We start from the raw sequence: 72,089 nt of genomic DNA, 5'->3' as shown, positions 1-72,089 counted from the left end.
TCTCCCTGATCAGAGTATTTGTTGTTGTCCCTAAGTGTTTAATATGCAACAAATGTTCTCCAATTAGGTTCAGTTTACTATTGTCACATACACTGAGGTACAGTAAAAAGCTTTGTGTTTATCCAATCAAATCAGATAATACTATACATAAATAAATCCAAGCCAAACTCAAATACAATAGGTAGAGCAAAAAGGAAGATACAGAGTGCAGAGTATAGTTCTCAGCATTGTGATGCACCAGGTCTAGAGACACAGTCGAATGTCTGTAATAGGGTAACGGTGAATTGGACAGTACCCTAGCTAATGGGAGAACCATTCAGAAGCTGTTCCTGAGTCCGGTGGTGCACACTTTCAAGCTTCTGTATCTTCTACCTGACAGGAGCAGGGGGAAGAAGCTTGGGACAAGTCTTTGTTAGTGTTGGTTTTAACTTGAACTGACATCAAAGACCACGGCATTGTTATCCAACAATAAAGACACTGTTGAGCCACACAAAGATTAGGGGAAAATTACCAAAGGCTTAGTCACAATAATAGATTTAAGGAGCATCGTAAAGGAGGTAGAAAATGTAGACAGGCTTCGTTGGGGAATTCCAGAGATTGGGATGCCAGCTGTATGCAATATTACAGAGGTGCAATCAGTCTAGTTTGATTTCTGACAAATACAGTAGAACATTGGGACAAGGTAAGGAGATAGTAATGGGGACTGTGACTTGAGTCATTTCAATCTTTTGTTGGAGAATTCCCCAATATCAATATCTTGCACCTTAAACACAAAACATTAATAAAAATGATCCAGAAGAGGAATTGCAAAAATATGATGAGGCACTTCGAAGAGGAAAAAAAAGCCACCAATCACCTTGTGTGGAGAGTTTAAATAATTCAATGATACGTTATTGTCACACTTACCTAGGTACAGTGACATTGCAATGTTTTGCATACGACCCAGTAAAATCATATAGCAGACCTCACCTAGGCAGTACACAATTGTTGCCACGTTTCTGGTGCTAACAAAGTTACGAAAGTTCACCGAACAGTCCTATCTTCTGCCTGCCAGTGGCAGAAGGCAGCCCCCCCCCCCCCCCCCCCCCGCCATTGAAGCAGAATATACAGTAAATGCACATGTGTGATATGCTCCTATGGAATGTTATTGTTACATTATTCCACATGTAATCTGGACAACCAATTTCCCATGCAAAATTCCAGATATCTCAAAATTCCAGATATCAAACGCAGAGCCTGAACAGGACCTATGTACTTTGTTCTCTTGACTCCCAACTCATCTACACTCTCCTTTTGTTTAGTTTTGCGGGTGAAATTTTCTTTGTAAAATACTCGGCTCTATTAGGATTGTGGCTTTTTCATTTCTCTTCCTGGTCTAACGAAAAGCATTTTCCTTGGGGATAAATGTTCTGGACTTTTATCAATGTATAGCTGCTATATATAAGATTACATTTATGTGAAGATGAGAAAAATTCCAAATAAGCCAACCATAATTAGAAAGAAATGTTGTATAATGTATTTCTAAAAGTGTAAAATACCAAGGAGTCATTGAGCTAAAAAGTGAAGAGAGGAACACGTTATGAACTTGTAATAATCTTTTGAGACTGCAATGCATGATGCAACTTATGGCTTGCGCAAAGAACAGATGAGGAATTTATCACAGAGGAATTGCTTTAAGCTGTGAAAGAAAACAGGTGTAAAATCAATCTCCATGGAATTGCAGCATGCTCATAATGGTCTTATTAAATGTGAAAATGAACTGGTCACTGGAAAAGTCCCACTGCACAAAAATCATTTAAATCTGTATGGTTTCACCTTACTACAATATAAAAAACCCTTTGTCTTCTGATGCCAAATAAAGCAATCAACAAATATTTGTTCTCCCTGTCTTGTACTTCATTGTAGTCTCTTGTCTTGTACTTAATTTATAATATGGCTCAAATGATATGAAATAATGGGGGGGGTGTACGGTTAAGGTTAGATATGTTCAAAGATGGGGGGGGGGAGTTGAGGTGATTGGAGGAGTATGGCAGGCAGGGTGAGATTGGTGGGAAGTCACAGGAAAATTGAATTGAGCATTGAAAATAGGAGTAATCCATAAAACTCCATGAGCTTTCTCTGCCATTCAATATCATAATTAATCTATTAACAGGGTTTAGCTCATTCTCCCTGTATGATTTCTTGACCAATTACCCAATATTAGTTTTTAACATCTATTAAAACCAATGTGCATGAGCAATGCCTGCTCCGGCTCAGTAAGATGCCTATAACATGGTGGAAGTGCAACCCTGCTGTGTAAATGACCTGGTTCAAATTCTGTTGCATTCATGGCAGATTGGAGAAAGTCTGAAAGTTCAAAGAACAGAAAAAAGGCCTCTTCACGTGTTGGTAAACATTCTCTAGTCCACTCATGCTACCAAAAAGAACTGATGAACCACTTAACTCATTGTTGCTGTGCAAACATCGTTGTGTGGTAGATGGCTGCAAAATTTATCTGAATGACAAAATCACAACAACTAATCGATGTAAGAGTACTTGGGTCCTGATGAAGAACTATCACCTGTCTTAATACAACTTGGCAAGGCGCAGAATGCAAAACAGATGTGAGAGTTTTATTCACAAGTTGGGGAATTCGCAAAATTGGGACATTCTAGCTGCCAACTGGGTAAGTAGGGACAGTGTGTGTAATAAGTATGTGTGGAGGTTGGTTCTGGTGTGATGGGGAAGTGCAATTCAAATGAGTGAGGATGCTTACCTGGGCAATGAATTTAAAAAGTACAAAGTGATCTTCAGCTCCAGGAGCTGTGGAATTGATCTGAGTGAGCATGGAACATGCTCTGATCAGTTACAATCTCAAATAAGAAAGCACCTTATTTGTGGGTGTATAGATACTTGCCATGTGAAACAAAAGCGTTGTAGTGATACTCTCTTTAGCTATATTAATTGAGGACAAGGTTACCAATTTCTCTCCAAGGCTGTATTGACAAATGAAAGATGAATATCTTTTAAGAAATTAAAATGCTCAGAATGTTCTTTGTTTTGGAGTAAAATCATATAATATGATCTAACATTAGTCTGAAGAAGGTTCTCGACCCAAAACGTCACCCATTCCTTCTCTCCAAAGATGCTGCCTGTCCTGCTGAGTTACTCCAGCTTTTGCTGTCCTCCTTCGATTTAAACCAGCATCTGCAGTTCTTTCCTACACATATAATATGGTCGTTCAGCTTGTTGTCTAAGCCAATTGTTAAGAGTTCGTTTCATTCTCCTGTTCATTTCCCTTAGTTCTGTAAATCATTTTCATTTTTCTGTTATGTATCTGATTCCCTGTTAGACAATAGACAATAGACAACAGGTGCAGGAGTAGGCCATTCGGCCCTTCGAGCCAGCACCACCATTCAATGTGATCATGGCTGATCATTCTCAATCAGTACCCCGTTCCTACCTTCTCCCCATACCCCCTGACTCCGCTATCCTTAAGAGCTCTATCTAGCTCTCTCTTGAATGCATTCAGAGAATTGGCCTCCACTGCCTTCTGAGGCAGAGAATTCCACAGATTTACAACTGTCTGACTGAAAAGGTTTTTCCTCATCTCCATTCTAAATGGCCTATCCCTTATTCTTAAACTGTGGCCCCTGGTTCTGGACTCCCCCAACTTTGGGAACATGTTTCCTGCCTCTAACGTGTCCAACCCCTTAATAATCTTATATCCCCTCTCATCCTTCTAAATTCTAGTGTATACAAGCCTAGTCGCTCCAGTCTTTCAACATACGACAGTTTCGCCATTACGGGAATTAACCTAGTAAACCTCAATAGCAAGAATATCCTTCCTCAATAGCAAGAATATCCTTCCTCAAATTTGGAGACCAAAACTGCATACAGTACTCCAGGTGCGGTCTCACTAGGGCCCTGTACAACTGCAGAAGGACCTCTTTGCTCCTATACTCAACTCCTCTTGTTATGAAGGCCAACATTCCATTGGCTTTCTTCACTGCCTGCTGTACCTGCATGCTTTCTTTCAGTGACTGATGCACTAGGACACCCAGATTTCATTGTACGTCCCCTTTTCCTAACCTGACACCATTCAGATAATAATCTGCCTTCCTATTCTTACCACCAAATTGCATAACCTCACACTTATCCACATTAAACTGCATCTGCCATGCATCCGCCCACTCACACAACCTGTCCAAGTCACCTTACATCCTCATAGCATCTTCCTCACAGTTCACACTGCCACCCAGCTTTGTAACATTAAAGTTCCATTAAACCTTCTTCAATCACTAAAGAGCAGTGAATTCCAGATTACAATTAATTGCTTAAAATTAAAAGATGTGTCCTCACCTCGTCTCTGATTCTTTTGATAATTTTATTCTCCCCAGTTACCAATTCTCCAAATCGTGATTCTATTTTTAAATCCATTGATTCTGCTGATAAATTAATTTCATTTAGAATATCAATGAATGATGTAAATTGCTGCCTTTAATCCATTTTTACTTTATCTGATACAAATCCTACAATTATCAGAAATAATGGTACAATTCCCTTTTCTCACAATTGCTGCAAATAAAAATAAGTATAAATATACTAGTTTGTTAATTACCAGAGGATGAAATGGGTTATTACACTGACCATAGATGCATTATTGATTTATAAGCATGGGTAAAAATGATGGTAAAAACAGGTTGAATGTGCACTCTTTACAATGTGAGATATGTGAGAAACTATGCACTTGTTGTAAGGGTAAATATATGTGTGAGCGTGTGAAATTTTTTGTGTTGATTAGGATTAGTTTTGGGGCCAGATGTTTATGAGTTCTATATATTTTTATCTGTGTGTGAACATGAATGCATGCATTTCTACTGTAAGTATTTGTGGACAAGCACATTATAAGGAGTAGGTTTGAGTGTGCGATTGAAAATGCATAGCACAAAGTTAAATGTATGGATTAGTGTGGATTAGTGTCTCTATCAAGGCATCTCTGTTATAGCCTTGCTGCGCTGAACTCATGTTGTTGCTAAATATAGATGTCTGCATTGCAGATATACCATTTTCAGAGCCTGTATGAGAAAAGACTGACTGGTAATGCACATTCAATATTTCCGGACTGTCTGGCAGACCTGGCAAATGCAAATTTAGCTTCACTTGATTTGCTTATTTAATAGAACTGACTCTTTAATAAATTTCTGCTGGGAATAGACAGTTTGCAAGCAGCATTATTCATGATGCAGAGCAAGAAAGGAGGTCACAGTAATGATCCCCCGTCTATATCAATTCCTCAGTATCAAAATCCTGAGGTCACCACTGATCAGAAGCTCAATCAGACTAGCCAAGTAAATACCATGGCTACATGAACAGGTGAGAGGAGAGGTATCCTACATTACGCAACACCCAAACATTTATTCCCACAAGCTACTCTGACAGCACCTCCCAAACCTGTGGCCTCTACCACAAAAAAGAACAAGGTTGGCAAGTGATAGGCACACCACCATCTTCAAGTTCCCTTCCAAATCACGTATCATCTTCATTTGGAAGTATATTGCAGGTTCTTCTAAACCCTGAAACCTCCTACCCAATAGCACTGTGGGTGTACCTTTACCACAAGGATAGTCGCGGGACAAGAGATGGCTCACCACTTACATATTCCATGAATTAATAAAAATTCTCTCACAGCATCTAAGAGAATGCGCTATAATTTTATGAACCATTTAATGTGATGGTTTGAGCCTTACTGGGTCTGGCATTCAGTTGCTTCAAGCTATGGGAATTCTGTGTTGAAATGATGGGCCAGATGGGCCATGCTGCTCTAGATCCCACTGCCTACACTTGCCTTCTCTGAAACCCATCTGAGTGCTGATAGTACATGGATAGAGAGGGCTTCCAGATATGTTCAGGATGAGAACAGTTTTAGAAAGTCAAAGTCGGCAAACAATGTGCCATCTTTTAAAGAATTTCTGAGCTACTGTGCGTTAGAAACCCAGTTTCCATTTCAAATTGCTTGTTTTGGCAGAAGATTCATCAATGCCACGTTGTAAACTATTTAAGCTCTATCTGATTACATTGAGATTGTACAGGAATCAACGACTTCAAATTATTTCCTGAAAATGCAGTACAAAATTACCTTGTTAATAGTTTTGGATATACTTCCTTCTAATATTCCAGTGAATGGACTGTATTGAAGCGTTAACCCACCCTTTTTCCTGTTGTGCATTTCTCTCATTTTACATCGTACTGATACTATATCCCAAAGTGACGCAAGGACATTAAGTCAAGTCAAGTTTATTGTCACATGCACAAATGCGATAAGGTACAGTTACAATGAAGATCTTGCTTTCGGCAGCATCACAGGTACATAGACTCAAACAACACACAAAAAGTGTACATAAATTACATATACTGTAAATTGTTCAAGACAGTGAAAGGTGAAATATGATTTTATAATAAATCCTACCTTTTTGATGTATTTTATCACTCATCCTACAACAGTTGATGGCATAATGAATATGCAAGTAGAATGAGTGATAAAAATATCAAAAGGGTGGTCGCAGCCCAGACCAACGCACAAATTAACCTCCCTTCCATTGACTCCATCTACACTTCAAGCTTTCCGACAGAAGTGTAAAAACGCACACCTTCAGATTCAGGGACAGTTTCTTCATAGCTGTTATAAGGCAATTGAATCATCCTATCACCAACTCGAGAGTGGTCCTGAGCTACTATCTACCTCATTGGAGACCCTTGGACTATCTTTAATCAGACTTTACTGGACTTTATCTTGAATTAAACGTTATTCTCTTTATCATGTATTTGTACACTGTGAACGGCTCAATTATAATCATGTACAGTCTTTTTGCTGACTGAACGGCATGCAACAAAAACCTTTTCATAGTACCTCGATGCATGTGACAATAAACTTAACTAAATTCTCTTCAACAGCCTTCTGTGTTATCTCATCAAAAGTCAGTTTAGTTATTTTAACAAGTCTAACAAGTCTATGCTTTCTCTCTTCAATTACCACATACTCCTTCCAAAACTTTGTATTTTACAAATCATTTTACACATTTTGAAAATGTCTGCTTCGACAGATGATGTTAAATCAAAAGTAAATGTGAAAATAAACGAAGTCTGGATCATGATTTGTTTCAATACTGTAGCCAGACAATTGAAACAAGGACCAGGTGTAAATGAATAAAGTGCCACTTGTGGCTTGAATGAGAATAGTGTCATAATAATTCGGAATGGTACAGAGCTCTCTGGTGGCTGAGATGACACTGGAACACTGCTGTAAAGTTCATTGCCATTGATGCACACCATCGAGACAATTGCAATGAAAAGCAGGGATATATTGTTCAAGTGTGTGTAAACAATGATCTCAAACTAGAAAGCAATACCATTTCTTTAAAAAATCATCAGACTGCAATTTCTTGCTCTAAACATAACAATATAACAGATCTGTGTAGGAAAGATCTGCAGATGCTGGTTTAAATCAAAGGTAGACACAAAATGCTGGAGCAACTCAGCGGGACAGGCAGCATCTCTGAAGAGAAGGAATGGGTTTCGGGTTGAGACCCTTCTTCAGACTGATGTTCATGGAGTGTGCTGGACAGAGAGAGAATGTAATCGGATACAGTAAGACTGATGGGAGAACTGGGAAGGGGGCGGGGATGGAGAGAGAAGGAAAGCAAGGGCTATTTGAAGTTAGAGAAGTCAAGGTTCATGCTGCTGGGGTAGAAAATCCCAACAGTATAAACATTGGCAGAAAAACATCCATCCACCAAGTCAATTTTGGATCCAGTTTGCCAACATTTCTCGAATCCCTTGTGCCATTATCTTCTGGACCAGCCTATCCTGTGGTGTCTTGTCAAAAGTCTTAGTAAAATTAATGTAAACCACATCTACCTCCTTTAAACATTTTCTTAGTTCACTCCTCAAAATATCTATCAGATTTCTGAGACATGAGATCCTAATGATTCTTTATACGACACTGGGTTCAGCCCACCAGTTCTGATACCACAATTAAGATGTGAGGCTTCTGGAAGATGTGCTGAAGAGATTACTGAAATAATACCAGGGCAATAAGAGCAATCTTGTGAGACACAAGACACTGCAGATACTGGAATCTTGAGCACAGCACCAAGTGCTGGAGGAACTCAGCAGATTAGGCAACATCAGTGCAGTGACAGCACAGGCAACATTTTAGGTCGGGGCCCTTCTTCAGAATGAAGAAGTCTTGTCCTTAAAACAAAGGTGATTGCAAGATGATCAATTTGAGGTATTAAAAATCACGAAGGGATTGATATAGCAGGCGGAGAGAGTCTGTTCCAGTGGTGGAAGGGCCAATTACCCACGAAGATCGAACAGAGGTGATTGGCACCATCTAAAGTGACATAAAAAGTTTATTTTTAATGCAGTAAGTGTTTGGGATACGGAATGCTCTACCAGAGGTAATAATGGATGAAGGTTTAATTGTAATATTCGAAAGGATGTTGGATAAGTATCTGAAAAAAATCAGGATTGTGAGGTCTGTCAGGTTTGCTTTTTTTCTCGTGTGACAGTACAGACTCGGTGGGCCGAATATCCTCCTGTCGTGCTGTAATTCTTTCTGCCGATCTGTGAAATAGTATTTCGTTCCTTTACCTGAGATTATTTTCATCATTCTGGTTTTTGTTTTAAGGCTTTTTTTTGTGTCTATCTTCTATTAATTCTACGTGAAGCTGGGATTTTATCGGCTGTTCCAAAACCAAAAGCTCGATCTTACCACACAGACAGACAGTCGCTGTTAAATTTCGGGTTTACTTTCAATTTACCTTTCAGACTTATTGAGCGAGCGGAGAGAAGAAAGATATATATATATATATATATATTATGAGGAGATATATATATTTTGAGCTTCATTTACCACACGTTGTAATAGCAAAACAACGCGGGAATAAGACGAGACGCAGTTGACTCCTCCTTGCCGACGGTTGTGAGCGGACAACCGTCACTCGCGCCTTTTCCACACTAACAGCGCCCGCCCTGCAGTCACGCTCATGCGCTGCTGGTGTAGTGGTATCATGCAAGATTCCCATTCTTGCGACCCGGGTTCGATTCCCGGGCAGCGCACACATTTTAAATGCTGTGTGTATGTGTGTGCAAATTGTATTTTACTGGCAATCAGTAAAATTGAACTACTGAATAGTAGTTGAGTAGTTTAAAGTAGTTTTACTACTTTAAAAACTACTTTTTTTAAAGTACTTAAAACTACTTTAAACTACTCTAAGGTTTAAAGTAGTTTTAAGTACTTTAAAAAAAGTGTTTTTTAAAGTACTTAAAACTACTTTAAACTTTAGAGTAGTTTAAAGTAGTTTTAAGTACTTTAAAAAAAGTAGTTTTTAAAGTAGTAAAACTACTTTAAACTACTCAACTACTATTCAGTAATACTATTCAGTAGTTCAATGATACTGAATTGATAAAATTCAGTATCAATTTTACTGATTGCCAGTAAAATACAATTTGCACACACATACACTTTAGAGTAGTTTAAAGTACTACTAAGTACTTAAACTACTTAAACTACTTTAAGTACTTTAAATTAGTTTTACAAGTACTTGTAACTACAGTAAACTACTTTACTGTAGTGCAGTACACAGTACTACAGTGTACTGCACTACAGTAAACTGCTTTAAACTACTTTTTTTTTAAACTGATCAGAGGTTCGAATTAATTGCTAGAAATGTGAAAAAAAATTACTGGGAAAAACACCTAGCCAGTCAAGCAGCGTCTGCAGAAAGAGATTTTTTTAAAAATCTTGGTCAAGTGCTAGAGGAATTCAGCGGGTCAGGCAGAATCTATGAAGGGAATGGACAGACGACGTTTTGGATCGGGACCCTTCTTCACATTCCAGCATTTGCAATTTCTTGTGTATCTATTTCTTAGAAGTTCACCCCCCCCCCCCCAAAACTTTATCATGATTTTAGGACAATCCAGAACATGTATGCATCTGTCCAAGGTATTGATGAATAGAATTACCATCTTATTGTCTTGGTAGAGAAAGGACCTGCTTCACATTAAGGATGCCTTTTCTATCCTTATATCACTTCTTTAGTCTTTTCATCCCCGGTATTTATCCAACTATCTGCTTATCAAACCCCCCCTCATCTATACCCACCTATCACTCGCCAAGCTTTATTCTACCCCGAAGATAGACATGAAAAGCTGGAGTAACTCAGTGGGACAGGCAGCATCTCTGGAGAGAAGGAATGGGTGACATAGAAACATAAAAAATAGGTGCATGAGGAGGCCATTTGGCCCTTCGAGCCAGCACCGCCATTCATTGTGATCATGGCTGATCATCCACAATCAGTAACCTGTGCCTGCCTTCTCCCCATATCCCATGATTCTATTAGCCCCTAGAGCTCTATCTAACTCTCAACTCTCTTTTAAATTCTTCCAGTGAATTGACCTCCACTGCCTTCTGTGGCACAGAATTCCACAAATTCACAACTCTCTGGGTGAAAAAGTTTCTTCTCACCTCAGTTTTAAATAGCCTCCTTTTATTCTTAGACTGTGTCCTCTGGTTCTGGACTCCCCCAACATTGGGAACATTTTTCCTGCATCTAGCTTGTCTAGTCCTTTTATGATTTTATACGTCTCTATAAGATCCCTTCTCATCCTTCTAAACACCAGTGACTACAAGCCTAATCTTTCCAATCTTTCCTCATATGACAGTCCCTCCATCCCAGGGATTAACCTCATGAACCTACGCTGCACTGCCTCAATAGCAAGGACGTCCATCCTCAAATTAGGAGACCAAAACTGCACACAATACTCCAGATGTGGTCTCACCAAGGCCCTATACAACTGCAGAAGGACTTCTTTGCTCCTGTACTCAAATCCTCTCGTTATGAAAGCCAGCATGCCATTAGCTTTCTTCACTGCCTGTTGTACCTGCACGCTGACGTTTTGGGTCGAGACCCTTCTTCAGACTGGTTAGGGATGAGGGAAACAAGAGATATAGATGGTGATGTGGAGAGATAAAGAACAATGAATGAACTCTGCCCCACTCTGTTCCAACTTTCTCCCGCGCACCCCCCACCACAATCAGTTTCAAGAAGACTCCTGAATAAAAGGTCACCTGTCCATGTTCTTCAGAGTTGCTACCTGATCTGCTGTAGTACTCCATCACTTTATGTGTTTTCAACTTAAATTCAATTTATTGTCATATACAGTGAGGTACAAGTACGGTGAAAAATCGTGCCTGTATCATAGGTACGGAGACTCAGACAACCCACAAAAGTATAAATGAAACAAAAATTCCACAAGGTAGTGAAAACAAAAAGATTGCAAAAAACAAGGCATTAATGTAAAAATACACAATTACAAAAAGCAAGTCTATGGTAATGCTAAGAGGTTCAGCAAAAATTTAGAAACTAATTACTAACTGTACTAACTGATTAGTATGGGAACGGTTTTTCATGATTTTCTGTCTTTATTTTAGATCTCTGGTTTGTTTTGTTTTTCATACTCAGCCACAAAATGCTGGAGTAACTCAGTAATAATAATAATAATAACAACAATAACAACAACAACAACAACAACAACAACAACAATAATAATAATAATAATAATAATAATAATAATAATAATAATAATAATAATAATAATAATAATAATAATAATAATAATAATAATAATAATAATAATAATAATAATAATAATAATAATAATAATAATAATAATAATAATAATAATAATAATCCTTTATTCGTCCCACAACGGGGAAATTTGCAGGGCTACAGCAGCAAAGTGGATAGCAAAAATAGATAAGCATTCTTTATATTTAAGTGCATTACTATTATCAGTCCAGTCCAGTTTATTGTTCAGGTAAACACCCGGGTACTTATAAGAGATCACTCTCTCAATGTATATTTATATATATATATATATATATATATGGCTATAAATATAAGTATGGCTGTGCGTACCACCAGACTTAAGAACAGTTTCTAAATAAGTTTTTAAAAATGACATTAGTAAGGTAAAAAGACAATATTAAAAATAATCAACATATATGATTTGAAATGTGTTTATGAGTTCAGAAGCCTGATGGCCTGATGGTAGAAACTGTTCTTAAGTCTGGTGGTACGCGCAGCCATACTCCTGTATTACTATATAATGATAATAATAATAATAATAAATGTTATTTGTCATATTTGTCAGAGTGGTCTCTTATAAGTACCTGGGTGTTTACCATTATATATATTGAATTACTCCAGCATATATATATATATATATATACCGTCAGGCAGACGATACAGGAGTATGGCTGCGCGTACCACCAGACTTAAGAATAATTTCTACCATCAATCAGGCCATCAGGCTTCTGAACTCATAAACACATTTCAAATCATATATGTTGATTATTTTTAATATTGTCTTTTTACCTTACTAATGTCATTTAAAAAAACTTATTTATCCTTGGAATATTACTGCTGAGGTGACCCGTTGTCTTGTAAAATACATTTAATTGTACCGTTGACCCTGTGCCAACCTACATATGACAAATAAAATTTATTATTATTATTATTATCATTATATAGTCTGAAGAAGGATCTCGACTCGAAACGTCACCCATTTTATTTCTCTCCAGAGATGCTGCCTGTCCCACTGAGTAATAAAACAAAATAAAATAATAAAAACATCTATGGGTTACAATACTATGGATAAATATATAGCAATATATTCTGCTTCAACTGCATGCCACGATAATTGACATAATTCCGCCTTGCTTGTTGCGGGGCTTGGGTCAGCCCGCTGCGGACCTTTCACCGTCTGGCGCGGCCTGGAACGTGGCAATTTCAACAGCTTGACCGTGGGAGAAGACGGCAGGGGAAGAGAAAAGACATTCTGGCCTTCCATCACAGTGAGGAGGTGACTGGAGGAGACTCACTGTGATGGATGTTTCTTTTTTTTTGTTTTCTGTTGGTTTGTGATTGTGTGTGAAATTGCTTTAAAAATTTTTTTATTGCTCTTATTGTTGGACTGTGGGTGAATAGTGTCATAGATGTCATACAAGATGTCTTGTATAACATCTATGACATACAAGATGTCATTTCACTGCACATCTTGTATGTATGTGTATGTGACAAATAAACTTGACTTGAAAGTTTCTGCAAAGTTTTGCCCAACTTGATGGTGGCGGGTCGCGCGCCGCGCGCCGCCGTTCGGGGAGCCCGCGCAGGCGCACTGGGCAGGGCCGGGTCAGACCGCCATTTTCTCTGCCTGTGTCTGTGGAGTTATTTTCTTTCTGGCTTTGTTCGGCTGCTGCTCCGACGCTCTCCTCCAATAAAACCCCAGGCAGGACCGTGTTAGTTTAAACACTAGAAGAAAACAAAACATTGACTGTGTGTGTTTTTTTTTAAAAAACACACTCACTGAACCCTCTCAGCGCTCACACGACGCTCCCACCATGATGATGGAGGACGACGGGCAGCCGAGAACCCTGTGAGTACGCGGCTGATGGAAGGAGGGAGTGGTCGAGGCCTTCCACACTTCTCCACCACACAAACAATCAACCGACCTCCCAGCTCTCCAGGCACCCGGCTTGGGGTCAGGGGAAGGCTTTAAACCGGGTTTGAGACCCGACTCCCTGCTGCCTCGGGGCCTTGTCATTTTCATCCCAAGGCCTCGGGCCTCAAGTCAACCGGTTTTATTTGGTGACGTGACGGTGCTCAGGAGAGAGCAGAGCGCCGGTCAGCCCCCAAACCGCGCTTTCCCCACATAGCCTGTGTCTATTGAATATAATACATCTCAAAGAAAAGTATTTCTCCTCACCCCTCCCAAGTGGAAAGGAGTATTTGCTTTCAGCAAAGTTAGCTCATCCTCGAGTTTTGCCCATTGTCACTCCCAACATCGGATTTCCATCTATTTAGTGACTCAACTACTTCCTAAAACGTCTATATTAAGGGTAAAGTGATGGATTTACTTGCTCTCTCTTACCTCCTGAGTGTATGTGAAAAGACGATGTTTCTCTTTATTTCGTTCGAAAATCTTATTGAGGTTTAATATCAGAAACGAAGGTGGCCATTGTCAAGTTCAGGTGGTTAAATAAGTTATTTTTTTAAGAAGAAAACACCCGAGCTTAAAACAAAAGGCAGCATCTTGAGCTCTATGTCAAATGTTTCATTTAGTTTGTGCTGCGATTGACTTTGAAAGGCGATTAATGTAATGTTGCAACATCAACATTTCCTGTTTTGTCATCAGTTTTTGAAATAAAGACTCTGACCGATTACACAATTAAGAGTTGAATATAGTAGATTATAGTGGAATTACATTGTGATTAAATACAGACAGAACAATAGTACAGCTAATTTTGAATGATATTTTAAAGTGAATATTCAATTTTAGTTTTCAAATCATCAGGCATATTAAATTCTGACCATTGATATCTCAGGAAAAGTGTACAGAATATACACATATCATATCATATATATACAGCCGGAAACAGGCCTTTTCGGCCCACCAAGTCCGTGCCGCCCAGCGATCCCCGTACATTAACACTATCCTACACCCACTAGGGACAATTTTTTAAAAAACATTTACCCAGCCAATTAACCTACATACATACATACATATGTATAGTTATGAATAAGAATGTTTCCAAGATGGTGCCCAGACGGCTATTTGTGTGCTAGCCACAGAAGCAGATCTACAAACTCTTATTACATCGCTCCACATTCTTTAAAATCTCAAATTCCTACAGCAAAATGTCTTACTTTAACTATGATCTCCACACCGTAAATGGATCAATTGTAATATGTATTGTCTTTCTGCCGACTGGTTAGCTCGCAACAAAAGCTGTTCACTGTACCTTGGTACACGTGACAATATACTAAACTGAACGTCATCTATTCAGTTTTGTTTAAGGTGATGACTGCTCAGTGAAATGCGTTCACTTGTGAATCCACCTATTTGTATGATTTTATTCTCCCAATTGATGGACCGCAATTGTTTGAAATCATGTTTGTTAATAAGTACAAATTGCTATATTGCATTGTGTTAATACATAGGAAAAAGCCCAAGAAGCTTCAGATAAATGCATCACGATAAATGATGCCATGACATATATTTTTGCAGATTTGTAAGGCTAAAGAATTACAGAGCGGGTGAGACCATAGGGAAATGTTTGAATATTTAATTGGAGAGCAATATAAATTAGAAAGCTAATTTTTAAAAGTTCTTGATGTCAAAAGGTAGACAATGTCAAAGCTGTCTTGAAGGTAACACAAAAAGCTGGAGTAATACAGGGGGGCAGACAGCATCTCTGGAGAAAAGGAATAGGTGATGTTTCGGGTCGAGGCACTTCTTCCGAGTGTCAGTGTCCTGCCAGGTGTGTAATAATTTGGTATAATGCTTGCAAAACCACAAATAAAAAGAATTTGATAGAATGAATAATTCTAGGTATTTGCTCTTTTTTCAAAAGTTTGGACACCAGCGTTTCTATGTTACCTATTTATATGGATTCAGGGACAGAATCTCAAATTATTGTAAAAGAAAATGTTATTTTTGGCGCTACCTGTTTGTGGTCAGATATTTAGATTCAGCAAGAGTCCACATTCATTTGTTTATTATGATCTTACTCTTTTATAATTTGCTTATAATTAACCATTCAACTTTTTCAGTACCGTGGAAGAAGTTATGGATCACTGGTTTTCCTTCCCGGTTCCAGAGCCTTTCTGAATTATCTGTTTTTCCATGTCAACAGAGGTCACATGATAACGAAAGGACAATACATCCCTGGCCCACTAATGACACGCTTCTCTAAAGCAAGGATTGCTAGAAACTTAAAAAAAATAAAATAAAATGTAACAAGAAGGGTCTCGACCCGAAACGTCACCCATTCCTTCTCTCCCGAGATGCTGCCTGACCTGCTGAGTTACTCCAGCATTTTGTATATAAAATGTAAACTGAATGTGAATGGACTGACCTGCCAACCCATCCCCTGCTCCCATCATCTCCCTGGATGTTTAGAGCCCCAGCTTCTGACCCCACTCTCAATTTGCAAGGTGCACAGGTGAACCCTTCTCACCTGCTGTTGTGTCTTGCTGTCCCCCCCCCTTTGTTTAAACAACTCTGGCTTCATACTTTAACAGCAGTAAACTGCAGGATTATGGATCAGTATTCTGAATGGCCTCTACCTTTTTTAGTCATTTAAAAAAGTTGCAAATATTGAGCCTCTTTTATAAAGAAATGGATTGTATTAGGTCCTTTTTGGTTAGGTAGGCAGCTTGACTGCTGTAGTCATGGAGCTGTACAGCATGGAAACAGGCCCTTGAGGGTGAAGTGCGTGTCTGGAAGAATTAATTCCTTTGTGTGTAATTGAGGTAAATTGCACAGATCACCAAATATCTTTCTTAGTGTTTTTTTATTCCAAACTAGGAATTGTGTTCGATATTTTGATAACAATGCAAGCACAAAGCAGCAGTCTGAGATTCAGACAGTTAAATTATTGAAATTAACTAGTTATATGGCAATTGTGTGTCAGTCGGATTGGTACTTTTGCAATTTGATAATGTCTGCAATGTTGAGAGATGGATGCTTAATTGGGAAAGTTTTCTTTCAATGATTTCCTCGTCACAGCAAAACGATTTATTCGAGGAAAACAAATTTAATTGGTAGAATGAATTTGAGACTTGGTGAACAAATTAGCTTTGGATTTGGTAAAACGAGAACTGTGTTTAACAATAATTCATTGCTATGAAATGATTATTGGTTCACACCTGTCTTTGCAAATGATGCAAGGACCTTTCATGCTACTTAAAAATAGTTACTAGTTTCCCAAAAACTCATTGAGTAAATATAACAGTTGGGTGATTATTCATTTTTGCTTTTGCCTGACAAATCTCCAGCCTAAACAGTTAATTGATGTAATGTAATTGTAGCATTCAGTGCACAAATGTAGTGCTGTGGTTTTGGGGCACTCAATTTTGTTCCAAATTGCTGTTTGCTTAAATGGAAGGTATAGGAATGTGTGCCAGGTGTGAATATAATCAGATCTCTGGAGACAAATGATCTGCCAGAACAAACTATTAAAGCTCGTATGAAAAGCACTGGAGAATTGCTACTAGTCATAGAGCCATATCCTGGTACGATTTTGCCTTCAGGAGAGCAGGAAGGAAAGCATGCTATGATTTGCACCGAGGATATTTGCTCACAACTGTTTCTTATTTCAAAAATATCGTTATCTATGCATTGGTCTACTGGTACATGGTTAAGATAGGTTTAGAGGGATATATGGGCCAAATGCAGGCAGTTGGAACCAGTGTAGATGGGGCATGTTGGTCAGCATGGGCAAGTTGGGCCGAAGGGCCTGTTTGCACACTATATGTCTCTATGACAGGCAGATCAAAGTGCATCTTGCATCAAGTGTACATTGTCTCAATAAGAAACACCAAGTCATCAGCAGAGGAGAAATGTTTGTAGAAATTAAATGCTGAAGTGGAATGTTTAAGTTGAAAACCCTGTCTCCATATGTTCATTAATTTGGTGTATAATTATTTGAAAACCTGTTTGTCTCCTGATGGATTTGCTGCTAATTAATCTTGTTTTCCCAACTTCATTTATCCTTTCAGCATTTGACAGCGTTGTTTTCCTATTCCTTCTCCCTTCAATTTATAGGTATATGTATGGATTCCAGTGATCGTTTACACAAAACTTTTTAGCCCCGTGTAATAAAATGAATCTCTCATAATCCTGACCAAAATGGTAGCAATTGGAACATATTTTAATTCCATTTTTCACATTCCTTGAATCATTGCTATTCATTATTTAATTATGTTTAAACAAAGATCTCTCCAAATAATTGCCATTTCTATTCTGTTTTTTGAACCATTTTTTTCCTCCCTTAAGTCAATAAACTTTTGTTTTAATGGAGTTAGTTTGTAAATATCAGCTGTTACATTTTTGGATGGATATTTTAAGTAGAAGTATCGTAACTGCACCATTATTTGGATATGTATTGGTGTGGGCTGCTCAATTTTTGAGAACAATAGGGTTTTTAAAGATGTAGTAGGAAATATTTGCCGGTTTCTTTAGTAATTATCAGAACACTTACTCTTCTAAGTAATTATATTTTATATTTGTTATTATAGATATGTGGGGAATCTCTCAAGAGATGTGACGGAAGCCCTAATTCTTCAACTTTTCAGCCAAATCGGACCATGCAAAAGCTGCAAAATGATTGTTGAGGTGTGTTGGCGTTCCATTTTAAAGAATCTTTGATTAGCATTTGTTTGTTAATAGATGCAACATTGACACAAAAGAGGCAATCCAAATATTGTTGAGACTGTACATGAAAAGTGATAACATAAAATTATTCTTTGAGTAGCTCCTTCAGCCCTAACGTGGAGCCTCTGCCCCAGAAAGATCCTGGCACCTTCAAAGCCTTTTGCCAGGTGCTTCAGGACGCAAAACAAGAACACCTTGTCTGTCTGCTGTGAGAACAGCTGTGCCAATGGCAGGACAGCGGTCCAGTGATATATTGTGTGAAGTTCTGGTCACCGTGCTATAGAAAGGATATGATTAAACTAGAGAGGGTGCCGATAAAAAAATTACAGAATGTTTCCTGAAATGGAGCGCATGAGTTACAAAGGCAAATTGTATAGGCTGGGACCAGGCTGTTTTCCCTGGAGGTTAGGAGGCTGCAGGGTGATTTTACCAAGGAGGGGCATAGATAAAATAGTGTTTTACCCAGGGAAGAGGGAAAAGGGCAGAGATTTAAGGTACGAGGGGAAAGATTTAAAGGGGGCCTTGGGGGCAAATTCTCCACACTGAGAATGGTGGGTATATGGAATGAACTGCCAGAGGAAGAGGTATAGCCAGGAACAATCGCAACATTTAAAATACTTTTAGTTAGGTACATAGTTAGGAAAGGATTAGAGGGATACAGGCCAAATGCAGGCAAATGAAATTAATTTAGATATGCATCCTGGTTGGCGTGGACATGTTGGGCTGAAGGCCTGTTTCCATGCTGTATAATTCTATGAATCCATAACTAAAGTTCCCAGAGTTTTGTCTTTGATTTTCAGTTCTACTGATTGTAGGACAAATTATAACAATCTCAGATGAGAGTAGGCTTAAAAACTTTTTTATCATTTTACAAACGATTGCACAATTTGTTTCAGATAGATTTAGACTTTTTAAGGAGAGAATTGTTACTTCTATGACTCAAGTTTTGCTGAAGGGGTTACTCACTGGTGTCATTTCTTTTTGATTTTGCTTGTGAAAGGTGACATCACCATTTGTTACACTATCTCTCGTACAAGAATTGGGAAATTTTGTGTCAAAGTTCATTTTCATTCACCTCTAATTGGTAAAGAGGATGAATCAACTGGACACTGGAATTTAGAAGGATGAGGGGGGATCTTATTGAAACATATAAGATAATTAGGGGATTGGACACATTAGAGGCAGGAAACATGTTCCCGATGTTGGGGGAGTCCAGAACAAGGGGCCACAGTTTAAGAATAAGGGGTAGGCCATTTAGAACGGAGATGAGGAAGAACTTTTTCAGTCAGAGAGTGGTGAAGGTGTGGAATTCTCTGCCTCAGAAGGCAGTGGAGGCCAGTTCATAGGATGCTTTCAAGAGAGAGCTGGATAGAGCTCTTAAGGATAGCGGAGTGAGGGGGTATGGGGAGAAGGCAGGAACGGGGTACTGATTGAGAGTGATCAGCCATGATCGCATTGAATGGCGGTGCTGGCTCGAAGGGCTGAATGGCCTACTCCTGCACCTATTGTCTATTGTCTATTGTCAATGTTTTCTACCTCTGTTATGTTTATTTCAATTATTTATTTTTCACTTCTGTGATCATGAAGGATGCTTGTGCAGTTGGTTTCTGGTCCATCTCTGCCTGTTCTGAGCACTGAACGGGGTAATCCATTGGTTGCTAAAAAATAAGCCTTGGCTTCAATGAGTCTGCTTAAAAAAGTTGAAAGTTCCTTTCCAAGAGCTCCTGCTATATGTATCCGAATCTGGTGAAATACACGTCCGTGGCTGCCCAAACCTGCAAAAGAAATATGACTGACAAAAGAATTTGCAAATGCTGGAATCAGGAGTAAATCATACAAAGCTGGAGTAACTTAGGTCATGCAGAATCTCAGGAGGACATGGATAGTCGAAGTTTCAGATTGGGTCCATTCTTCACACTCAGAAAAATTCATAAGAAATATGACTATTTGAGTGTACACTCATTGTGTTCGGTAAGACATAATTGAATTTAGAAAACAAATTTGAATCTAGTTAACTGCCAGAGTAAGTTAGATCCAAGTTAGCTGATGCTAGTTTTGTGTCGCTTTAAAATAGAGCACTTTTGATATCTGTCGTATTGGGCAACAGACGTCTGTTCTGGTTTTTCCACCCATTTCTTTCAAAAATCTTATTGATAGTATCGATCTGTTTTTCCTATTCCAACAGACTGGCAATGATCCTTATTGCTTTGTGGAATTCTATGAGCACCGGCATGCAGCAGCAGCATTAGCAGCTATGAACGGACGTAAAATTATGGGTAAGGTAAGCTATCATCTAGTCTAACGGGTGAGTGGTAATTGAAAGGGAACATGTGACCTTTTTTTAATGCTGTGTTGTCATTGGGGAAAATTCTGTCTGAAACTTTTTATTACTATTTCAATAACAGTATAACAGTATAACAGAGCTTTATTTGTCATTCGGTACCGAAGTACCGAACGAAACTACATAGCAGCCATAGAAAAAAAAGAACACAAGACCCATAGCCCCAACACAAACGTCCATCACAGTGACTCCAAACACCCCCTCACTGTGATGGAGGCAACAAAACTTCCACTCTCTTCCCCACGCCCACGGACAGACAGCTCATCCCCGACCGACCCGCACAGTCCCCGCAAGGGGATGGAAGTCCCCCCCGGCCGAATCGCACCGGGCGCTGAAACGTCTCGCGGCCGAGCCGGGCGATGAAAGGCCCCGCGACCAAGCCTTGCGCAGCTAAGTCCCGTGGTCGAGCCGCACCAGCGATGTAAAGTCCAGCGGCCGAGCCGCACCGGGCGATGTTAAGTCCCGCAGCCGAGCCGCACCGGGCGATGTTAAGTCCCGCAGCCGAGCCGCACCGGGCGATGTAAAGTCCCGTGGTCGAGCCGCACCAGCGATGTAAAGTCCCGCAGCCGAGCCGCACCGGGCGATGTTAAGTCCCGCAGCCGAGCCGCACCAGCGATGAAAAGTCCCGTGGTCGAGCCGCACCGGGCACTGTTAAGTCCCGCAGCCGAGCCGCACCGGGCGATGTTAAGTCCCGCGGCCGAGCTGCACCGGGCACTGTTAAGTCCAGCGGCCAAGCCGCACCGGGCGATGTAAAGTCCAGCGGCCGAGCCGCACCGGGCGATGTAAAGTCCAGCGGCCGAGCCGCACCGGGCGATGTTAGGCCCCGCAGCCGAGCCGCACCCCGCGCCGTGAGGAAGAGAAAAGTTTCCCCCACCCCCCCCCCCCGCCACCCCCCCACCCACACCATCACCCCCCACACATACACAACCAAAAAAATATATAAAAACCATCCCAACACCGACACACAACAAAAAAAAAAGAGGGAAAAAGACGAACAGACTGCTAGCGAGCCGCAGCCGTTAGGCGCCGCCACTTTTTGGTTTCACGTGTGACTTAACTTTTCTTAGTTGAGTATCATACTGATTATTCCCAGGTTATGATCGGGTTCCACTCCAGATAACTAGCATGAACAGTGTGCATCAGAAATGGCAACACAAGTAGATAGTGGTAAAGAAGGTGTATAAAAGGTATACTCACCTTTATAGATCAGGGCATTGAGTATGAGAGTCAGATAATCAAGGTGCAGCTCTATCAGACTTGGGTTAGGCTGCATTTGGAGTATTGTGCGCAGTTCTGATCTCACTATTACAGGAAGGATGTGGAGGTTTAGGCAAGGGTTCAGGAGAGGTTTACCAGAATGCTGCTTGGATTAGAGGGTGTTAACAACAAGGAGTAATTGGACAAACTTGGATTGTTTTCGCTAGAGAGTCAGAAGCTGGGGGGAAACCTGATAGAAGTATATAAAATTATGAGGCATAGATAGGGTAGATGGTCAGAACCTTTTTCCAAGGGGGAAATGTTAAAGACTAGAGGGCATAGGTTTAAGGTGAGAGCGAAAAGTTTAAAGGAGATGTATGATGCAAGTTTTATTTTTAAGAGGTTGGTGGATGCCTGGAATGCTCTGCCAGGGTGATGATGGAGGCAAATACAATAGTGTCGTATACACCAGGGTACAAAGGAAATACCTTGTTCATTTTGCGCTTGCAGAATAAAAAGCAGATAGGAATGAAAAAAATAATAATAAATAGGAGGAATGCAAAACAGCAAAATGGTGCAATCCAAAGTAGTGCTTAGTAAATATTAAAGTACAATAATGGAATAAACAAATGCGGTAGTGTTAGGAGTAAGAGTATATGGCAGTACCTCGAGGAAGGGGGTGTGAAAGCAATGATTGGGTCAGGAATCTGATAACTGGGGGATAGAGGAGACGAAAGGGAATGACCAGGGCAGCAGGCATCCTTATCCACTCGTAGGGAACACAGAGGCCAATGCAAATGACCTATGGATTGCATCACCTCTCCAATTACCCATATTCCTCCCTTTAAGCATCTCCTGCCCCACATTGACATCAGCCATCTCAGAACTACAATGGAAACAAGTCATGCTCATCCTGAGGGTCTGCCTAAGAATATGATCAGTCTGCCGAGGAATTGGTACTGCCCATATATTCTGCGTGCTGGACTCTCGACACTATGTTTCCATCATCTGTCATGCAATTGTGCTTTTTCAATAATTTTCAAGTAAAATTATCTGGAATGGTTGCCATCACAAGTTTCTATTGACATATCAAACCCCTCTTCACAAAAAGTGCTAATTATGTAAAGGAAAGATCACCACTTTATATATGCACTTGTTTGTTTCACTTATTTTATAATTTATTATTCTAACAATCCAATTGCTTCAGCTTTTCGGAATATTCCAGGTTAGCTGCTCTTATATCTCCAAAAGAGGCTTTGCAGAAAATCCATGGTAGTTGGATGGTTGGATTTAAGTGAAAACTGTTATTTTGGAAAGAAATGTCAAGGGTTGGAAGTTCAATGTTAGAATTATTCTGTAAATATCCAACCGTAGTAGATATGTAGAATGAGTGCAGACTTATATTTTGCTGGCGTATCAATACTTTAATAATTGAAACTGGCTAACCTATTTTCCCATCTCTATGAAATCACTTGCAGGAAGTTAAAGTGAACTGGGCAACAACTCCAAGTAGTCAGAAGAAAGACACAAGTAGTAAGTATTGGATTAATATCTTTCTCCATTTCAAATAGTCTCTAGCAAAATACTGCAAAGCAGAGGGAGGTTTGCAGCTTTCCTTTTTTTTATAGCACATCCTGTTCTTTCAGGTTTTGGTGAAGTATTCATTTGTGTAATTAATCAGCTTTAGACAATAGACAATAGGTGCAGGAGGAGGCCATTCGGCCCTTCGAGCCAAACCGCCATTCAATGTGATCATGGCTGTTCATTCTCAATCAGTACCCCGTTCCTGCCTTCTCCCCATACCCCCTGGCTCCGCTATCCTTAAGAGCTCTATCTATCTCTCTCTTGAATGCATTTAGAGAATTGGCCTCCACTGCCTTCTGAGGCAGAGAATTCCACAGATTCACAACTCTGACTGAAAAACTGTGGCCCCTTGTGCTGGACTCCCCCAACATTGGGAACATGTTTCCTGCCCCTAACGTGTCCAACCCCTTAATAATCTTATACGTTTCGATAAGATCTCCTCTTATCCTTCTAAATTCCAGTGTATACAAGCCTAGTCGCTCCAGTCTTTCAACATATGACAGTCCCGCCATTCCGGGAATTAACCTAGTAAACCTACGCTGCAAGCCCTCAATAGCAACAATATCCTTCCTCATATTTGGAGACTAAAACTGCACACAGTACTCCAGGTGCGGTCTCACTGCAGAACTGCAGAAGGACCTCTTTGCTCCTATACTCAACTCCTCTTGTTATGAAGGCCAACATTCCATTGGCTTTCTTCACTGCCTGCTGTACCTGCATGCTTCCTTTCAGTGACTGATGCACTAGGACACCCAGATCTCGTTGTACGTCCCCTTTTCCTAACTTGACACCATTCAGATAATACTGCCTTCCTGTTCTTACCACCAAAGTGGATAACCTCACACTTATCCACATTAAACTGCATCTGCCATGCATCCGCCCACTCACACAACCTGTCCAAGTCACCGTGCAACCGCATAGATGTGAGTGGTGGGAATGTGGGAACGACAGCTTTCTGTCATTCCCACAATTGCTTAGGCATCTGAAAAGTAAATCATTTTAAGCAATTAACATAATTGACATGAAAAGCCATAAATTTAGTTTGTGTTAAATAAGGTAGCGTGAGAAAAGTACTGGAACTTCAATGGTTCCTTCCTGAATTAGTATTTTGTGGTTTCAAGATAAACCATCAACATTTACTATATTTTCCAAAGTCTCTGTGTCATGTTAAGAAGCTTTATATTGCATGATTTATTTTTACATTTATCATACAAATCTAAAATGGATTGGATTTTATGTCTTATTGTTGCCACCTTCCAGGTACCATTTGCTGCCTTCCAGGTTCCAGTACCAGTTCCTAGACAGGAATCTCAACTATTCTACTCTGTTGCCTGATTTCAAAAAAGCATGGAGACTTAATTTTTTAGAATTAAATGGATGTGTAAAATACTCTTAAGATCTATTGATTATAAATGTTATAATCTACAATTTTAACACAAATGTACAACGTCATTTTTTTGTGTATACTTTTAGAATTTGAGCCATAGACCAATAGATACCATACTTTATCAGCGCAATGCACCCTATATAACATTTAAAAGGAAAAGTATCTTTGGATTGTTACTAGTCTACAAAGTAATTGTTAATTATATGAGCCATCTGCTGTTACATTGGTGTTCAGCAGCATCCTAAAGTTCACTCTTGAGTAAGATGGTTTCAGAAAATGATAACTTGATTCTCACAGATTCGGAGCCAATGAGTAAGCGATCATTTAAGATGTTAATTTTCAAATCTTCCTTTGAATGCGTTGAGTTTGGCCAGTTTAATCTCCAAAATAAAGGAACCACATTCTGCTGTTACCGATTTGCTGTCCACAATTAACAAACCCCCTTTTTTTTTTTGTAGCTCAAACTTTCAGTATCTAGTAGTTTGAATATTTTCAAAGCAAACAGATAGAATGCGTAAAATACATTGGTCTGTTAGCCGATATTTCTCATACAGTTGAAATACTGTTAAACCTGCTGTGGAACAGGTTTATCTTTTTTCCCTGAATTGAAAATCAGCTTTCATCTACTCAACAGATCATTTCCACGTATTTGTTGGCGACTTGAGTCCAGAAATTACCACAGAAGATATAAAAGCAGCATTTGCACCATTTGGAAGAATATCGTAAGTATAGCTTGGTGGGAAATTTTACATTGTTTGGTTTTAAACAGATAAATCACATACTCTGCATTTAGTCTTTGATTCAATTTTTCAGTCTGGGTTATAATACAATGGCATCTACTATTTAGCTCAAGAGCCCCTTAAAGATAACCTGGATGTAATTACATCATTGATTCCAGTGGATTGATTATTTTAAAGTACAGAATAAGGGCTTAATCAGAAAAAAATATTTATATAAGCTTTCTTTTGAGTCACTTTCATGAAACACTTTGCATCATATTAAATACTTGCAATTTCAATGTGTTTAATGCAGCAGCAAAATGTAGTTTTGTGCAGGTAATTGGTTTCTTCATTTTAAAAGACATCTTTATGCAGTATTTCATATTTAAACATGTGCACGCTACGTTGATTGCTGTTTTGTAGTGAAATTTTTTTTTTTTTAAACTGGGACTTAAAGCAGCAGGCTTGAGTTTAAAAAAAATATTATAGAGATCTACCTTATCCCCTTAACTTTGTTACATGTTATTGCTATCAGAGTTGCTAATGTGAAAATTCAGTGTATATAAGCTATCATCAGATGGCTTTGAAATAATGTGGAATACAAGCATCCACTTGCAAGTGGAACGTGAGGATATTGCAGGCTTTGCCACCTACATGAAAGAGGTGTTCATACTGTAAATAGTTCTGTAAAGCAGGATCTGTAAACTTCTTCCTATTTAAATGCAACAGAGTTAATTTTCTCTCGCTTTCAGTTTGGTGGAGTGATTTCTAATATTTATTTTGTGACTGTTTATGTGAATTAGTTCTGAGAATTTGGGTAAACCAGACTGGTTTAAATAAATGAAGTAAGTTAAGATGTCTGACTTGAAGAAACAGTGGCTTAAATGATTGCTCTTTGCATCAGGTATCACCAGCTGTTCATTACTGAATCTGAGTTGCATAGTTTGTTCCAAAGTAAACAGAGGGACACAGAAACTTTAACACTTTCAAAGGTTTGTGGTCCCTTTTTACCATAATGGTAATTTTACATATACTGAAAGATTTAAAATCTTTGCTTTTTGATGTTTTGTGCAGAGTTTTGTACTGATGGTTACCTGTTGAATAGCAGCTTGATTCTTTTTTAAATTAAAGTTGTTAAAAATATTCTGACATCTGGAGTAATCGATTTCAATTTCTTAAAATTTTATTTTCCTTTTTATTGGGGAGTTTCAAGTTGCTTGATAAGATTTCAACATTTTAAACTTTGACTAACTTCAAAGGCCAGGACTGCTAGGATACCATAGGCCAGCACCCTGTAATGAGTTGTTGATTTTGGTTATAAGTTATCCTGTTCCTCAGGGAAGTAAAAAGATTTTGGGCTATTATTTATTTTGCAAAAACATGCAGGATCACTTTAGGTAACAAGCAAAATGCCTGAAGAATCATTTATCAGCTGTTTTACTGGGTTATATTTGTCACAGGAAAGGAGAACGACAGAGGTCACTACTGTAAGATGTGCGGAGAAGAGGAAATTTAATTTCAAAGACCATTTTTTCTTAAACTGTAATATTTGTAATTTTGTCTATTTCAGGACAAAAGGGAACGTTCACCTTGGATATTTTTGTTTTGTAAAAATTAAAACATTTCTGTGCTTTTAGATTCTTTGATCAGTGCGTACTGTACATAACTTTGGAATTTGGCAATCAATGCAATTCACTGGATTTTACACTCACCACATGACTTGATTCAAAGTTGGACATTTGGTTATGTAAAAAATAATCAAATGGCCAGGGCTTCTGGTACGTGGATTTACTTCTTGAAGAGATCGTACATTTCTATTTATGAAAGTACTAGATAGTTAAATGTGTTAGAATGTTTTGGAATGTTAAATTGAAAATCCAAGATCTGTGTTTGATGTAATTCCCCATTTCTGGAGTTGCATTATGAGTCCACCAGGTGATGAAAGTTCCATTCTGGTATTATCAATCACATTTTAAATGGTGATATGTTCTGATCCATTTAACACAACTTTCATAGTTCCCTGTCCTTTCAGATGTTTAGAAAAGATTCTGTGGTTTTCTTTTAAAGAAACTTGGAGAGTCTCTTGGTTTTCTAGATAATACTTATTATTGAAACAACATCACTAAAATAGATGATCTGGTCATTTATTTATGTGCTGTTTTGAGCGACATTACAATAAGCAAATTGACTACTGTGTTTTATTACATTACAATAAAGATCAAAAAGTATGCCCATTCCTTCTCTCCAGAGATGCTGCCTGTCCCGCTGAGTTACTCCAGCATTTTGTGTCTACCTTCAAGAAGTATTTTATTAGCTATAAAATGTGTTGGAAAATCTTGGAATTTCTGAAAGATGTGAGTTCTACCTGCAATCAGACCAGTATGTTTCTTTTCTATCGAGGAGCCAACTAAATTTACCAATCAAGGTGGCTTTTTAAAATTATAATTAATTAAGCATTAAAATGAAAAGAACCTTTGTCTGAGTATTCTTCAAAGTCATGGGTACCTGCTGGGAACAGTTTGTGGCTTGGTAACACAGCTGCCTTTGATAACTTGTAGTTAAGTCAACATGAAGTGATTTCTCTAGCTCTCATCATAAGTTAGAAAATACATTTCAAATGATCACTGGTTTAAGAAATCTCTACCATAAAAAGACTGTTTTTATCTTGGGGAAATACCGCCTACCATAGTAAATTTTGTTTATATGGAAAGTCTTAAGTTTTGAACAGAACTATTGACATTTAATTCTTTTACGGGTTTGTTCTATTTATTTGTTTCCCTTTAAGTAACATTTTTCTTGTTTAATGTAATTCTGTACCTGTTACTTTGCTATATTCTTCTAAGCTTTTTGTTTTCAAGTTTTCTGTTCGGGTAAGTACAAATAGTTCACTTCCATTTATACTCAACATGCGTCACAACTCAATTTCTGTGTTTCTTGGCAATTTTTCGTAAGCTATTTAACTGCCTTGGTAATAGCTTGTGACAGGTTAGAATATCATTTTCTATGAGAAACATTGACACCCAATGTTCAATTTTATGTGCTTGTCTATATGAATGAACGCTTTAGCAATGAAAATATAATAAATTAACCTAGACTTGGTGCAGTGAGAACATTGTCACGTTCGAGGCAGTATAATTCAAATGACAAAGGTTTTGCTTAGGTAGTACTTGCTTTCCATCCATGGTGATTGATATTTTCTGATCTAACGCCACCATATAGAAGTCTCAGTAATGATGGAGATAAAATTGGCGTTATCTGCTTCACTCCTCCTCAGAAACCTGTGGTCTAAATGTGATGTGGAATCCGTAGGCAGATAGATTTTAGTAGTGCAGGCTGATCCTGGTATTGGGGCAATAAGGTCAGCTAATGTAAGGTATTTCATATAGTTCTGTGCCTTGCTCATTCAGGTACCTGAGCTAATGCCTCACCCTGGATCCCATGTGTTTAGTTTAGAGATACAGCATGGAAACAGGCACTTCATCCCACCGAGTCCGCGCCTACCAGCGATCTACTATACACTACTTCTATCCTACACACACCAGGGATAATTTACATTGGCCAATTAAACTACAAACCTGCACATCTTTTGGATGTGGGAGGAAACCAGAGTACCTGGAGAAAACCCATGCAGTCACAGGGAGAACGTACAAACTCCGTACAGACAGCACCCATAGTCAGGTTCGAACCCAGGTCTCTGGCGCTGCAAGACATCAACTCTACTGCCATGTGCTGCCCTTCCAGTCACCTCCCCTATCCAGTACTTCACTTGTGATTAATGAAGTTCCAAAAATCTCTATTAGGGCCCCCAATCTGCCTACCATATTATTTTAGGATAGTCGAAAATGTATCCATATTTACGCCTTCACTACCTCCAACACCACCTGCGTGACATTGACAGGCTCCAAGATATCGCTGTTCTCTCCCTGAACTCAGCATCTTCCACATCCATCTGCACAGTAAATCCGGGCGAATATTAATTTAAGACTTCACTCAATTCCTGTGGTATTGTACAGATTCCTGTGCTGATACTTAAGGAGACCTGGTCTCCCCCTAGTCACCCTTCTAGCAAAGGGAAATTGCCTGGGTTCTAGCTGAATGTCGAAGGTGTGAAGTGGATGTTTCCTCCTTTTTGCTTGCTTTGTTGACCCGCAGACTGCACCAACCTGAAGCTAATGGGGGTGGCCGGTAATGGCTTGCTGACAGGTATAGGTTTCAAGGTCAGTTTTTATCACATGTACCAATTAAGATACAGTGAAATTTGAGTTACCACAATTTAGTGCCACTTAGTGAGGTTACTGAAGCCTGTGGATGGCCTCTTCAGGACACCCATCATCACTGTTGTACATCTGAAGAACAAAACAGAATTGTTTGCAGAGAACACAAAGAAAGGTATTCCAAATATGGCACAGACTCGATGTTTGATAGGACACAAATATCTACTTTTCGGCGGGAGGAAAATATGACAGAGTGAATGTTATAGTCATCACGTTTTCCTTCAGGAAGAGAATAGCACATCTTCACATCCCTCTTCAAAGGATCCTTGAAGAGCCTTTTCCATCTGCACAATGAGGCGATTGTGTCTGAGTGGATATCTAGTTCCCAGTGCCCCTCTGGTACGTGCCAAGTGTGAGCAATAGCTTGGGCATGGATTCACGCCCTTCGCTATATTAATTCTCCAAACTCTTTCCTTGGATAGAGGGAATGGTATTTGATAAATGTGCTGTTGATCTTCAGCTTTTGCAAGTCCGAGCTTTCTTACAGAACCTTCAAACAGTTGTCAGCATTATAAGCCAGTGTTGTGTTTTGGAAAGGCAGGCTCTTATGTACATTCTTTAACTTAAAAGTGTAATGTTTACATTTTTTTGTACTGTTTTGTGTCTCTGGGTTTATTTCAAATTCATCATACAGGAGTTTCAAGCTTAAAGAAAATCCTGTGTGATCATTTTTTTAAAAACATAACTGGGTTCAAATATCATGATATCCTACCCCACTTCATGTAATTGGAAGTGTATTTATCTCAATGATAGCATTCACCCACCATTGAAACCACTTCTATTTAATTATTTGGTTTAGGTTTTGTGATTGTAAAATATCGCAGCTGTGGCTGGGTCATTGGCATTTTGTTGAGTTGCAGTGATCCAGACATTTAAGAGATGTTTGGTACTTAAATCTCCATGGGGTATGTCACCTTTTGATTGTGTATAATTGGTACTACACAATGTGGAGACTATCTTCACTGCAGAACTTTGCAATCTTCTGTGTTCAGTGTACTCAAATAATAGAATGTCTTAAATGTTCTAAGTAGTGAAGCAAAGCATGTTGTGCAAGGCACAAAATAAATTGGCATCTTTTCCAGATTTGTTTTGAGAGGGGATCATTTAGCTTTCTCACATAACTTACCTTAACTTCAAATATTAAACTAACTCTTCTTTCCTTTGGAAGACTGCAGAAGCATTTCTGCATTGAAGTGGAAAAATAATCTGTATGTTTGTATTGAATGTTTTGAAGGTGTTCTCGCGAAGGGTGTGTAATTTGATGGTTGAAATAACCTTCCAATACTCAAAGGGCTCTAGGAATTTTAATGCATTCCTCTCGTTGTCCTTCACTTCAGTGTGTTTGCAGAATGCTGCCCGTCTGTTCCATGTAGAAGGTACAGGTTATTGATTATTTTTTAATACTATATTAACATCTAGTGCAGCATTACAGTCTTGGCTTCAATCTGAGTTTTATAATGTCAAACATTCATCCATTTGAGCTTGAAGGTGTTATTTGTTGGCCTACATGGATGTGGTCAGGTAGTAGCAAAAAGTACTGTTGCTAATGTTGTCGTTGGTTATTTTTAGCTTCTTGAAGGCATTGAAGGCATCAGCTCTTGATGTTGATAGATAAAAGTTATCAAGCAGGTTATATTGTTAAGATGGGTTATAGACAAAAACTACGCTCCTGCACCACCGATAACGACAAAACAAAGGGGCTATGATATAAAATAATGGTGATTTGTAAAGCCAGCAAATTAACACAAGTCAGTAACTGTTGCAAAGTAGTTTTATGGGTGGGAAAGTGGATTTGGCACCTCCATGTAGGGATTCTGTCATCAAATAAACAACAGTGGTAAGTTTCTAAACTGAGCTTAGAAAGATGGTTGGTGGTGATATGCTGAAGTGAGAAGGTTTGAATGGGAAAAAAACCCTGTGCCACTGGAAAATGCCTTTAATTGAGATGGGTTGAGTGACGCTGTGCAGCTGGGAGTCGACCAACCATGCATCTCTTTGGCATGGGGGCTGTGTGGCATTAGAACCTGGAATTAATTTTAATATGAAATTTCATTGTTTTCCCAAGTTAAACCATAGTTTAAAAACGGATTACTTTAAACACAACTTGGTCATTACTTCACAGCTTCATTTTTCTTAAATAAAATATTGGTGCTAATGATAGTATTGAGGCTACTTTGGATGTACGGTAAAATCCAGTCTATGTGGGCCAACAAAATCAAGCCAGATATTAGATTTAAAGTGATGGAGCAGTACTCGTACAAGATTAAACAAAACCTCCTCACAGGCAGTTTGTGTCCTCTACTCTTGATCCACACAGAGTTGGTATTTTCACGTGCGGTTGCATGGTAATCTCACGTTAAACATGGACTCCAAATGCATTTTATACAGAAGCATGTCATAGATGTTCCCAAAGCATTCACAACTGAAGGTAAAAAAAGCAATTTATTCATACTAGCAATAGATTTTTTTGAAAAGCATATTTATAAAATTATTTGAGTTAACAAATCACCTGAGAAACATTTTACCTGGACATTCACATAATTACCAATAATTGGGGCAAAAGAAGATACACCATAGATGGGTTCTTAATCTATTTCAAATAATAGGGCTCTGGTTATTTTACAGAATATTTCTGAAGAATGGACAGGATTTCTATGGCTAACACAAGGGACTGTCACAGTGGATAACCGTTCACTCAGTTGTAGTTTTCTTATTTCCTTTTGTCTTTGTAAACAGATAATTGACTTTGTTTTTTTTTCTCAATTTTACTTAAAATAGTTCATGATCGATTCTTTAGCGATCTGATCCTGTCTGTATATAATGCACTTTTCATATATTTATTCTAGTCTGCGTAGTTCTGTTAACAATTTTGGAAATACAGTATCTTATTAGTTTTCTCTGAATTTTGCAACCGTTTCTGAAAATCTCAATTTCTCAAAATTTACAGCTGCCCACAGTCCAAAAAGGGGGTAACGAATTCACCCTACCGAGAAACTAAAAGAATTGTTAACAGGCGATGTATGCCTTTTAATTCCTATTTTTTATTTTTCTAGTTTTTTTTCTATTTCATATACTGTATTTTTAAGAATAGGTAGAAAACTTGTTGGCAACAAGTACTTTGTATTGTGCATGGTTAAGGAAAGCCATTCAATTCATTGTTCAATCTAAACTTTTTTTCTTTGATTTGGCCTGGTGACTTATTCAACTAGGAATGGCTGCTTTGACCATGCCGAGCAGGCAGTTAGCTTTTTTTTTACAATGAATGAACTTACAAACTATTTGAATAGCTTTAAAAACAAAAAAAACGCCTGTAAGTATGTTAGCCAGCGCAGTCACAGTTTGCATGTTTACCACGTTATAGTTAACAATGCTGTTGTAACTGAATTAGCAGATCAAGATATAGTAAACTAGCAGTTGAAGATGTAGTACATTTTATAATGGAGAGGAAGGAAAGTGCTTTGTAGAATATGGTGTCTTGCATTAAGTGGTCCCTTTATCAAAGGTGAGATGTGATGTCTTGACAAGCATTGTGTGTGTGGTTCCTGTCTTTTATTCTCTACAGTAAACTTATTCCAGCAAGAAATGTATTTGTTTATTATGCCTTATTTATATTTTCAGTGATGCTAGAGTGGTCAAAGATTTGGCGACAGGAAAATCCAAAGGGTATGGTTTTGTATCCTTCTATAATAAGTGGGTAAGAGAACATTTATATTTGGTACAATTCTGCTGTTATGAAAGTAGTTAATTTGTCAGCTGATTAATGCTTTCACAAATTCCACGACTAAGAAAAAAACCAAACCTGGATAGCTCATAACTGTTGTAAAGACTTTGCATGTTTGGCCTCCTTTGGCAGACCTTTTAATATTTTTGGACAACACTGATGGTTCTGCCATATCTATTGCAGTTTTCGCCTCTCAATGTCACCCTAACTGTTTTATATTTTGTGTTCCTTCCAATGTGCGCGTATTGTGTAATCAAAGTAGTGAAAGAATAATTTCCTAAATGAAGAAAGGACTGATGATTTTTCGATTAGTACACTTGTCAGAGGTTATGGGGAGAAGGCAGGAGAATGGTGTTAGGAGGGAGAGATAAATCAGCCATGATTGAATGGGGGAGTAGCCTCGATGGGCCAAATGGTGTAATTCTACTATCACTTATGAGCTTGTGATGTCCATTGAACGAGACATGTATTGGGCAAATGGGTCTGTTTTGGATGAGCATTGCTACACAGTGCAAGGACATGAAGGAACTGTAGGGGCAGACCCTCGTCATATTTACTGGAAATGTTTGCTGATGCCCAATGCTAAAAAAAACATCACCTTTCTTCATTTTTGTTGGTAAATACTGTACTTTGATTGTTTCATCCATTTCTGAGGGCTTGTTTCCATTTTATGTCAGGATGCTGAGAATGCCATTCAGCAGATGGGTGGGCAGTGGCTTGGAGGAAGGCAGATCCGAACAAATTGGGCAACTCGCAAGCCTCCGGCACCAAAGACTACATCAGAACGTAAGTGAAGAAAGCAGTTTATTGAGATATAGAATTTCACGTGTTTTAACAGCATAAATATACTTTGTAATGAAATCTGTTCAAAAATATCAAATAGTATGATGGGCCTGATGAGCAGCTTCACTCAGTTGGTATCTGGGAAGCTGTGGAGTTTTGTTCAAAACAGTTCTTGAATTGTAAAACGTCATGACAAAACATGTGAAATTAAAATTGTCGTTTTGAAGACTTATTTTGTGATAATTGGAGAAATGGATGAAAACATGTCTTGGTGGCTGTGACTGACATTTATTTTAACATGCAAGTTTCCCTTTTACAGCAAATACCAAACAGCTGTCCTATGAAGAAGTTGTCAATCAATCCAGTCCCAGCAACTGCACTGTTTATTGTGGTGGCATCGCCGTTGGACTGACGGGTAATACCTAATATCTGGAATACATGCATACAAAAGGCAGGAATCTGTAAGGCAGGGGCAGAGTATCGAGCGATAGGGGAGAGACACATCGAGTCATACCATCAAGTATTGCTAAGATGATCAATCGGGCAAACTTGAAGGCATTGTGTGAAAAATCGTACAAATCGTCACAGTGAGCTACATGAATTGACTGCACAATCAGATATAAATGGATGTGGAATAGTTATGATTACAGGGACATGCTGCAGAGTGTGGAGGTAGAGAATATAGGGGATCCAGGCAAGGGAAGAGTGGGAGATAGCAGAAGGTGGAGATGGAAGAGGGGAAAGGAACTGGGTGATGGGGGCATTGGAAAGAAAGGCGAGGAGGGAGGGTTTACTTTGAAAGTTAAGAATTCAATATTCATACCATTGGATTGTAAGCTACCTAAACAGAATACGAGATGCTGTTCTTCCAGTTTGTGTGTGTCCTCACCCTGGCAGTGGAGGAGGCCCAGGACGGAGATCGGTATGGGAATTCGTAGTGGCCCCCTTTAAAAACGTTCAATAGTTACTCAGTCTGTCAACTGTTTCTTTTTTTATGACAGCTGTAGACAGTAGTTTGACAGTAACATTTGAATTTGCAATCCGCTCATGTAATAAATATCCAATCTTCCTTGAATAAATTTCCATATTCAACATTGAATCCAAATGGAGCACTGTGACTATTCTGTTTTAACAAATTGCATAAATAGCAATGTATGTATATAAACTACTTTCTATAAACCTACAAAAGCAGCATAATTTAAGATAGCCTGTATTCTGGTTGGCGTGGTAAGCATTTCTAATGCATAGAATATCCAGTAAATCGTGGATGTTGAAGATATCTCTCAAACCTTGCTTCAAAATATTTTTCTATTTTAGAGCAACTCATGCGCCAGACATTTTCGCCCTTTGGACAAATCATGGAAATCAGAGTGTTTCCTGAGAAAGGATATTCATTTGTACGGTATGTGCAGGCCTTGAATATTCACAATTAAGAACAAACTGCTCGAAATATTCATCAGATCACGCTACATATTTGGAGACAAACAGCACTGTCGATGACCCTTTATCAGAACTCGAAGAGTGAGAAAATTGGATTGTGGAAACAAAAGAGCTGCAAGTGATGGCTTACAAAAAAGGACAGTGCTGGAGTAACTTAGAGGGTCAGGCAGCATTCCTGGACCACATGGATACGTGACATTTTGGGTTGGGACCCGTAAGAAATTTGATTGTTTAATTTACAATCTTAAGCCCAGTGCATAAAATTTAATAAACCAACATGTAAATTATATATAAGAAAATAACTGCAGATGCTGGTACAAATCGATGGTATTTATTCACAAAGTGCTGGAGTAACTCAGCAGGTCGGGCAGCATCTCGGGAGAGAAGGAATGGGTGACGTTTCGGGTCGAGACCCTTCTTCAGACTGATCAGTCTGAAGAAGGGTCTCGACCCGAAACGTCACCCATTCCTTCTCTCCCGAGATGCTGCCCGACCTGCTGAGTTACTCCAGCACTTTGTGAATAACATGTAAATTAAATATGAATATGGCAACTAATGCTTTAGCAGGGATGTTTATGGTGCATAATTATCCAATTTAATATTTGGCTCGTAACTAGAATTATTTTCAAATGAGAAACATTTTTCTTTGCCATGGTGCTCTGCTTGAATATGGAATGGAATACTTTATTGTCATACGTGACAAGGCACAGTGAAATTCTTTGCCAGCATACCCAATGTACGCAAATAGTTGCCACATATGGCACTGACAAAGTTACAAAGTACTTCTTTTGGAGGCAGCTCCTTTGTTCTCCCCCCTCATGGTGGTCCCCCCATACCTGGTCCTCCATTGTCCACTATACTATTGACACAAGTGCAGTAACGATCCAAAACCCCTGTAGCAAATGCAGTTTAAACAATGCTGATCCCACATTTGCAAGACACTTACTAATCTCATTAGTGATTAATTGAAACATTTAATACATTAAAATTATACAAATTATAATTGATAAATATGACGGTCCGCTGGAAATCAAGTGGAAAGTTTTAAATCAAGATTTTCATACTGCTCGAGGACTTTCAAATTTATTGTCGTTTTAGCAAGTGATTTGTCTACATTTTATGACCAGCAATGGCAGACTTAAGTTAATTTAACAATTCATACATGTGGACTGTGTGGATTTACATTTTAAAATTAAGTGGAAGGTAGACACAAAATACTGGAGTAACTCAGTGGGACAGGCAGCATCTCGGGAGAGAAGGAATTTCTCAATTTACATTTTGTGTCTACCTTCGATTTAAACCAGCATCTGCAGTTCTTTCCTACTTGAAATTAAGTGGACTGCCTTTCAGCATTGATTTGTTACACAGAGAAAATAAATGTTAGATTTATAATCTGTTCCAAAGACTGATTCCCATCAGCATTCAGCTGGCTCCATTTGTCCTCTGAGTAAAACGTGCGGCACGGTGGCACAGCGGTAGAGTTGCTGCCTTACAGCGAATGCAGCGCTGGAGACTCAGGTTCGATCCTGACTACGGGCGCCGTCTGTACAGAGTTTACGTTCTCCCCGAGACCTGCGTGGGTTTTCTCCGAGATTGTCGGTTTCCTCCCACACTCCAAAGACGTACAGATATGTAGGTTAATTGGCTGGGCAAATGTAAAAATTGTCCTTAGTGGGTGTAGGATAGTGTTATTGTGCGGGGATCGCTGGGCGGCGCAGACCGGGTGGGCCGAAGGGCCTATTTCTGCGCTGTATCTCTAAATCTAAAATCTAAAAAAATCTGAATTGTAATAGCTGCCGCTTGGAAGATGGAAAGTCGATATATAAGGTGTTTCTACTTTCATTAGTTTTTCATCACATGAAAGTGCTGCACATGCGATCGTCTCAGTCAATGGAACTACCATAGAAGGGCACATTGTCAAATGTTACTGGGGCAAAGAAACACCCGATGGCATGGGACAGTTCCAACAAGTGAGTTCAGATCATTCTTTTTCTCTCTGACATTGAATATTTTTTCCGAAAACAATCTCTAATCATATCAGTTTGGATATTTCTAATTTGGATGACAGCAGTAAAACCAGGTTAAAAATGCATTATAATCTTGTTCATTAACTCTAACTTTGACTAGTGGAAGATTGCTGGATAAAACATCGTTTAGATGTGAATGGATCAGTGAGAAGGGTGATTCTGGCGGAGGCAAATAGTTAATTGTTCAAATTTTTCAGCCTTGAATTGCTTGAAACAGACTTGAGTTTCAACTGAGCGGGGTGAAAATGTCAAAAAGAGTGTTGGAAATAGATCATGGGAGGAAAAAGTACGGGTAGGGAGACACAGAAATTAAGTACATAATTACTGTAATAAAGTTTATTCAGTATAAACATCCTTTTTGTATCCATGACATACAGCATCTTGTGCTATCCAAGTCTGGTTCAGTGGCATATGATGGGATACAGTCTGAACTGACTTGAACAGAAGCAGTGCTCACTAAAATTATGTATAATATTGGGGGGGGGGGATTAAAAAATTGAAAAGTTGTTAATGTGTACTGGTCAAGGTAAATCTGGCAATGTGGTGTAATCTAATGCACGTTCCAGAAAATGTATTATAAACACACAATGTAGTTTTTGGAACGTTTTGACAAAAAAAACATTCTTGCTATGTTTCTCAACCCCTTCCTCTCTTTTATTTGCCTTTGTTTTAGCAAAATCAAATGGGTTATCCTCAACCTTGGAGCCAGTTTGGCCAGTGGTATGGAAACACCCAACAGTTTGGGCAGTATATGCCTAATGGCTGGCAAATGCCACCTTATGGAGTTTATGGGCAAACCTGGAATCAACAAGGATTCAGAATGGAGTAAGAGAACATTTTTTATTTCTTCTGTGTTGAAATAGATTATTGTGTGCCAGGTAGACACAAAATGCTGGAGTAACTCAGTGGGACAGGCAGCATCTCTGGAGATAATGTGCCATTATTATGTGCCAGATCAAGTTGTATTGAAGGGTTTGTGGGAATCGGTTTACCTGTTGAGAAAAAGGATCGTTAACTTGGTGATGGAACGTCAGTTTACTGCATGACAGAATGGTATCTGTCTGAGCCCCAGTCTTTTTATGGAGTCTACTTTTCTGCTTGCCAAAGGTGACCTTTAGAACACTGGCTACGTGCATTGTGTGGTGGGAAATCTAAAGAATAAACAGATCAGAATATTTTTGTCATAAAACTATGAACAGAATGAGCCATTTGCCATTCTGTTTGAGGTTTTTTTGTGGATAAGGTCTGTATTGGGGTCTCAGCTGTTCACTAATTAAAATGTCTTGGATGAGAAAAGATTGTAATGTATCCAAAGTTTATCCAAGCTATGTCATTATCTTAGCACTGAGTTTTGGATGAGCTGGTGGTCCTGTTTTGGTTCTATTTAATGTGTAACTCTGGTTATTTAATGCTACCTCACTCCAGTGCTTTGTCTCCACCTTTTGTCTTGCAGTCAGACACCGTCCACTGCTGCATGGATGGGTGCTAACTACGGAGTCCAGCCTCCACAAGGTCAAAGTCCCAGTGTGATAACCAACCAAGCAGGATTTGGCATGGCAGGCTACCAAACCCAGTGAGCAGAAAGGACTCTCTCTTCCTACCTATAGCCAGTGGTTTCCTGCCACAGCGGACACGTCAAGCCTTTGTTTACTTAATTATTTTTTTTCCAAGCCAGATCAATGAAAGATGTCAACTGCATTGTATTTATTTTAAAAGGAAAGTAATTCATTTTTAGAAATCATGGAAATCTGCCTCATCCAAGCTTCTGTCTATAGATGCTGGATGTCTGCCAATTTTGTGTCCAATTTTCTTTGAAGTGTTTAAAAAAATCACAATCTATTTCCTATGGCCATTAGAGAGAATACATAAAAGCAGGGATTTCTAAGTAATGCTGCCGCTTTTATAAAATGAGGCAGACAAATTGCACAATATTAGATGCTGTGTTTCTATACAGACACTGGGCAGTTTAGTTTTGCATTCCACAAATTTGATTTCAAAACGGTAAAATTAAAAAATCCTATGTTTTCCACATTTTTATTGTACAAGGCCATACTTTGTAAATGTAGGAGGTGTTCAAAGATATTATGATCCATCAGAACATGAAAAATTGTAGAGTCCCTTGAGCTCTCAGCATGTACACAGCATAGTTTAAAGCAATGAAATACTATAGTAAGATTATTATTTCTGAGTTCTTTTGGTTATTTTGAAGTAGTGTTTTAATAATTTGATTAAAGAAACTAAGTACAAAACATAGTGATGTGATAGCGAAAGCACTTCTGGGTATTGCCTTGGATTTGGGGTGCTCTAATATCTCTGAAACATTCATCTTCTGGGAACATTGTTCCCTGATCTCAACAATGCAAATAACCATAGTGTTACACTTGACACTGCATGGCATTTTCCTCAGGAGTTGGTTAAAACTGAAATTTCCAGATGTGAAGGCGAGCATATTGGCTCACTTCCAAAATCTGAATACGAGTTTCCATTTTTAAATTAAAACACGTTCATATTTTTTTATATTGCAGCCAGTGACAAAACAAAACTAGCAGCATTTCTGCCAAGTTGTGTTTGATTGAAGGTGGCTGGTGCACAGGGTACCAGGACGAGGAAAATCCTGATGCACTCAGAAATGTGGTTGTTACCTGTTCTCCCACCCCCCCCCCCCTCCAAAATATGCAATTTGCATGTGATTAAAATATTCACAATCTCCACCGTTAACACATGGCAATTCTACTTTTGTTTTCTCTTGGTGTGTTTTTAATGATTTCAAGAGCCTGATGGTTGGAATCATTTCACTGTCGTGCTTGACGACTGGCGTGTTGCAGTTCAGGCAGTTGTCGCTGCAGTGTCTTGAGGCTACATTTTATTACTGGAGTTTGTTCTGCATCTCCCCCCAAAATGAAAGCCTGTGCACATGAATAGTAAATTGGGAGAGAAGGGGAAGGGGGGGGGGGAATGTTTTGGTGGGAGGTAAAATTTAAATATTGTCAGTGATATGCCAGTATGGCAATTGCACCACTGGCTTCTTAACCTGGTAGTTGTGGGTTCTGTTCCATGGGCAGGGATGCCCACACCATGCAACAAGCCCATCTGCCACAGTTGATATGTTTTGTCTGTTCTTGGCTAAGTCACTATTTGGAGCACCTCAGAAAAAAAAAAGTAGTTTTAAAAAGATGAAATCTCTTGACGTGTCTCTTCGGAGGGTGTTCAGAATGTAGTATATTCTAGTGTAAATGATCAACTATGCTCGCAATATTGGCTGCATATGCATAAGAGGTACTGTAAATGTATTTTATTGCATATCGGTTGTACATTGGTTTTTAAATGCTCTTTCCTAGGTTTCCGGGGGAAAATGTGTGTTTTCCACCTATTGTCTCCCAGGCAGCACAATGTCCGGGAAGGCCTTCCAGTTGAAATTTTCTGCAGTCACCAAACTGAGAGACTGCCAACCTCAAGCTTTCTTCAATATCGTCTTAATGTGACTGTCACGTTTGCCTGGGCTTCTGGATCAAAAAAGGCTGTGCCAATTCTACTGACGTAAACATTCTGATTCATTAAATTAGAGACAACTGACTTGTCATTAAATCAATTGGTACATGGCTGGTTGGTGCAGTGTACATACAGGATTTGGTAATTCTGATCCTCTTCGGTAGAATACAAAGCGGTTGCCGCATTAAATCAAATGTGAAAATGTTTCCTCTTTAAAATATGTTCACATAACAACTTGCCTGTGTATTGGTTGGACAAAAATAGTAACTGGGCCGTCAGTGACATGTCCCAAGATGAAATGTTTGCAAATTTTTGCCAGAATAATTGTATGTACATTTAAATGCGTTAATGATTTTTAAAATCTGTTGGAATTGCAAGGTTTTTTTCTAATGTAGCATTTAGTTATCAAAATGCAAAGCTTGTTGGCACAGCCCCAGGAGTTCAAGTAAATTGTTGTTGGAGTGGTGTGATACACTGCAGATTAACCATACAGAACTGCTGAATCATTTTATTTTAAAAATCCTAATCTAGAAAGCGCTGGAAACTGTATTCATTTTGTTAACATACAAGGGCTGGCACTTGAAAAATACAAAGTCAAATTTCTGTTAATCCTATGCTTTCATTTGGTTAAATTTTTGATGTGGAACTTTTAACTATTTTTGCCTTTACCTGTATTAAAAAGTTCATTGAATGTTGAAGCAGTTGAAACAAATCGAACAGAGATCTTTCCAAGGTGTTAGAAAATTTTCAATTTCATGTGCTCATTTTAGGTCCTTCCTCGGCCCACACGCACTCCCCCCCCCCCCCCCCCTAAATTTATCTCCACTAGCAATGATCCCATCTGCCAAGGAGTGCAAGAAGTGGTACTGATCATGGGATGGGACTTTATTTTTTGTCTGCACCTCTTGCAGATTTAATGCTGTATTCTGGGAGGGGTGTGGTGTGGTGAGAATTGTAGAATATTTGTGTCTGGCAGCTTCCCTGGTTATCATTGGAATGGGTGACAGACTAACATGTAGTTACAGGCACCGTGGAGTGAGCAGCAGATGGGTAAACGGGTTTTCAGATCGAAGTTGAGAATAAATGCAGGCTAAACAGGCCACAAAGGGATAAAGTCTCTCTTCTGTTTAAACTGCATCAGCATTAAAATAAAAACTTCACCTCAGGGGATATCTATTCCAGGCAAAAATCACATGAACTAGGTTTGTGAAGGACCAATTGACTTGCATTTGGGTTTGTTAACTGCACGGCCTTGTTGGTATTAAAACTGTAGCAGTTATTAATGGTCAATAAATAAAACGGTCATTGGGCCATCGTATTGAACTGTTCATATTCTGTTTATCGGCTACAATAGATCTCTATTTGATCATGTCTATCTTTAATAATCCAAACGTACTTGATTGTAGCTAAAATGGTCATGGCTTTGATATAAGAAGTGAATGCAAATTGACACTTGATAACAGCAAAGTGCATTACACACGAGTCAACAGCAACAGTTGTGTTGTAATTACTCAAAGGAGATTGCTTTCAGCCTGCATTAATGTAGTGCCTTTCACAGAGACAGCTCCTTCAATCCAGGGACATTCCAGTTACCTTTAGCCTACTCTCAATCCACAGTATTATACCACACAATATTGAATCAGATTCAATATAGCAAGGATTAATAAATATATGGATGAGTACAATTGATACCAATATTTTTTAATACAAACTCATTCTCAAATGCACACCTTTTGCCTATGTGGATCAGTTTTGACCATATGGGGTCAATAAGGAATACTAATGGAAGAGTTACGGTATTATGAATTATATAGCATAAATTGGAATGAATTATAGCAATGTTTCTCGAAGCTCTGAAACAATGTTCATGTCACTGCAGAGTTTTACTGGGTAATTTGAAAAACTATCTTAACTTTCGTGAGGCTCAATTTACACAAAGTTAAAATCTTTGAAGTGGAAGGACATACATACCGATAGTCAGTCTTTAAATAGGGCTGTCGTGCTAGAAATATATCTTTTTAAAGTGCAGCAAACTTTAGATATGCTTACTGCAGCAGCCATCCTTTCCAGTCCATTTTTTTCCAGATAAAAAGCACACAAGGATTCCTTTGTATGATGTGCAGTTGTGTTGAATGGTTGCAAATCCTCACTCATCCTTGGCCACCTTAACTTTGGAGGCACACTCATATTGACCCCAGTTAAATCATACATCACCGCTGGCTTTGGACTTGAGTGTAAAATAAAATGTTCCAGTGGCTGCACTGCAGAAGGTGCCTGTATCCACTGCCTCTTATTACTCTTAAATGTTATGCAAAAGATAACATGCTGAAGGAACTTAGCAAGTCAGGCAACATCTGTGGAGGAAAACAAAAGGCCATGCTTCGGGTTGGGACCCTTCTTCACACTGTCCATTTTCCACCACGGCTGCTGCCTGACTCGTGTGTACAGAAAGCAAAGAGTGGAGTGACTAGTGGGGTACCGCAAGGCTCGGTGCTGGGACCGCAGATATTTACAATATACATTAATGACTTGGATGAAGGGATTAAAAGTAACATTAGCAAATTTGCAGATGACACAAAGCTGGGGAGCAGTGTGAACTGAGAGGAAGATGCTATGAGGTTGCAGGGTGACTTGGACAGGCTGTGTGAGTGGGCGGATGCATGGCAGATGCAGTTTAATGTGGATAAGTGTGAGGTTATCCACTTTGGTGGTAAAAATAGGAAGGCAGATTATTATCTGAACGATGTCAAGTTAGGAAAAGGGGACTTACAACGAGATCTGGGTGTCCTATTGCATCAGTCACTGAAAGGAAGCATGCAGGTACAGCAGGCAGTGAAGAAAGCCAATGGAATGTTGGCCTTCATAACAAGAGTTGAGTATAGGAGCAAAGAGGTCCTACAGTTGTACAGGCCCCTAGTGAGACCGCACCTGGAGTACTGTGTGTAGTTTTGGTCTCCAAATTTGAGGAAGGATATTCTTGCTATTGAGGGCGTGCAACGTAGGTTTACTAGGTTAATTCCCGGAATGGCGGGACTGTCGTATGTTGAAAGACTGGAGCGACTAGGCTTATATACACTGGAATTTACATGGATGAGAGGGGATCTTATTGAAACATAAGATTATTAAGGGGTTGGAGGAGGAAACATGTTCCCAATGTTGGGGGAGTCCAGAACCAGGGGCCACAGTTTAAGAATAAGGGATAGGCCATTTAGAACAGAAATGAGGAAAATCTTTTTCAGTCAGAGAGTTGTAAATCTGTGGAATTCTCTGCCTCAGAAGGCAGTGGAGGCCAGTTCTCTGAATGCTTTCAAGAGAGAGCTAGATAGAGCTCTTAAGGATAGCGGAGTTAGGGGGTATGGGGAGAAGGCAGGAACGGGGTACTGATTGAGAATGATCAACCATGATCACATTGAATGGTGGTGCTGGCTCGAAGGGCCGAATGGCCTACTCCTGCACCTATTGTCTATTTCCACCAGGGCTTTTCCCCCCTCACTATTTAAACATCTTTAGTCTCCTTTCACATGTTATTGGAGTTGTTTTTCATTTGAATAAAATAAAATGAAGCTCCCTCTCAGAGTTAAAGCACATTTTAAAATAAAGCATGCAAACATGTATTAAATATTTTCCTATTAAGATTACAATGTCATTTCATGACATTTAACTTCAGCCGCAGACATAATTGGCAATTGAACTTGGGACTTATCTTGAAAGAAAGCATTCTGGGAGATGTAGTGCTAGTATAAAGCCTTCACTAGTGTAGGGAGGAACTCCACATGCTGGCTGAAGATAGACACAAAATGCTGGAGTAACTCAACGGGACAGGCAGCATTTCTGGAGAGAAAGAATGGGTGATGTTTCGGGTCGAGACCCTTCTTCAGTCAGTCAGGGGAGAGTGAAACTAGAAATATGGACGGGTAAGGTGTGAAAACGACAGATCAAAGCAGACAATCAAGGAATTGTAGAATGGTTCATTGTTGGCTATAGGGAAGCTAACAACGAGGCATATAAACAGTAAAATTAATCAGGAGGATGGTGAAGTTGCCTGTTTACACCAAAGATAGACTAATCTTATGGACAGTGTCTTATGGACAGAAAAACTAGCAGTGTGTAGGAAGGAACTGCAGTTGCTGGTTTACACCAAAGATAGACTAATCTTATGGACAGTAAAACTAGTAGTGTGTATGAAGGACAATAGGTGCAGGAGTAGGCCATTCGGCACTTCGAGCCAGCACCACCATTCAATGTGATCATGGCTGATCATTCTCAATCAGTACCCCGTTCCTGCCTTCTTCGCATACCCCCTGACTCTGCTATCCTTAAGAGCTCTATCTAGTTCTCTCTTGAATGCATTCAGAGACTTGGCCTCCACTGCCTTCTGAGGCAGTGAATTCCACAGATTTACAACTCTGACTGAAAAAGTTTTTCCTCATCTCCATTCTAAATGGCCTACCCCTTATTCTTAAACTGTGGCCCCTGGTTATGGACGCCCCCAACATTGGGAACATGTTTCCTGCCTCTATCGTGTCTAACCCCTTAATAATCTTATATGTCAATAGTCGTTTATTTGTCACATACACATAAATGTGTAGTGAAATGAAACATTATGATAAGATATCGATAAGATCCCGTCTCATCGTTCTAAATTCCAGTGTATTGGAACTGCAGATGCTGGTTTTCATCGAAGATAGATCTACTATAACGGACAGTGTTTATCTTTTGGACAGTGGAACTAGTTGGAGAACCAGGGTGTGGGATCTTCACTGGATCCAACAGAGATGGGGGCTACATGTCCCAGAAGGCGTTGGGGGCTGAGCACAACGGAGATGGGGACTACATGTCCCAGAAGGCGTTGGGGGCTGAGCCCAACGGTTATGGGACTACATGTCCCAGAAGGCGCTGGGGGCGGGCTGAGTCGGGCGGAATTGGGAACTACATGTCCCAGAAGGGCTGGGGGCGGTCTGAGCCCAGGTGACCAACGGCAGCCAATCGCCGCTGTCGTTACAGCGCAGCGCCGAGCGGGTTTTGTAAGGCGAAATGGCGGCGCGTCTGAGGGGAGCCCGGCTCTGACCGGGCGTTTACCTGGAAGAAAAGGGGGGGGGGGAGGCTAAACTACTTCCACAGCAAGGTACGCGTACTTTATTCTAAATGTCATTATGTTGGCGGAGACGAATGTGCGGACGGCGCCCCCCCGTGGCCTTCGCCGAGTGACAGACACGGCGCCGCCACGAAGGATGCTGTCGCCGCTTTCAACGCCCGGTTCTGCTGGGGGTGCGCACCCCTCCCCCTCCCCCCGGGGGGCGCGGCCTGCCGCTGACTGACAGCCGGGATCACCAATCAAATCGCGGTCTTTCCCGGCCCCGCCCGGGCTCCGGACCAATCAGAAGCCGACGGAGGCGGGTCAATCAACTGAGCAGTCGTCAACAACTCGTCTCAAAGTGCTGGAGTTACTCAGTGGGTCAGGTAGCATCTGTGGAGAGAAGGAATGGGGATGGTTCGGCTCCAGGCTCTTCTTCAGACTGTGAATCAGAGGAGAGGGAGACTAGAGATATAGAAATAGTACAAAGAGCATGGAAGGTGTGAAAACGACAGATCAAAGCAGACAGACACAAAGTGCTGGAGTTACTCAGTGGGTCAGGCAGCATCTGTGGAGAGAAGGAATGGGTGATTGTTCAGCTCCAGACTTTTCTTCAGACTGTGAATCCGAGGAGAGGGAGATGAGAGACACGGAAATAGTAGAAAGAGCAAAAGTACAAAGAAGTCTGAAGAATGGTGTCGACCCGAAACGTCACCGATTCCTTCTCTCCAGAGATGGTGCCTGACCTGCTGAGTTACTCCAGCATTTTGTGTCTACCTCCGATTTAAACCAGGATCTGCAGTTTTCTTTCCCACACTAGTACAAAGAGCATGTAAGGTGGGAAAATGACAAATCAAAGCAGACGGACACAAAGTGCTGGAGTGAATTCATGCAAAAGGCAAATATGTCAGATGCTGGAAATATGATGTGAAAACAGAAAATGCTGAGGATTCTCAGCAGGCCAGGTGAACATGTGGAGAGAGCAACAGCGCCACCATCCCAGAGTAATGGCTCCCTCCTGCCCAATCATGGGAGATAATTGAGCCAAAACACCAAGTCTACACCCCTCTCCCACAGATGCTGACTAACCTATAGTGCATGTATTCACTTCAGAGCTGGCCATTAATGGACCTTCAACGTCTTTTCCTAGTTGATGTCAGACTGTCATCCATCTTGCCTTGGTCTATAGCCATACAGACATTCCAGCTCAAAATTCTACCATCTGAAGTCTCTCATGTCTTAACCTGAAATATTGACTTTATTTCCCCTCTTCATTGGTGCTGTCAATTGTACTTTAAATTAATATCTCCTTTTTGCCAATGCAAAAAGAAATAGGTCCTGCCAATTTATTCTGTGAAGACCCCTCAAAATTCAATTCATCTAAATTTCGTCTCCCTTTCCCCTCATCTGCCCCATAGAAAAAAAAACAAGCCTATCCAATCTTTTCATTCAGGTAGTCTTTCAGTCCTGAGAACATCCCCTTTGCACTCCTCCTTTGCACATCTTCATATCATATCATATCATATATCTACAGCCGGAAACAGGCCTTTTTGGCCCTCCAAGTCCGTGCCGCCCAGTGATCCCCGTACATTAACACTATCCTACACCCACTAGGGACAATTTTTACATTTACCCAGCCAATTAACCTACATACCTGTACGTCTTTGGAGTGTGGGAGGAAACCGAAGATCTCGGAGAAAACCCACGCAGGTCACGGGGAGAACGTACAAACTCCTTACAGTGCAGCACCCGTAGTCAGGATCGAACCTGTGTCTCCGGCGCTGCATTCGCTGTAAAGCAGCAACTCTACCGCTGCGCTACCGTGCCGCCTTGTGATATCTTCCTTGTGATATCCATACGATTCTATTGTATCATATACATACTGGCTTGAAACTACACGAGCTGTAATGTATTGTGTGACCTCTTGCATCACCATCCTCCTACTTAATAGCAACATGTTCTCTTTTTAAACTGTTACCAGCTTGTCCTGGTATCTGGTAGCTCCCTCATCATTGTAATTCTTATTGTTGATGGAGGCCAGTTTTCCAATTTATGTGTGTGCCTCAGTATAATTATTTTAAGGCCTTACTTTGTTTTCTTTGCCAAGTTTAATCTCTGTTCTCTTGTAGGGTTTTAATCTGATAAGAAAAATGGAACAACACCCAGACAAGATGAAAACTCCAGCTTTTTTGGCTGATTTGGGCAAACCTACACTACGGGGAATTAAGAAGTGCCCAAAGTGTGGCACATTCAATGGTACTCGTGGTTTGAGCTGCAAGAACAAAAGTTGTGGTGCTGTCTTCAGGGATGGAGTTCGAAAGCAACAACCCAGCGTCGATGCTGTCCGCATTGTCACCGGATCGTCTTCGCAGGTGTACTCAGTGAGACTTCGAGATCGAGGACCTGACTACAGAGGCTTTGTGGAACTAGGCACAACTGAAGCAATTCAGACAGTAGATGGAACCATTATTACCCATATAACAGGCCGATGCTTGGTCCCCACGTGTTTCAAAGTATCTTCTCAAGGAGGTGCTGAGAATCAATGTCAGCATATTAAGCTTGCCATGGAGTGTCATATGGAAGCCACACCACATACGCTTAAGAGCTCTGTGCTGAACTCTCTTCAAGTGACCACTGAAACAAAGCAGGCTATCTGGACCTTGGCGACTGAATCGAGTGGGCCCCTGGTGCAGAGGATCACTAAAACTATCATGGTGGTGAAGTGCAAAGCTAGCCCGAAGCACAGTTTAGGATTTCTGCACGTTTCCTTCCATGAGAAAACTAGGACTAAAGGTGTTATGGAGCACAAGTTCTACTGTTCATGCCAGGCCTTCAAAGCCAGCAAATCGAGCAGCAACAAAGAGGAGACACCAAAACATTGCATCCACTTCTATGCATGTGTTTGTGCTTTTGCTAGCGATGAGAAGTTAGGGCAAGAGTTCTCATATATCATCAATTTTGATTCTACTGGTAGGTGCAAAAATATGAATATAAATTAAACTGCATTAAATGCTGAATTTCCAAAAAATGTTGGAATGACTTGAAGTTCAACGCAGACTTCCATCTTCTAAGCTCATCAAGTCTGGAAATACAAATTTGAGAATACTAATTTGAGATTAAGGAGGAGGTGTGGGGGCTCTTGAAGAACATTAAGGTGGATAAATCCTCAGGACTTGATGGGATTTTGAGAGAGCTTATTGAGAGAGGCATGTGAGAAGATTGGGAAGCAATCTTGACGAACATCTTTGTGTCTTCTTTAACCACGGGCGAGGTCTTGGAAGACTGGAGAGTAGCTAATGTTGTTCCTTTATTTAAGTAGAGTGAATCCAGGGAATTATAGGCCAGTGAGCCTCACGTTAGCGATAGGGAAGCTATTGGAAAGGGTACTTTGGGATAGGATTTACTCTCAATTGGATGGGAATGGGTTAATTACGGACAGTCAACGTGGCTTTTCACATGGCAGGTCATGTCTTACCAATTTGATCGAGGATTGTTAAGAGGTGGTGAAGGTGATCGATGAGGGTAGGGCGGTGGATGTTACCTACAGCGATTTTAGTAAGGAATTTGATAAAATCTCCCATTGTTGGTGGATCCAGAAGATTAAGATAAACAGGATAAATAGTGACTAGATCATATAGATTCGGAACCGGCTTAATGATAGAAGACTGAGGGTTATGGTGGAGGGACAATATTCAGGCTGGATGTATGCGACCAGTGGTGTTCTGCAGGGATCAGTGCTAATTAATTTGGATGTAAACATAGACGGGTTGGTTAGTAAGTTTCTTACGATACCAAGATTGTGGCTTTGTGAGGAAGGCTGTCAAAGTATACAATGGGATATAGATCAGCCACAGAAATGGATGGAGAAATGGCAGATAGAGTTTAATTTAAGCAAGTGTGAGGTGTTGCACTTTGGGAGGTCAAATGTAAGGGGAAAATATGCAATTCAAGGCGTTACCCTTAACAGTATTGATGTATAGATGGATCTTGGAGGAATTGGAGGAACAGCATCTCATATTTCGCTTGGGCAGCTACAGCCCAGCGGTATGAATATTGATTTCTCTCACTTCAGGTAACCCCGGCATTCCCTATCTCTCTATCCCTTCCTCACCCAAGTCGCACTAGCTTCTCATTTTTACCCTACAAACAGCTTACCTTCGCCTGTTTCCTTTATCATCGTTACTTTTTTGCATATCTTTCATTCATTGTTCTTTATCTCTCCACATCACCGTCAATATCTCTCGTTTCCTTTATCCCTGACCAGTCTGAAGAAGGGTCTCGACCTGAAGCGTCACCCATTCCTTCTCTCCAGAGATGCTGCCTGTCCCGCTGGGTTACTCCAGCTTTTTGTGTCTATCTTCAGTTTAAACCAGCATCTGCAGTTCCTTCTTACGCAAAGCATATGGTATGCTTGCTTTCATAAGTCGGGCATTGGATATAAGAGCCAGGCAGTAATGAAGCAGCTTTATAGGACTTTGGTTAGGCCACATTTGGATTATTGTATGCACTTTTAGTCTCCCCATTACAGGAAGGATGTGGAAACTTTGGAAAGCGTGCAGAGGAGGTTTACCAGAATGATGCCTGAATTGGGGGGTATTAGCCAAAGGGAGAGGTTGGATAGACTTGGATTGTTCTCTCTGGAATGCCAGAGGTTGAAGGGAGGCCTGACTATGAGATTATGATATAAATTATGAGGCATGAATAGGGTAGACAGTCAGAATCTTTTTTACAGGATGGAAAATTCATTTACTAAAGGGGATTGCTTTCAGGTGAGAGGGGAAAACTTTAAAGGAGATGTGCGGGGGCAAGTTTACACAGAGGGTGGTGAGTGGCTGGAACGATCTGCTGGAGGTGGTAGTTGAGGCAGGCATTTAAAAGACTTTTGGATAGGCAAATACAAAATGCAGGGAATGGAGCGATCCAGATTATGTGCAGGTAGATAAGAGATGGTTTTGGCATCATGGTCGGCACAGATATTATGGGCCAAAGGGCCCGTTCTTGTGCTGTACCGTTCCAAGTTCTATGTTCATAAACATGCATTCCTTTCTCCACCTTGTACCTACGTAGCTTTTTGAACTATCAATGTTATCTTTCGCCTTCTTTGTGGATGAATATTTTCCTCCTTAATTCACTATTGGATTTATGATTATTAATTTTGAAATGCTGACCTAATATTGAACACAACTTTAATTAGGACTTCAGCCGAATTCTGAGAGGCGACTGCTGGCAATTTACCCCCAGGACTTCACAGCTCAGGCCGCAGCCAATGCCACTTCAAAAGCAAAAAAGAGGAAAATGGATGATTTAACAGGTAAGCAATTACACCACTTTACGTTTCTTCCCTGGGTAACATCACAATTGACAAGGTCAAATCACTAATAGGAGCACATAAACCATTACAGACTCCACTGTCAATAACGGTTTAGATTCCTCCTCCCGGCCTTGGTTCTGTCCTGATGTGGAATTGAAACCCTACATTGTTGCATAATGCATAATTCTGGCGTTTTATTCTATTTCCCAAACCAACCGATTTCATCACTCCCCCAGCAGTAGCTAAGTATTCAGCTGACCTAATACAACTTGGTATCAAAATTTATTACATTAATGCTCTTGCAAAGTACATTACCACATTTTATTATGTTACAGCATCAGTTAAGTGCAAATTATTGCATCTTAATGCCCATCAGGAAATGAAACTCTGTGCAGACTTTGTTGTTCAGCCACTGGACTCAAATCTACGGTACAGCATAGTCCAGTAAAAGACTGACATTGCCACACCTATAAATTGTTCCTTTCAATCAACCAGTTTTCTCTATCATGATTGTCGTCTGGTTTCTGTCCCCAAATCAGAACACAGTCATAGATACAGTGCTGAAACAGCCCTTCAGCCACCAAATCCATGCAGATCATCAGCAACCCATCTCCACTAATTTTACATTCATTCCATTTAATTCTCCTCACCTTCTCATCATTGTTCTTCAGATTCTACCATTCGCATACCTACTAGGGGCAATTAACAGTGCCATTTGACCTACCAATCTACACTTCTTTTGTGATGTGGGTTGGGGGAGCTGGGGCCTGTACAGGAAACCTATGCAATTATGGGAAGAAGTTGTAACTTGCTCAACAATGTTCAGTTGAAAGGAATGGGTCAACTCGGACACAGTTCTAATATCAGGCAAAGAAACAGAGACACAAGAGACTGCAGTTGCTAGAGTCTGCAGTGGCAAACAATCCGCAGGAGGAACCCAGTGGCTCGAGCAGCATTCTTGGGGTGATAGGAACTATCGACATTTTGGGTTGAGACCCTGCATCGGGAAGGGAGTCCCTTATTTTTTAGCACCAATAGTCTTTCCTCAGCTGATGTATGATTGCACCGCCCCTTGGAAGAATCACAGGTGGACTGGATGAGGAACTTCACCTTCATGAATGGCTGAGTCAGGCTACCACTGGTCAAGCTGGTCCACGCATGAAAGCACGCATGCTGGACCACATCTGTGGCAGTGAGGACTAACACAAAGGATAAACCTCTTGACCTCGTCCTTATTAATTCAATTTCACAGAAAGCAATCTTTAGGCATTTCAGTTCATTCCTGAAAACATAAAGTGACTGCTTATTCAGACTGCAGATGCTGACATCTTGAGCAAAACATAAAGAGCTGGAGGAACTCAGCAGGTCAGGCAGCATCATGGAGAGGATGGACAGAAAACATTTGGATCCATCAGTCTGAAGAAGGGTCCTGACCCGAAATGTTCCCTGTCCATTCCCACCATGGATGCTGCCTGACCTGTTGAGTTCCTCCAGCACTTTATGTTTTGCTTATTAGGAATTTTCCATTACATTTTTGATGTGCACCATTTGGTTGCTGGGAAGGGCTTGGTGGTGAGTGGTGCAACTCCTGATTTTCTCAAGCCTCATCCTATAATCGATCGGGTTTTTGTGCTTAGAATTATCATGAGTTGTGAGTTCCAAATACAGTACTACACAAGTAGGTGTAAAGTTGATGATGTTTGATAGTGCGCAACAATGCATTTGTGGAATTCTAACATGAGAAAGCACCCTCTCAGTAGCAACCACTTGCTGTGGTTTTCTTGTTTGCATTAAAAATGGTTAAAAAACAAATTAATAGTCAGCAGTTTGGTGTGGTGGAACGCTAAGAAATGCTGTGGATTAGTTACTAAGCAAGTTCCTGGGCAAATTCCTTTGTAGGTTATTTATCACTTTCCAACATTACGGTAGAATATGGTTTGCTTTCCAACAGTGTGAAAAATTCCACAGTGATAATGGCTGATGCCTAGAGAAAAGGTACCAGCCACCCAACATATAAATGTTTTTGTCTTTGGTGCAGCAGCTCATGTAGACTGCAGAGTGATCTTTCTTCCTTCTTTCAGCTGTGAGTCAACCTCTCGATGAATCACAAGTGAACCTGTCATTTCAAGATTGGCTGGCTAGTGTCACCGAACGGATTAATCAAACTATGCATTACCAATTCGATGGTGAGCAATATGCTTTCATAAACTCTCTAACTAAATTAAAGGATCTTGCATTATAGAATTGTCTTCTAATTGTTGCTGATAATATTACCAACAACTTTTTGTTTTATCATCTCATAGTCTTGCTTTGTAACAATATAATTTAATGCTGTGCTACTTGGTGCGGATGTTTATTAGGAGAAATTACCAATGCCATTTTCACGTCCACTTTATTTGAATGTTGACCACAGGGTGCATTAAGGCACCAGAAACTTTCATCGCTATAATCTGTGGCTGAGGAAGAAAAACTTTGCGTGTGTTCCATTAATAAATATTGGAATCACATTCAAAGTCCTAAAATCGTGGACATAAAGTTCATTATGTTTGCAAAAAGATATCAGGTCATTTGGGGAATTTTATCTTCAGCAAGCATTGCATTTTAGTAGCAACCTCGACAGTGTTAAATAGCACCCGATGTGATTCACCAATATTCTTTTTCATAACATGATCTTTCCAAGCAAAACAAAATTATGTGCATGCTGGTTTAATATATCATTCACTCCAGCTAGAGATGCTAATGGATGTGTTTGAAAAGTTTTCTACATCAACACACAATTTAAAAAAAAATCTGACTCTTTTTTTCTTTTGTGTGTTTACAGCAATAATTTTCACTCACTTCGGGAGCTCTCTCGCTCTCTCAAGCCATTTGCTCTTTGACCAAACTGTCAGTCACTTGCGCTAAGGTGCTTTCTTTGGGTTGATGTCAAAAGATGTTTTTGGATTGATTCAATTTTTGTTAAACCTTGCAAAGACATTACCCCATTAAAGATAACTATAAATACAAGTTGTTGTTTGAGGTGCTGCATGATTGAAAGCTGTGGTTCATGTTATCAAGGGTGTAATTTCAATGCAGGTTGTTGTTAATGCAGGCAAACCTGAGTCACTGGTGTTCCACGTCCCTCAGGCTTTCTTCGATGCTCTGCAGCAGAGAATTTCCATGGGAAGTAAAAAGAAACGCCTTCCTAACTCCACTACAGGTAATGTGAAATGCTCTAGTTTGAAAAAACACCAGACCCCAGGATCAATGTATCTTGGTTATAGTATGCGGGAGAAAAGTAAGACTGGAAATAGAACAAAATGGATTTGAAAGATAGTAGGTGCACAAAACTTGAAAACCCCATCACTAGCGAGTTAAGAGAGTGCAGGAAATATAACCCGATGAGTTTCAGCTTATTTGTTTCAGCCTGTTACTTAGACTGGTGTCATGATCCTGACTCAGGCCGCAAACATGGTCACCCTCCCAGTAACATACGTTAGATCTCACAACCATGCACATCCGTGCGATTGCTAGCCTACGGCTAACAAGGATGTAACGTACTAACAGATGCACGGTGGCGCAGCGGTAGAGTTGCTGCCTTACAGCGAATGCAGCGCCGGAGACTCAGGTTCGATCCTGACTACGGGCGCCATCTGTACGGAGTTTGTACGTTCTCCCCGTGACCTGCATGGATTTTCTGCGAGATCTTCGGTTTCCTCCCACACTCCAAAGACCTACAGGTATGTAGGTTAATTGGCTGGGTAAAATGTAAAAATTGTCCCTAGTGTGTGTAGGATAGTGTCAGTGTGCGGGGATCGCTGGGCGGTGCGGGCTCGGTGGGCCGAAGGACCTATTTCCGCGCTGTATTTCTAAATCTAAAAATCTAGATGTTTAACTTTGGGGATTTTCAAACAATCAGTTAGTGGATTACCAGAGTTTTACTGTTCGTTGCTTCTGGGATACTGGTTCCAGATTCATTCCAGGGAGATGAGATAAATATTGTCCTTTTCTGCAGTTGGATAAAATTAGTTTTAATCAGTTAAACTGGGTGTTCATGTAGTGAGAATGAAATAGAAGGTGATCAGTCCATTGGATCCAAAAAATTGTCAGGATGTGGAACTCACCAACATGAGGAGTTACTGAGATGAATCGTTTTAATGGGAAAGCCTGGTAAGCATACATGTGTGGGGAAAACATGGAAGGTCATTCTATTAGGTTGTGAAGTAGTAATGTATAAATACATGGAGCATAAACAGCAGCAAATTGCAGTAAATTCTATATTGCACTTTGTAGTGTGACATGCCTATTGTTTTATTTAAAACTAGACAAAAGTGGACCCATTGGGCCCAAACCTCTCCTGCATTGGTGCAGCATCCTGTCCTCCCTCCCTCCCCTCTCTCCTCAACCCCCCCTCCCCGCTCCCTTCTCCCCCACCCCACCCCTTCCTCCCTCCCTCCTCTTCCCCCTCATTTAAACTATAAAATGTGAATAACTTTAAATATATAACACCGATTTCAATAAAACTACTTGCATTATCACTAAAATGGTGAGTAAGGTGGGCCTAAAATTGTCACGCTATCGTGTACCGTTTTGGCTGAAGTTCAGTCACAAACCAGATAACAAACGAGCTTTAGTATATAGCTGTGAAAACTCATTCAGAGGAAGCAGGAAAATGGTTGGGGTGGTTTTTTGGAGCATTTCCTTTGTTTCCTGTCCACCCTGGTGGAAAACCAGATTGGGCGCAAAGTGGATTGTGTATTATTCTGCATTTTATATGATGTGATGTGATATCCCTGATTTGATGAGCAGCATTGGAAAACTTAACACTGAAAGGATAGACGGAAGGGGCCAAAGGTATTCAATATTTACAAGTTGCTAACTTATCACTCGTGACTTGACCCATTTGATCTCAGCTTTGATGCATCACCACAGTCAAGTTCCAATGAGTAAGTGGCAGGTTTAACCCAATAATAACCCATGCCTGCTGTGGAAAAGGGAGCAATAGACCAACCGCTGAGAACTTTACATATTTGAAGTTACATAGAGTGAATCAATAACGTCTGCTATGGGGACGTTAGCAGGAGAAATTAACTATCTTTCCTTTTGTCTGTTTGTAACCTGAATTCAGGTTTTGTTCGAAAGCATGCATTACCTCTGGGAACGTTCTCCAAGTACACCTGGCAGATCACAAATGTTCTTCAGATCAAACAGATATTTGATACCCCTGAGGTAGGTATTACATCTCTCAGAAGTGGTTCTTAAACGTCAATGGGATTGGGGGAGGGGGGAATTGAAAAAGAGAGATGGTTGAAATCTGCATTGTGCTAACAATATGTGCAGGAAGGAACTGCAGATGCTGGTTCAAAGTCTGAAGAAGGGTCTCGATCCGAAACGTCAGCCATTCCTTGTCTCCACAGTTACTCCAGCATTTTGGTGTCTATTTTTGCTAATATGCCTCGGTGCTCCGCTCGCAAGAAACAACATGAACATACAGTAAACAATTAAGAATAAAGCATAAAACATTAAAACATTAGGAATACAACATTACGGTTTAAACATGTGAGTGAAATAAACCAGAGCAAAGAGACGACAGACTTTTGGTTATTGAGTAGAGCTACTATTTGCGGAAAAGAAGCTGTTTTTATGTCTGGCTGTGGCTGTTTTTATGTCTGGCTGTGGCTGTTTTGACAGTCCGGAGTCGCCTTCCAGAGGTAAGTGCTTCAAAGACTTTGTGGCCAGGGTGAGAGGGGTGAGAGATGATCTTGCCTGTTCACTTCCTGGCCCTTGCAGTGTACAGTTCGTCAATGGGGGGAAGGTTGCAGCCAACAACCTTCTCAGCTAATCTGTCCTGTATGGGAAGTAAGAGTGTTGCCCTCTGAGCCACAGCTAACCTGGTAAATTCTGCACTCTCATAAGGTGCTTTCACATTCTGTTGTTTAATTTCTTAAGGAAACATTCCAGAAAATTAAATTAAATGCAGAGTATGGATATCACAACAGTGGTGTTCAAATTCTGTTTATTCTATTGACCCAAGGCCAATTGACCCATTGTTTTATTGACCCACTGGCCACCTAAGATGCTCTGGTTCCAAGGTCCTTCTTGGTTATAGAGGTTGTGTGTTTGGGAGGCAATGTCAGAGAACATGATTTATTCTAGTGCATATTCTAAATGACACATAGTACAGCAATGGGGTTGAGCATTTGGGTGACTGAATAAATGTTCACGTGGCCTCACACAAAACACTGGCTATTTCTTAGGGTTGAAGTCCACTAGAAATGGCCAGTTTGTCTGTCTTCACATTCAGTGCTTCCCTTCAGAGGAAGATATGTAAGTTGAATGGGTTTAAACCCAACACACAGAACCTGATCTGATCTACTGCTGAACTACTGAAGAAAATGCTTTATGAGAGAGCATTGCAACTGGCAATAAAAATAGAAAACATTGGAATTACTCAGGGTGTGCTATGAAGAGACAAATATGGTTGCTATTTGGGGATGACCATGAGAACAAGTTTGTTTTTAACATTAGCATTAAGTATATATGTTTACGCCATGTTTGTGCTCTAATGCATTGGAAGATAAAAGAGAAGACACATATTGTTGAGTAGTGAATATCTGAAACAGGTGATCATGCAAATGAAATACAAAAAAACACTGTAAATGACAATTTTTAACAAATCACCCACTCGAAAGTTTGACGAAACATTTTAGTCTGCTAACATTGTATTAATCTAATTAATGTTGTGCACAGCGGGAAATGGCTCTCGGGACTGGTAACAATTCTTCTTCAATAACCTTTCTGGCTTACAGATGCCATTGGAAATTACCCGCAGTTTTGTAAAGAACCGTGATGGCACTTATGAGTTGTTCAAATGCCCAAAGGTTCAGGTTGAAAGTATTGCTGAGGCTTACAGTCGAGTGGAAAAGCAGCCAACAATTCGACCACTGGAACTTAAGACCTTCCTGAGAGTGGGTGAGTATATCTGCTGCTGACTGACGTTCGGGTGCTTCTATATTTAATATCTGAAGGTGAATATTAATGCTGCCGTTGCTCCTTAATTCATGAACTGGTGTTAATTTTTATTTTTTGTGAATTTGTGCTTTTTAGAGAGTCTTTTGGCATATCTGAGCTACACCTTCCTGTCATTCCTCCAGGTGACATCAAATAAATAGATCCTTGAAATCTGAAATAAACACAGAATGCTGGCAATATTCAACAGCTTGAGTGGCAACTGAGCAGAGAGAAAGTTAACTTTGAGGTCATTGACAGTTCTGACGAAAGGTCATCAACCGTAAACATTAGCACTTTCTCCTCCTATGGATGCTGCCTGACATGCTGAGTATTTGCATCATTTCGTATTTTAGTGTAGAATGTGAAAGTTGCCTGGTTGTTGGCCACATTTATTTATCAGAAATTTGATCATGGGACTACCTTCCAACCCATTCCATTGCATTTATTAAGAGCCTATGTAATGGTTATATCATGATGCAGGATATAGGATTTTGAGATAATTTAAAAATATATTATTAGTAAAGGCATTCACCTAATCTTCACAGTTGATATCAAGGAATAGAAGGAATTTAGAAGGATGAGAGGAGATCTTATCAAAACGTATAAGATTATTAAGGGGTTGGACACGTTAGAGGCAGGAAACATGTTCCCAATGTTGGGGGAGTCCAGAACAAGGGGCCACAGTTTAAGAATAAGGGGTAGGCCATTTAGAACTGAGATGAGGAAAAACTTTTTCAGTCAGAGAGTTGTGAATCTGTGGAATTCTCTGCCTCAGAAGGCAGTGGAGGCCAATTCTCTGAATGCATTCAAGAGAGAGCTAGATAGAGCTCTTAAGGATAGCGGAGTCAGGGGGTATGGGGAGAAGGCAGGAACGGGGTACTGATTGAGAATGATCAGCCATGATCACATTGAATGGCGGTGCTGGCTCGAAGGGCCGAATGGCCTCCTCCTGCACCTATTGTCTATTAATTTATCTGAGGCAATGTTCTGTATTTGAGTGAGAGGTAAATGGCTACAGGGGGTGTCAGCTGAAAACATCATTACAATTTTATTTTGCATGGAAATGATTGAGTTGAAAGTTGTTATTTGAAACAAATCATATGGAATCAAGTTGATTGTGATCTATTCTGATTTTCATTTTGCTTCTGCAAAGTCATCACGACAAATGCGGTTCATAAGATCAGACGTGATAGGAGCAGAATTTGGCCTATCAAGTCTACTCCGCCATTCAATCATGGCTGATCTATCTCTTCTTCCAAACCCTGTTAAATAATGCGATGTGTTTCCATAGTCTCAGCTACTAATAATGCCTGATTTTTATAGATCATCTAAAGCATCTCAGGAATGCATTGAGATTATTAGCTTCAGAGTGCAAATTAAAACCGCATCCTTCTTGCTCAAATGAGATTTATAGCTAACTAATCCAAGATGACACATTATAAGCACTGGGTATGATATGCACATCATGAAATATTTGAAAGCTTTTTGGCCAGTGTGTGTCCTCGGATAAAACAACATTTGGCTCACTTTGGTGGAACAGATTTTTAAGCTATTTTAATTTGTGCCTTTTTGTGAAATTCACTGTGGAACTTTTATTCTCATCCAGGGAATATGTCTCCCGACCAGAAAGAACCTACTCCTTTTATAATTGAATGGATCCCAGATATTTTGCCTAAATCGAAGATTGGAGAAATGAGGGTTAAGTTTGAGTATGGTCACCACCGGAATGGACACATTGAATATAGAGAACAGCAATCCTCTCCGGAACAGACTATGGAACTCAGTCCCTCCCTAACCACCATCAATGTACATTGAAATCCCGACTTCATGCGGTCTCCACCTCTACCTCCCGCGCAGGTAGAAAGAAGATTCGGTGGAGCATTCAAAGGGAACGCAAAGGAGACTCTGGAAGGTCAGCTTTAAAAGTGAATGAGAATGGTTGAAACTCCACAGATTTGGAACCTTTGGACAGAAGACTTGTGAACTAAGTTTCAAACTTCTCGACACGTTAAACCCTATGCAATTACAGCTCAACGTAGTATTCAATTTTGACTATGAAAACGCATCACAGTATTTAAAAGATTAATCGTACGAACATTTGAATTTGCATTTTCCCAATTGTTTGGGAGGCTGTCAACAACACGCACGGATTGAGGAGGACTTGTATGGATCATTGTAAACTGGGAACATGCCTTATATTTATTTGGCTTCCGTTTACTCAGGACAAGATTGACTGGAGGCTTACACGCTTGTGATAAAGATCCAAAGAAAAATATACCTCGCATCGCATTTGCTGCATAGTTTGCAAGGACACTGATAGGATTGCAGGAGCCCTTATCTAAGCAGAGACCATCGCTTCTGGCCACACTAGCAGCCATTTGGCACTCTGAAGTCAGAGTTTGCCATGAATCATTGTTGGCAGGGAAGGACAGTTTCTGAAATGTAAAATAAAAGCTGAAAATACCAATAAAGTCTCAGTAGGTTAGGCCGCCTTGGTGGGAAGAGATTTTTTTTTTTAAACTCCATTGATGCTACCTGATCCGTGAGAAACTGACTTGCTGAGTATTTTCAGAATTTTTCACATTTTAGATCAGTTTTCCAACATTTGCAACTTTTTATTTTGCTTTAAGGTTTTCTAAAATGTTACTGTCAGAACAGTAAAATCAAGAATTTTAAATTTTACGGTAAAATTATAAAAGTTAAATCCTTTGTATTATTTCTTGTGAGTGGTTCTGCTCTTAGCATACAGTGTCTGAACAGCAGGCTGTGGGGACAGCGATTCTGTATTTAGCAAAACACAAAGTGCTGGAAGAATATTTTCTCAGACAGCATTGTTGGAAGGAATGGACAGGCGACAGATGACATTTCAGGTTGGGACCATTCTTCAGACCTGAAATGCTGTCTGTCCATTTCCTTCGAGATTCTGCCTGACCCACTGAGTTCTTCCAACACTTTGTGTTTGGTCAAGATTCCAGCATCTGCAGTCTCTTGCGTCTCTATGATTCTGTGTTTCTATCATTGGGTCCTTGGAATGCCCAGAATGCTTTACAACGAATTATTTCTAAGGTGCAAGATCTATTCAACAGGACAATAAATGACAAAGTCCCACTTAACTGTAAATGAAACAAGTGGCCGTTTCTTTGTGGTAATAATCAAGGATGGGTTGTTGACCATGACAATCTACTGTTTTTTGAATTGAGATGCAGAATCGAGTATATTAACCTGAATAGGATCTGTGGTCTTTGATTACAACTGTGCAACAATAGCCCCCTTTCCCCAATGCTGTACTTTACAGTCAACCACGGTCACTCGATCACATACCAGAGTCGAGCTTCAACCTGGAACCTTCTAACTCAAGGGCGTGAGTTTAAAGGAAAGGGGAATGTCCATGCTTGACTTTGTTTAGTCTGTGCTGGTTATGCAGCAGCACCTTTTAAATACAGAATTTTCACTTGAATTTTAATATAGCACCTTTCACAAACTCAGGACATCTGAAAGTGCTCTATAACCAATTAAGTATTTTAGACAGCTAGACACTTTAGAGTGGTAGGGCAGTCATTTTGTGAACAGCAAGGGCACATAAATACCAATGAGAGAATGATTAGATAATCTGAGCACTGTCATGTTGGTTGGGGGGTTAACATTCAGCCAAGCCAACAGGAGAACATCCATGCGATTCAAACTAGTGCCATGGAATTATCTACAATTACTTTAGAGGGAAATTTTAACAACTCATTCAAAAGACTATCTTTAACAGTGCAGCACCCCCTCAACACTGCATTGAAATGTCGGCCTAGATTAGGTGCTCATGTAAACCTTGAACTCCCAAACTTCCCAACCTCCCTATCACCCGCATACTCCCACCTAGCTCTCATGAGCGTGTTACCACAACCCAAGGATGAACTCCTTGCGTAGAACTGATGTAACTAACGTTTCTTAACCCTTCTGTTCTTTGCTCCTCAGACAACTAGTGTTTTATTCTGATGTACTTTGCTTCACTCATTCAATTGCTCTGTTCCTAATATGCAACTTTGATTGGTGAACTTTCAGTAACAAGGAGACAATATTGACATTGTCCATTGGCAAAGTTTTGCAAGTACAGATGGTAGGGCAATCTTGAGGAGGTAGGTAGGAGGTAGACACGGGAGGGCAATCCGACTGATGCTTCCCTCTATTCTCCCCAGATTAATTTGTTTTGGTGTCAACTGTAGTGTCCACATAACTGCCTCTAACTCTTAGTTTTAAACTGGCAAATTCCTGGCTTGTCACTGGTCCATGACAGCCAGTGGCATTTACTTGCACCTAAAAAGCTTGTAGCTATTTCCTGTTTCCCCAATGGCTGAGGAGATGTCCAAAGCTACCGCCCAGCGAAAATTGAGAACCTCATGACCTGGTGTCAAGACGACGACCTTTCTCAATGTCAACAAGACAAAGGGAACAGCTCCATCCAAGACCAGAAGAAATTGCAGGGAATTGTGGACACAGCCCAGACCATCACACAAACCAATCTCCCTTGCATTGACTCCATCTACTCTTCAAGCTGCCTTGGCAAGCCCACCAGCACCCTCTGACTATCTAACCCTCTGAGAGTTAGATTTAGCTCTTAGGGCTAAAGGAATCAAGGGATATGGGGAAAAAACAGGAACTGATTTTAGATAATCAGCCGTGATCATATTGAATGGCGGTGCTGAATCGAAGGGCTGAATTGGCTACTCCTGCACCTATTTTTCTGTGTTTCCATAATCGGACTTTGAGGGACTTTATCCAGCACGAAGCGTTATTCCCTTTATCATGCATCTGTACGCTGTGCATGGCTTAATTGTAACCGTATAGTCTTTCCGCTGACTGGTCAGCACACAACAAAAAGCTTTTCACTACACGTGACAATAAACTGACCTGGTGTCATCTCCTGCCACCGCTTTTCATGGTATTACGTGGTGGTGCCAAACACAATGGGTTGTTGAAAGCCACCCAGATTAGTCTAGCATTACTCCTCTTCACATCTAAAGAAGGGTCTCAACCCGAAACGCCACCCATTCCTTCTCTCCCGAGATGCTGCCTGACCTGCTGAGTTACTCCAGCATTTTGTGAATAAATACCTCTTCACGTGATCTCTGTTATGGACAGAAATACATCGGTTGGTTTTCCTCCAAGTTCACCTCATCATTAATTATATTGATCCAGCAATGTAACTGTGCTGTCAAACCCACATTGTTGAAGATGCCAGCATGAAAATAATATCTGAGATCTAACCATTTAAAAACACATAAATCCTTAAGTATTTCGAGAAGAAGCCGGATTGAACGTTTGTCAGCAAATAGTGACGGTGGGAGATTGAGATTCAGCCGGAATGATAAAGATCGACTCCACCGATTGGAAGTTAATTGAATGGGTGACGCTTCGGGTCGAGACCATTGAAATTGTGAATTATGTTTGAACCCCAAACAAATACCATTGTCAAGTCAAGTTTATTTGTCACATACATATACAAGATGTGCAGTGAAATGAATTGTGCGGATTGTGCTAAAACTACAAAACAGAATAGAAAAAATGTTTCAACACAAAAAAATTAATTAATACAGTAAATTAAATTAGTCCCTGGTGATATGAGAGTTAACAGTCCTGATGGCCTCTGTCTCATCCTCTCTGTTTTCACAGCGTGACAGTGGAGGCGTTTGCCTGACTGTAGCAGCTGGAACAGTCTGTTGCTGGGGTGGTAGGGGTCCCCCATAATGTTGCTGGCTCTGGATCTGCACCTCCTGATGTATAGGTCCTGCAGGGGAGGGGGGGGGGGGGGAGTGTAGTCCCCATAGTGCTGTTCGCCATCTGCTGTTCACACACATGGTCAACATGGAAAGTAATGATTGGTGAACTTAAAAAAATTTTTTTTTAAGTTTAAGTACATTTAATCAAACCAATTCGTCGCGACCACAGGGAAGTGCGGTGACGAATCTCGCCCATTGGGTTGGCCAGGGACTTTAATTTGGATACACTCCCCCCCCTCCCGGTCGGATTGGCTGCGGGACGAGGTTGTATCTTTACATCGTTACATCTTTACATCGTTACATCTTTACATCGTTACATTGAGTTTTCAAGAGGTGAGTGAAACGGAGGTGTTTTGTCCCCAGAAACATTCCTACTTGAAACTGCTGCTGTTGCTGGCTGACATTGGTGTTCCAGGAAGTGCCGACTCACCAGCATTTGTCTGTCTGTCTGTATGTATGAGTGAGTGAGTGAGTGAGTGCAGGCTGGTTTTTGTTTTGCGGCCATCTTCAGTTTATTGCACGCAGGGCAGATTCTTCTTTCCAGCCCTTCAATTTTACATCGCGTCTCGGGTTTGAGTGACGATCCAGTCAGCGGTTTAGTCATGAGGTTTTTGCGAAGGTATCACAAGATGAAGAAGGGTCTCGACCCGAAACGTCGCCCATTCCCTCTCTCCTGAGATGCTGCCTGACCTGCTGAGTTACTCCAGCATTTTGTGAATAAATAACCCCAACATCTGCAGTTATTTTCTTACAAAATGCTGGAGTAACTCCGGCAGCATCTCAGGAGAGAGGGAATGGGCGACGTTTCGGGTCGAGACACTTCTTTTGCGAAACAGGTTTGGGCACTACCATGTTCACTTTGGTCTCAAAGTGGGTGATGTGTAGAAGATCTTAGCATCTGTGGGTGAGGAACAGTCAGAGGAGTCCTTACCAAGTCCATCGACCCAGTCTTTTTAAAGATGGTGTCGAAATAATTAAAAAACAACAGAAAATGCAAGCGAAAGAACACTGGAGATAGACAATAGACAATAGGTGCAGGAGGAGGCCACTCGGCCCTTCGAGCCAGCACCGCCATTCAATGTGATCATGGCTGATCATTCTCAATCAGTACCCCGTTCCTTCCTTCTCCCCATACCCCCTGACTCCGCTATCCTTAAGAGCTCTCTCTTGAATGTATTCAGAGACTTGGCCTCCACTGCCTTCTGAGGCAGAGAACTCCACAGATTCACAACTCTCTGACTGAAAAAGTTTTTCCTCATCTCCGTTCTAAATGGCCTACCCCTTATTCTTAAACTGTGGCCCCTGGTTCCCCAACATTGGGAACATGTTTCCTGCCTCTAACGTGTCCAACCCCTTAATAATCTTACATGTTTCGATAAGATCCCCTCTCATCCTTCTAAATTCCAGTGTATACAATCAGTCAGTATCTGTGGAGAAAACATTTAAAGTCTGGGTGTGGTCAACTATTGAAGACCAAGTCAGTCGTGGCCGGAGGTAGAACCCTCACTCCGCTTTGTTTTTGGGACTGTCACGTATTAAAGGCCTCCGGGAGAGAAGATGAATTCACCGGACAGAATGTGGGCGTACCAGGTTGAACGGAAAAGATCGGCGCGGGGGTTTGAACGAGCCATGGTCATGCTGACCAATTGTTAGTGAGAGGGACCGACAGGTTAACCAACCCCCTTTCGTAACCTTTCCACGATTGTGGTGAATAATAACGAACTTAAAGGTGGGCAATAAAAGACGATCTCGAATAAATCAAAATGGGAATTCATAAAATATCATCACCAACAGAGAAGTAGAACTCTCTACCAGAGGGTATAAGTTTTGATGGTTTTAATGAGGAGCCGAGAAGCGATAGAACAGTTACAGAAAGACTGGAAGGGACCTGGGTGGAGCTTAAATACTAGTATGGATTTATTGGCTGAATGGTCTGTTTCTGTACTGTACACCTAATTCTAGAAATCGATCGGTGCTGATTTAGAGTGTCAGAGCGTGGAAACAGGCCCTTCGGCCCAACTTGTCCACACCGACCAAACTACAGTAATATCGCATGCCTGCGTTTGACCCATAGCCCTCTAAACCTATCCTATCCATGTGCTTGTCTAAATGTTCCTTAAACGTTGCGATAATACTTGCAAAAGTTCCATTAAAGTTACACAACATAGGCCCTTCACCTCAACCCATCCACGCTGACCAAGATGTCCATCAGAGCTAGTCCCATTTGCCTGAGTTTGACCAGTATCCCTCCAAACCTTTCCTATCCATTTACCTGTCGAGGTGTATTTTAAGTATTGTAACTATACCCACATCTGCAGCTTCCTCTGGCAGCTTGTTCCAAACCAATCTCTGTGTGTGATAAGTTTATTCCTCGGGCCCCTTTTAAATTTATCTGCTCTGACCTTAAATAATACCTTCGAATTTAGACTCCTACTGGGAAAAAGACTTTGATCATCCACCCTATAAGTACCCTTGTGATTTTTAAATGCATCTATAAAGTCTTCTTGCCTTCTGAGTTGAGTATAGGAGCAAAGAGGTCCTTCTGCAGTTGTACAGGGCCCTAGTGAGACCGCACCTGGAGTACTGTGCAGTTTTGGTCTCCAAATTTGAGGAAGGATATTCTTGCTATTGAGGGCGTGCAGCGTAGGTTTACTAGGTTAATTCCCGGAATGGCGGGACTGTCGTATGTTGAAAGACTCGAGCGACTAGGCTTGTATACACTGGAATTTAGAAGGATGAGAGGAGATCTTATCGAAACGTATAAGATTATTAAGGGGTTGGACACTTTAGAGGCAGGAAACATGTTCCCAATGCTGGGGGAGTCCAGAACAAGGGGCCACAGTTTAAGAATAAGGGGTAGGCCATTTAGAACTGAGATGAGGAAAAACTTTTTCAGTCAGAGAGTTGTGAACCTGTGGAATTCTCTGCCTCAGAAGGCAGTGGAGGCCAATTCTCTGAATGCATTCAAGAGAGAGCTAGATAGAGCTCTTAAGGATAGCGGAGTCAGGGGGTATGGGAAGAAGGCAGGAACGGGGTACTGATTGAGAATGATCAGCCATGATCACATTGAATGGCAGTGCTGGCTCGAAGGGACGAATGGCCTCCACCAGCACCCAATGTCTATTGTCTGTCCTCAGCATAATCTTCAATTTTTTTACCCCTTGTGAACTTGCTGAGCTTCCCTGTAATAGCTTGTCCCTCGCTGCTTGTCCATGGTTATTTGTGGTACTGAATTCCTAATTTTCCCCATGCTCTCAGTAAAGTAGAAGTAGACTGGGATCATCAGCCTGGTTCTGATTGTTGGTTGTTGACAGTAGTTTTGCCTGCTACTCCAGATGTCCAGTCTGGACGCAGCGCCACTTGTCAGTTGGTCAAGCATATAAGCTGGATATTTTTATGAGCCAAACATGTTGGTTCTCAAATGTCAGGGAAGGGATGAGGACAGATGCAGTATGATGAGAGCAAACTTGGGAATTTTACTTAATTCAGGTTCCAACTTCTTTTTAATTGTATTTATATTTTCTCTTGCAGCTCGTCTTTGTTGGTCTATGGGCCACGACATCTACTTCCAACAAGAAGCATGGCCTCGGCTAGCCATAGTCTGGATTGTACCTGCTGTTCTATTGACTCTTCAGTCCCAAGAAGTGTACAGCAGACACTAGAGGAAATGGATTTTGACAGAGGTACTAAAACATTTAAGCTTTGACTTCCCCAGTGTGGTCCAGTATATCAGTATATTGACAGCGTCAAACATTGCATTCATTTCTTCTCAACATTTCCACTGTGGGAAGCTTATCTACACAGTTACATATGCATGTTGAATCAAAGGTAGAACTTTCACTTTTATTTTGATTTTGTGAATCACAACATATTCCTGGGTGTTTCAAGGGCATGCTGTACCTCAAAGGATTTTTAGAGGGATAAACATTGGCCAATGCACGTAGGTTTACTAGGTTAATTCCCGGAACGGCGGGACTGTCATATGTTGAAAGACTGGAGCGACTAGGTTTGTATACACTGGAATTTAGAAGGATGAGAGGGGATCTTATCGAAACGTATAAGATTATTAAGGGGTTGGACATGTTAGAGGCAAGAAACATGTTCCCAATGTTGGGGGAGTCCAGAACCAGGGGCCACAGTTTAATGGCCTACTCCTGCACCTATTGTCTATTGTCTATTGCACCAAATCCCCTCTTTCTCATCTAATGGTTCTTTGGTGGAGGAAAGAACTGCAGATGCTGGTTTAAATCGAAGGTAGTAACAAAATGCTGGAGTAACTCAGCGGGTCAGGCAGCATCTCTGGAGAGGAGGAATGGGTGACCTTTCGGGTCGAGACATCAGACTGAAGAAGGGTCTCGACCCGAAAGGTCACCCATTCCTTCTCTCCAGAGATGCTGCCTGACCCACTGAGTTACTCCAGCATTTTGTGTCGACCTAATAGTTCTTTGGATTCTTCTGTATCTGCCTGAGAAAGCAATTGGAGTTAACCTGAAAAATAGAAGTAATGCCCAAGATCAAGACCGCAAATCCAAGGCCCATAGCTAATGTGCCTCGAATATTCTGGACTAATAATAATAATAATAATAATATAATAATAAATTTTATTTGTCATATGTAGGTTGGCACAGGGTCAACGGTATAATAAAATGTATTTCACAAGACAACGGGCCACCTCAGCAGTAATATTCCAAGGATAAATAAAATAAAAAATGACATTAGTAAGGTAAAAAGACAATATTAAAAATAGTTTAAAAGACAATATTAAAAATAATCAACATATATGATTTGAAATGTGTTTATGAGTTCAGAAGCCTGATGGTAGAAACTGTTCTTAAGTCTGGTGGTACGTGCAGCCATACTCCTGTATCGTCTGCCTGACAGTAACAAGGAGAACAGCCTGCGTGCTGGGTGGCTGTGGTCCTTGATGATGCTGCGTGCCTTCCGCAGGCACCGCCGGTAGAAAATGTCCTGAATGGCCGGGAGACAGTTGCCAGTGATGTGCTGTGCCGTCTTCACCACTCTCTGTAGTGATTTGTGGCTGTGGGCAGAACAGTTTCCGTACCAGACTGTAATGCAGCCCATCAGCAGGCTCTCGAGACTATCAACAACAGATACCTCAAAGCACTGGAGAGATATCAATAATGCTATACAGGTCCATTGTCAAGATGAGTAAAGCTACAGTTTCACACTCTCCCAGGCCAAAGTTCTCTCCAACATGGCTCTAGTCAGCAATACAACTTTACTAGCATCAAGGGTGAGGGGAGTATGTATGGTCCCCAATGGTCTAGGACTTTGTTGCATGCGATTATAGCTAATTTGCAATTGGGCAGGAATTTTTAAATGGGAAAGTTACATGGAGCAAGTTCTATTAGCTATACAATGGGAAATTACCAGCCTGAATATTTCCTCTTCCCTCGATGTAGGCATCTGGTCAGCAGCCTGTAATGGTGAACTCAGCAGGGTGCAGCATTTTCTGGAAAAAGGAACTGATCCTAATTCACCTGATCGATCAGGCTACACAGCATTGGTGAGCTAATACTTTACAACGTGATCTTCATTGTAAACTATCAGGTGGTTCGAATTTAACTCGCAGTCTAGAGATTTGATGGTGGAGGGCTACTTTTAGATGGTGGAGGGCTAATTATGTCTCTACTTTTGTTCAAAGCACTATGCCAGCCGCCGTGGTGATTATAAGATATGTGAGTACCTGCTGAAGAATGGAGCAGACAGTAATGCTCAGACCAAAGGAGGGGCAACCCCACTTCACAGGGCTGCCTACTGTGGCCACCTCGCTGTGCTCGAGCTGCTGCTGTCCTACGGAGCCACCCCTGCTCTCACGGACGATGACGGTACGACTCCTCTACACAAGGTATGGTGATGTTACTGTCAGCCCATATTTTGCTGCAATTCGTTAGTCCTTTTTTAAAGCAATGTCATGTTTACAGTTACAGCAGATGTTGTGGTCTAGGCTGTGTAGGAAAATAACTGCAGATGCTGGTACAAATCGAAGGTATCACAAAATGCTGGAGTAACTCAGCAGGTCAGGCAGCATCAGTCTGAAGAAGGGCCTCGACCTGAAACTGATAAATACAAATCTAATACAATTCCCATGGTTACAGAGAAAACAAAATCATTTATACAGGTCACATGCTCAGAAACCAAACCATTAATATAAGTCACATGTCCTTTTATGAATGATAAGGAGTATACAGAAGAAATGGGGCTCTTGTTCTTAAATTACTCCCCCACTCCTCTGTCTGACCGTGTGAGTGCTGTGTATTAAAACAAAACGTCACCCATTCCCTCTCTCATAGATGCTCCCTGACCTGCTGAGTTATTCCAGCATTTTGTGATACCTTGTGGTCTAGGTTAATGAATTTTGGTCCTTCCCCCCCCCACATCAAACATGTTTATTCAAGATAAATTTGTTCCTATGATGTTCTAAAGGCAAACCTCCAGCTTGTCCTGCCTGTCTCCACCTATATCCTTCCTTTGTCGCCCCCCTGACATCAGTCTGAAGAAGGGTTTCCACCCGAAACGTCACCCATTCCTTCTCTCCTGAGATGCTGCCTGACCCGCTGAGTTACTCCAGCATTTTGTGAATAAATACCTTCGATTTGTACCAGCATCTGCAGTTATTTTCTTACAAGACCATCTTCTGATGTCATCCACCTGGGGGAGGCCCCACCCAATTGATCTTTTCACGGCTGAACTGTTGAACCTTGTGTCCTCCACTGATCTATCCTTGACATTTTCTATTTTTTGCTTCTCAATACATGATCAAAAAACAGTATTAATTTCTTCATTTATCTTTGCAACAACCACTTCTATTATCATCTCCTTTGATCCCTCCAGTGTCCTTCAAAATCTCATATTATTTGTGTCTCATTCAGTACTGAATGGGCAGAAACTTCTTCCATCTAAAGAGGGGAAAGTTTCTCTTTACATATTTCCTTATAAATATAAGAGGAAGGCATTTGGCCCAAATATATCCTGGCTCGGGGCAATGCCATGAATCCCATTCCACCACTTATTTATCTGTCAACTACTCCCATGGTCTATACACGTGGACAGGTACATGGATAGGAAAGGTTTAATGATGTATGGACGAAATGCGGGCATGTGGGACTATCTTGGATGGGGGCATCTTGGTCAGCAAGGACGAGTTGGGCCAAAGGGCCTGTTTCCATGCTGTATGTCTCTATGACTCATAACAAACATAAGAAAGATCAACACCAAATGTCAGTGGTTCTTGCAGAGCCACCAAGTCAACCGCTATTCTTAGCCACTGACATCACAGTCTTGGTATTATGTATGAGCCAAGTTTCTGATTGTATGTCCATGTTATCACTAATGCAACCTATTTCCACCTCTGTAATATTGTCCAATTGTGCCCTTGCACGCTGCTGAAACCTTCATCCAAGTCTCGTTCATTGCTGGCGTTTATTGGCTCCTAGTTATTCAGTACCTCAAGTTTAAAATTTGTCATCCATGTTTTCACATCACTTTGCGGCTTCCCTATATCTGCTAATTCCTCTATCCTAATGGGGTAATAATGATTGATTCTGGCTGCTTTGCTATCTTTTAAAGGGCGTGGCTGTGTTCTGCAGCTGCGGCTCACCGGCAGTCTCTCTGTCTTTTTTTTGTTTTTTTGTCTATTGTCATCGTTTAATGTACGTTTTGTTCTATTTTTAACTCTGTGTATGTGTGGGGGGGTTGGGGG

General features: G+C 40.5%; 4 protein-coding genes and 1 non-coding gene across 6 annotated transcripts in view; all 5 read left to right on the top strand.

The window, feature by feature from the left end:
* Positions 1-1,865, top strand: part of LOC144610158 (low molecular weight neuronal intermediate filament-like) — a 10,675-nt gene extending 8,810 nt beyond the window's left edge. The window contains exon 4 of the mRNA XM_078428709.1: positions 1-1,865. This exon is cut by the window's left edge and continues 1,458 nt beyond it. The gene's annotated coding sequence lies outside the window, so the exon portion shown is untranslated.
* A 7,166-nt stretch (positions 1,866-9,031) lies between these two features.
* trnag-ccc (transfer RNA glycine (anticodon CCC)) lies at positions 9,032-9,102 on the top strand. The gene has a single exon. It is a non-coding gene; the product is annotated as a tRNA-Gly (tRNA).
* Positions 9,103-13,231: 4,129 nt separating this feature from the next.
* On the top strand, positions 13,232-42,533 carry tia1 (TIA1 cytotoxic granule-associated RNA binding protein). 2 transcript variants are annotated; one of them, XM_078429010.1, is made up of 13 exons: positions 13,232-13,482; positions 18,129-18,225; positions 20,450-20,545; positions 23,281-23,335; positions 25,408-25,495; positions 33,385-33,460; positions 34,165-34,273; positions 34,590-34,685; positions 35,588-35,672; positions 37,557-37,680; positions 38,411-38,562; positions 39,191-39,310; positions 41,076-42,533. In XM_078429010.1, exons 1-13 carry the CDS (start codon positions 13,448-13,450, stop codon positions 41,149-41,151), a joined length of 1,209 nt encoding a protein of 402 aa, XP_078285136.1. In that variant the 5' UTR covers positions 13,232-13,447; the 3' UTR covers positions 41,152-42,533. The 2 variants fall into 2 exon arrangements, with proteins under 2 accessions (XP_078285136.1, XP_078285137.1); XM_078429011.1 differs by having other exon boundaries at positions 13,232-13,945.
* Positions 42,534-46,257: 3,724 nt separating this feature from the next.
* c36h2orf42 (chromosome 36 C2orf42 homolog) lies at positions 46,258-61,212 on the top strand. The gene is made up of 8 exons (XM_078428819.1): positions 46,258-46,351; positions 48,430-49,270; positions 51,495-51,611; positions 53,693-53,797; positions 54,703-54,810; positions 56,719-56,819; positions 58,400-58,562; positions 60,208-61,212. The coding sequence occupies exons 2-8, from the start codon at positions 48,451-48,453 to the stop codon at positions 60,414-60,416; spliced, it is 1,623 nt and encodes a 540-aa protein (XP_078284945.1). The 5' UTR covers positions 46,258-46,351; positions 48,430-48,450; the 3' UTR covers positions 60,417-61,212.
* A 3,297-nt stretch (positions 61,213-64,509) lies between these two features.
* The window catches only part of ankrd39 (ankyrin repeat domain 39), a 10,602-nt gene continuing 3,022 nt past the window's right edge, over positions 64,510-72,089 (top strand). The window contains exons 1-4 of the mRNA XM_078428895.1: positions 64,510-64,699; positions 67,898-68,049; positions 69,790-69,893; positions 70,032-70,235. Coding sequence (XP_078285021.1) covers positions 67,947-68,049; positions 69,790-69,893; positions 70,032-70,235 — 411 coding nt within the window. The 5' untranslated portion in view covers positions 64,510-64,699; positions 67,898-67,946. The remainder of the gene's footprint in view (positions 64,700-67,897; positions 68,050-69,789; positions 69,894-70,031; positions 70,236-72,089) is intronic.

Source organism: Rhinoraja longicauda, chromosome 36, assembly GCF_053455715.1.
Source record: "Rhinoraja longicauda isolate Sanriku21f chromosome 36, sRhiLon1.1, whole genome shotgun sequence".
Classification (NCBI taxonomy): Eukaryota; Metazoa; Chordata; class Chondrichthyes; order Rajiformes; family Arhynchobatidae; genus Rhinoraja; species Rhinoraja longicauda.
The sequence above is the reverse complement of the archived record's forward strand: the minus strand, read 5'-3'. Positions and strand labels throughout refer to the sequence as shown.

Excerpts from the sequence above, each read along its gene's own strand:
- tia1 (XM_078429010.1), top strand. The coding sequence starts at position 13,448 with ATGATGATGGAGGACGACGGGCAGCCGAGAACCCT. Across the intron at positions 23,336-25,407 it reads TCAGAAGAAAGACACAAGTA|ATCATTTCCACGTATTTGTT; the intron begins GTAAGTATTGGA and ends TCTACTCAACAG. Across the intron at positions 37,681-38,410 it reads GCATGGGACAGTTCCAACAA|CAAAATCAAATGGGTTATCC; the intron begins GTGAGTTCAGAT and ends CCTTTGTTTTAG.
- c36h2orf42 (XM_078428819.1), top strand. The coding sequence starts at position 48,451 with ATGGAACAACACCCAGACAAGATGAAAACTCCAGCTTTTTTGGCTGAT. Across the intron at positions 49,271-51,494 it reads CATCAATTTTGATTCTACTG|GACTTCAGCCGAATTCTGAG; the intron begins GTAGGTGCAAAA and ends AACTTTAATTAG. Across the intron at positions 56,820-58,399 it reads AGATATTTGATACCCCTGAG|ATGCCATTGGAAATTACCCG; the intron begins GTAGGTATTACA and ends TCTGGCTTACAG.